This window comes from Amblyraja radiata, chromosome 5 (genome assembly GCF_010909765.2).
Source record: "Amblyraja radiata isolate CabotCenter1 chromosome 5, sAmbRad1.1.pri, whole genome shotgun sequence".
Taxonomy (NCBI): domain Eukaryota; kingdom Metazoa; phylum Chordata; class Chondrichthyes; order Rajiformes; family Rajidae; genus Amblyraja; species Amblyraja radiata.
The window spans coordinates 53,061,156-53,125,680 of NC_045960.1; the positions used below are offsets into that span (position 1 = coordinate 53,061,156).

General features: G+C 43.3%; 1 protein-coding gene across 1 annotated transcript; it reads left to right on the top strand.

The window, feature by feature from the left end:
• Window positions 1-25,939: 25,939 nt before the first annotated feature.
• cenpw (centromere protein W) lies at window positions 25,940-36,362 on the top strand. The gene is made up of 3 exons (XM_033021219.1): window positions 25,940-26,103; window positions 32,209-32,322; window positions 35,943-36,362. The coding sequence occupies exons 1-3, from the start codon at window positions 26,011-26,013 to the stop codon at window positions 35,967-35,969; spliced, it is 234 nt and encodes a 77-aa protein (XP_032877110.1). The 5' UTR covers window positions 25,940-26,010; the 3' UTR covers window positions 35,970-36,362.
• The last annotated feature ends 28,163 nt before the right edge of the window (window positions 36,363-64,525 follow it).

Genomic DNA, 64,525 nt, shown 5'->3' on the forward strand with positions numbered 1-64,525 from the left:
AAGCTCATCCTATGTTAACGCAATCATCCCCAGAATTATTTTCATAAATCTCCTCTGGACCCTCCAATGCCAGCACATCCCTCATCAGATATGGAGCCCAAAACAACTCGCAATACTCCAAATGCAGTCTGACCAGTGCCTTGTGTCCCGTGGAGCTGCACAGGCGGCGGGAGCTGCGCGGACATGATCCACCCATCGAACAACCGTGCCGCCGACCGGAATGTGCCCCAGTAGGCCCGACCTGCTCCACAGGTCTCCCAGGAGATTGTGGAGAAGCCGGGCAGCGAGTCCTATCTGGGCCGAAGGAGCCTCAGCAGCGGTGGCAATGGAAGCCTCGATGGCAGCATGAGCCTCGACGTAGGCGGTGGTGAGGGCACGGCGACAGTGGGAGCCCCGGTGGCAACGGGAGCCTCAGTAGCGGCGGGGCCTCGCGATCGACTCTCAATCAGCGTTCGATGAGCGTGAAGGGGAGACAATGGGGACCCGGCGTGGGGGGACCGCTGTGAGGGACGGTTGGAGAACAAAGGGGGACCCGTGTGGGGGAGAAGGGCACTCTAGTTTTAGAATCCCCTGCCCAGGGGATAAGTCTGCCTTTGTTTGTTTGTCCATTCTGGTGAAGGCGCTGGGCACACGGCTGCCAGCCAACAGTCGCATGTCTTTTTCTTTTTTTCTCATTTTTAATTTAATTATAAATTTAAGTTTTCGTGTACCTTGTGTGTTGTGACTGTTGGTAGACCAAATTCACTCCGAGGATGAATAAAGTTTTATCGTATCGTAATGTATCGTATCGTAAAGCCCCAGTATTACATCCCTTTTTAATTGGGATTGATATAATAGGATTAGTTTAGAATGGTTATCTTGGTGGCCTCAATAGGCCTGACTTTGGGTGAACTTGGGGTTGGGGACTGGAAATTGTGCCTTCCCCCACAGTGGTATCCATTGTGTGGGGATGATTTTTTTGGTCTGTAAGTAATCCTGTTAGTCTTTGTCCAAGATGGCTGCCATGAAGGGAGAGTGGACGCTGGCGCGCTTTAGCTGCCGCTGCTCTCTTTTCACATTGTGTTTTTGATTTTTTGTTTTTGGACTGAATTCTGTTTTTAATTTGTGTTTCTGTGATCTTTATTATTTATTTTATTCTGATTATATGTTTTTTATTCCTGTTAATCTCTGTAAAGTGTCCTTGAGATTTCTGAAAGGCGCCCAAAAATAAAATGTATTATTATTATTATTATTGGTAGGCATGGATGACTTGGGCCGAAGGGCCTGCTTCCGTGCTGTATGACTCTATGACTACCTGTAACATTATGTTTTTAGTTTATTGGGGATAGGTTAAATTTTGGGCACAACAGCAAACACTGGTAGAAAGGCACCCAGAAATTTGGCAACTCGATGATTTGATAATTGGCAATTTTATTTAAAAGAAACTATTTTTAATTTGGGTAATTATTTCTGTACACCCTCAAAGGCCTCCAATAATGTTGACAATAGTTTTTTGTATCAAAGTATTTGCAGATAAGTCCATAAAAACTTCAAAGTACCTTTGACTGATGTTAAAATATTGGCAGGGCTCCTGGTCCTGTAAGATGTGACCTTTCTGATCTTGAAATCATTGCTTAAAACACAGATTAATTCCTTTTTTTGTGGTTAGTTAAAACATCCAGGAGAAATGTCTGCATTTTACACATTCTAAATGTTTTATTTTAAATAATCTGTTTCACTCCTGTAAGGTGTCAAAACTGAGCAGGTGAGACAAATGTTTAACACGTTGCAAGGAATCATCCGATGAAAATGAATGTCACCGTACCTTCATTTACAAGAAGTGCATGACGTGCCTTTCTGCAAGACTGAGATGTAATCATTGTTTTGGACAACACAAACTGTACATCAACGCTGCTGACAGGTTAATGTCTTCCCCATGACTTCGGTGACTGCAAAATGATAGAAAGCAGCAGCAGGAGCAGAAATCTATGGGTTTTCCAACCTCCTAAATCTGTTTGAGAAATCTGCAAAAATATATACATGACAGTTGTGGAAGATATCTGGGGTTGCAGCACACAGTGTTCCTGAAAGCTACAAAATAAATGTACTCTCATGAATGCACTTGACACAACGAGGGACAAGTATTAAATTTATGCCATAAATGTTCAGACAAAAAAAAGTTGACTTGATAGATTTATATAAACTTGGTTTCAGAAATTACAGTGCCCCACAAGATGATTTGGTTTCCAGTGAAACATATGGGAATTCTAAATCTCTGAAGAAATATTTTCAATGTATCTGAGAAGAACGTCATGATTTTTCAATTCTGAAGGTTCCAAAATGAAGGGTCAGACTTCATCCACAATCACACTCATCTTACTATGTTGTACCATCCTTAGGCATGTTTTAAAAATGCCAACGCATGTGATGTTTTATTTGGTAGAGGTGATATTAAGGTTGTTTTGTGTTTTCTGTGCTTGGCCAACTGCAGGAACCACAAAAGCAAACATTTGAATGAATGAATGAATTATACTTTATTATCACATGTACCATGAAATGTTTTGTTTTTTACATACAACCTAGGTCGTACGCAAGTGTCGCCACGTGTCTGCCACCGACATAGTTACCGCTTAATCTTAACCTTGCCATTGTCTATATAACATGTCGATGACACCACTTTGCACTGTGTAACTATGATTAAAATACAAAATGTAATTAACAGTATTAAGAATATAACAAAAATCTAGATAAACACATTGAATGTATTTTGTGTATTTTTATGTACAGTAAACCCTCGCAATAATGGATCTCTAGTGGATTTCTGTTTTTGAGGATCGAGGCTCCCATTGCACCATCCTGCGCCCCCCCCCCCCCCCCTTTCGCCAGTTACCAATGCACTGACATCACATGTTGGGAGCTTCCGGCTGTGGGAGCGGAGAGAGCCAGCAGCAAGAAGTCAGCATGAATACCGGATCCGTCCCTGGCGCACCGCATGTGGGGCTCTGCGCCTCCCTGGCCTGCAAATTCTCGCTTGTTTAACCCCCCCCCTCCTTCCCTCCTCAATGCCACATTTCTTCATTCCCAGACTTGGGTTGAACTTTATCCCCCCCTCTCAGTTATAGCGGACAATCAGCAATAACAGACACCATCCTTCCCCCTGGTCCATTATTACCAGGGTTTACTGTATTATGCAAAGGTATACAAAATACCTGGAAGTAGAGGCATTGCCATCCTCTACATTCTTCTTGCATGGAGAGCGTTGGGAAAAGGGCAGCTAACACTTGCAAAGATCATGTGAGTACATCAGCAGTGTTTATGCCACATTGAAGAGAATTATCGAGAATGATGTTGAAGCACCATATGGTGAGGAGCAACATATAACTACAGTGACAACATTAAACCTAAACTACAGAAGCAGATTCATTTTCAGTGTGGAGTGCAATGCTTGCATGAATATTTATAGCTTGAGTTGCTTTGAGTGCTGCATTGGGAAGGAGGTTAATAAATGTAATTTTATTGTATGCAGGAGTGTTTTGCCTGGAATGTGGGTATTGCTGGCAAAGCCATCCTTAATGGCCATTTCTAATTGTCTTTGCTATGAGCTGCTGGTGTTCTGTAGCAGGAGAACAAAGTGACCTAGGATTTTTGCCCAACAATTTTGTATTTCCAGGTCTGGATGCTGGAAGAGAACATGTAGCTGGTAGTATACTTGCTGACATCTTTCCAGCTGGTGGAAATTGTAGGTTAAGAGGTGCTGCGAAGAAGCCTTGATAAGTTGCTGCACTCCATCTTACTGACAGTTAAGAGAGTGAAAGTTCCAGATAGTGGATGGAATGCCAGTAGACTGGGCTGCTTTGACCTGGATCTTGTTTAACTTGTTGTGAAGTTATACCTAGCCAAGCAAGTGGAATCTACAAGTCAGAATACTGATGGAATAGATGGTAAAAGGCTTTGGGATGTTGGGAAGTGAGGAACTCACTGCAGACTACCCAGCATCTGACTTACTATGAAGATAGACACAAAAATCTAGTCAGCCAGCATCTCTGGAGAAAAGGAATAGGTGATGTTTCAGTTTGTGACCCTTCTTCAGTGACTTACTCTTGTAGTTATAATGTTTTTTTATGCGGCTGAGCCTGTTAAGTTTCTGTTATGATTGTGGGTAATCTGGCAATCCTAATATCATTCGATAATGATGATTCTCTCTAAATTGAGGACGATTAATGTCTCCCACTTAAATGTCATTAATCTACCTACACTTGACTGATGTTTACATCTTGCTCTCTTGTAGGCATGGATTACTTCATAATTTGAGCAATTGCAGGTGGAACTAAGCAAAGCATAAATATTCCTGCTGCATATCCATGATGAAGTAGTGGGATTTATTCCCAGAAGCAGCAGATTAACAGATGGTAGCAATGTTACAAAATTTTGAGATTTAAAAAATCAAGTCTGTAATTTATCCCATCAGATAAAGCATAAAAATAAGTTTAATTTGACACCTAATTCACTTTCATATCTCAAGTATTTAAAAAGTTATGGCCATTTTCATACTTGGAAATTAGCATCTTGTTCCCTATTGATTTTCTATGGACATAACAAAAAAGCTGTGATCGTGTGTAGTCAAAAGCCCATAACCTTCTTAAAAATTAAGAGAACTGAATGAAATTTTCAGTTATCGTAGATTGAACCATTCTGAAACAAATATAAAATAATCTTACTTGGATGACCTGAAATTAAAGCATATAATTAGTTAGTTACCCAAGTGTAGCTAATTTCAAACTTCAATTACTAGATCTAAACATCTATCCATTTCTTAATAAATGATTAACATTTTTAAATAGCCTAAGTGTCCAAATAATATTCATAAATAATTCACAATAAAACATGATTTTTAAATCTCATTTACATTAATTTATAGGCCAAATGGAAGGAATTTAGTGTTCAATTGCTGTAAATTAAAGTCCATTTTAAATCAGCTTTCTAGTGGGATCCTGTGAACGCGCTGGTTTAGAACGTTCACATTGCGCTAGATTTGTGCCCTCAAATGCCCAGAAAAATACTGCGGGATATAATGGGCCCAAAATGAGCTACTCGCAATATTAAACTTTGTATAATGGGATCTTAAGAAGCCCTTTTTAATGTAAAAATAAGCAGCTTACCTTCAAGTTATTTGCTCTATGAGACCCTGACAGCTGCTGGTGGTCGCGGGTTTAGAGATTGATTTTTAAACTACTATAACTATTATACGAGGCCTTTAAAACTAATAATAGCTTTTGCGACGGGGTCTTCCAGCGATTTTTCGTTAATAATTAACTAGGCTGAACATCTTCGATTTGAACGGCCTAGAGAAAATCGCGTTTTAAACCCGCCCCCCTCTAAACGGCGCCAAAATCGCGCACACCCGCAGCGACAGATTTTCAGCGACGCTTCAGGTAGGCTTTGCAACATACCTACGGATGGTCCATGAATTGGGCGGAAACCCAGATTTGTGTTGAGATTTGGTCTCCATGTCCCTGTTTGCAATATAACAGAATCAGCCACATAAAAAACCATGACCACAAGTGTAAGTCAGATGCTGGGTAGTCTGCAGTGAGTGGCTCACTTCCTGACGCGGCAAAGACTTTTACCATCTCCAAGGTCAAGTCAAAATCTTGATTGAATCATCTCCACTTGGATGGATATCACTTCACAACATTGTGCAAGTTAAACGTGATCCAGGACAAAGCAACCTAGTTTACTTGCATTCCACCCACTATTTGGTCAAAGACAGATTTGCAAATCAGAAATTTCTTATTCCTAGTCTCAGATTTTCCAGAATACTGAACAGCAGATAAAGGGGAGTGCGTTAACTTTGGCTATCAGATTTAAGAACCACCTGGGAATCCAGATACGATAATTGTTCCATTTGTAGAAGTGGACATGCTGCAGGTTAGACACTGTCCATCTCTTCTTAATTTATTTTCTTTACTAACTCTTTCAAGGTTACGGATGGCTGTGGTCATCATCACAATATATATTTCACCTGAATGGACAGCTGAGATGTGGCAACAGTTTGAAGGGCGTTTTCAAATTTGATTTCAGATAAAGAGCCTTTTCTGCTGTATATATTCTGCACAGATCAAGAGCTGAGTTTGCCGGCCTTCCTTCAAAAGGAAAGAATACTTGTCATTTAGGTATCTTCCAAATGTCAATGAAGCTCCTTTCATGACAAGCCTTCTATGGGTGGCAAGATTGTGCAGAGCAAGCAGCAACCATCATGTGGGAGACACATTATTACAATGCCACTGATGATCAATCTTGATAGCAAAACGCACCTATTTCATAACAATGTATGTTTGCATGATATGTTTAATGTAGAAATATGAACCAATATGTCTCACAATGTAATATCAGGCAGAAGAGAGTGTGAATATGAGGTCAAATTAGATGAGCAAAATTGAATAAAAATGGCAGGTATTAAGGTATTTAAAGAAAAGAAAGGTGGAGAAGCAGAGAAAGTGCATGAACAGAATTGCAGAACTTGGACCCTTGGTAGACAAAATGCTGCAGTAACTCAGTGGGACGGGCAGCATCTCTGGAGAGAAGGAATGGGTGACGTTTCAAGTCAAGACCCTTCTTCAGACTGATGTCAGGGGAGTGGGCGAGACAAAGATAGGATGTAGTCGGAGACAGGGGAAGAATTGGGAAGGGAAGGGGATAGAGGGGGAAAGCAAGGGCTATTTGAAGTTAGAGAAGTTTATACCGCTGGGGTGTAAACTACCCAAGCAAAATATGAGGTGCTGTTCCCCCAATTTGCACTGGGCCCCACTCTGACAATGGAGAAGGCACAGGACAGAAAGCTCAGATTGGGAATGGGTGAGGGAGTTGAAGTGTTGAGCAACCGGGAGATCAGGTGAGTTAAGGTGGACTGGCGGAGGTGTTCAGCGAGATGATCGGCGAGCCTGCACTTGGTCTCGCTGATGTAGAGAAGTTGACACATGGAACAGCGGATACAATAGATGAGGTTGGAGGAGGTGCAAGTGAAGTATTTACTTAACCTGTTGCTTTTTAATTAATGATCAGTCAAATTAATTAATAATATGCAGGCTGATTAATGAATTGTAGATTTGAGAAAATGGAGATTGGGTTGCATTGTCCTACATTGCTTAGTCACTCTATGTTTTTGCAGTGTACTCAATTGATTATTCCAAAATTAATCAAATAGATACTTAAATTAATAATGTAACAAAAATATTATTTTTGGATAGGAAAGGTTTAGAGGGATTGGGCCAAATGTGGACATGTTGGACTAGTATAGATGGAACACCTTGGTCAGCATGGGTAAGCTAGGCTAAAGGGCCTGCTTCTGTGCTGCATGACTCTAAGAAATAGTTTTCCACAATTCAAAATATTCATATTAGAACATAGAATAGTACAGCACGGGAATTTGTCCTTTGGCCAAAAATATCGAACATGATGCCAAGACCAACTCTTATCTGCCTGCACATAATCCATATCCATCCAATCCCTGCATATCCATGTGCCTATCCAAAAATCTCTTTATCATATACCATATCTATATCCATATATCACTATCATAATCTATATTTCCCTCTGCAGAATTTAATGAATGCTCCTGTAGTCAGGATCAATGCTGTTTTGAACAGGTAACACCTTCTTCCCTCCAGTTTCTTTGGAAGGAACCAGCTATAACAGACAATAGTGGTTTACATCTTATTTTAAGATCGACTCACAAATTTAGAAGTCAATTGAAATTACTGCAATATGGCTTACTGGCAACAATTCTCTATATAGCGGATTTTGATTATAGTTGAGCGAGGTTCCCGTTACACTACCCTGCAACTTCCACCAGTTCCCCAATGAGCTGGCACTACATGACGTGCTTCCAGTTGTGGGAGTGAGCAGCATGAAGGTGGCGTGAATACCAGACCCATCCCTGGTGGTCCGTATACGGGGCCTGGGAATTTCCACTTATTCAACCCCCCCCCCCATGCCGTGTTCTTTCCCTCCCGGCCTTGGATTAAACTTTAGCTACCTCACTATCAGCGGACTATCAGCAAAAATGGACAACCCCCCCCCCCCCCACCACATGATCCGTATTGTGAGAGTTAACTGTATTTGCCCCCTTGTTAAACTTGAAATTATGGTTAGTGTAAACTTTTTAATTTTGATTAATTAGACATTGTATGGCCTACAGTAGATCACTTGGGTACCTTTAAATATTTGTGATAATTCAGATGAATTTACAGTGATTTCTATACTACGTTGAGCCAAGGTGCCTGGATGCAGAGTCATGGAGATCTACCCTGTTGTTTTCTAAATCTCACGGAGATCCTTTCCAATATCTCCATTAAGGGCCTAAGATTTTTCCTGTCTTTTCCTCATAACTAGGTTCCCTCACAGATGAGATCACCTCAATGGTCTTTCTTTGCAATATTTCCAGAGATTTCTTCTATGCTCAGTACTAAGGCAGCATAGAGTAGCTGCCTCACGGTGGTGGAGACCCAGGTTTGATCCGGACCTTGCGTGCCGTCTGTGAGGAGTTTGCACGTTCTCCCAGTAACCACATGGGTTTTCTCCAGGTGCTTCGGTATCCTCCCACATTCCAAAGATGTGCAGGTATGTAGGTTAATTGGCTTCTGTAAAATTGCCCAAAGTGTCTCCTGTATGGTCGTGAGTAGTTGCCCAAAGAGTAGTACCTTTTTCTAGTCGCCGCTGGGTTTCAACATTTTGAAAAATTTCAGCAACCTGCTGCGACTATGACGGTGCCGGCAGTCGGCGAAAAAATCGCGTAAGTGGGACAGTCCCTTTAGTGTGTAGGATAGTGCTCGAGTACAGGTGATTCCTGGCCAGCATGGACTCGATGGGCTAAAGGACCTGTTTCCACGCAGTATCTTTAAACTAAAATACTGTATTAAAAGCAGCCTTAGAACATCAATTTAGTACACTCACTAAAAGGCCTCGGGATTATAAATGCTTCATCCTCATCCGGCAGTTGGTCAAATTGCATCTTTGCATCTTCAGTGGCCCTCACCATAAATTATATCAGATTTTCAAAAATACCATAGAATAACACTTCTAACTAGTTTGGTTATCCTATTTAAATGTCCATATAAGCCCCATAATTGTACAACATTTTCAATTACTAAACTCTGCAAGTCGTTGCCTCATGCAGGCAAAAAGTTTGTTTAATGTTTAATGAGTGCTGTTTCTCTTGTTAGAATGAATGCTCGGACAGTAGATATGTAAGTTAACAGATGCTTCTACTGTGAAACATAGATGACTGGCCAGTATTTGATAGACGGAAGTTTGGCTTCCAAACAGCTGTCTGAGTTGTCAGTATGATATATGGGATTTTTTTTTATTGCAGGGCCAAGTTATTTAATACACTAGGTTTGTTTTGTCATGCTTGAATATATTTGTCTCTTGTGCTTAGCACAGCATGGAATGAAGATGGATGTGGTGTACTGCTTGGCAACACAATTTCTATTGACTCAGGGTTCAGAAACCGATAATTTCCCTTTCATTGTTGAAAATTTTGAACATCAAGGCTGTCTTTGTATTGTAGTTTTGGCAGTGGTGCCATACCAACATTTCCTTTGGTGAGGCAGTAGCCAAAGTATTGTGAAGACCCAAGTGTGTTCACCATTACTCAGTCAAATTCAAGAAACTTACATATTCTGGGTATTGGATGCAACATAACTATAAAGTCTATTTTCATAGTTAATTTTGCACCTTTGTGGACATTATAAGGCAGCAGTGTGCATATTGCAGTATAAAGGACAGACACAATATTAACCGTGATAAATTAGTTCTCCATAGTTATAACACTTCAGTCTTGAACCTGCATATTTCTCTTATTGCCTTTCACTGGAATTTAAGCTTAGAAAAGGGGATGTCACCACAATATCAGCATTTCAATGCAACAAATTAGACTGTGAAAAATGAGAAAATATTGTTTAAAGAAACCTTTATTTTCTCCCAAATGGAAGTTCTCAACTAACCACTTAGGATTTGCTGCTTAGAGAACAAATATGAAAGTTGCATGGTCAGTTCAAATAAATCAAAATGTTCTTGAAAGAATAGCTGGCTCAGATCCTTGTTGTGCAATTCAATGTCAGCAATTAATAGATGAGTCTGCAGACAATACAGAAATGCTAAATATAATTCAACAAGCCTGTTTTCATGTCTCAAAACCAAAATTAAAATCATGAACTAGTCATATCATCATTTATTTCATTAAATACTGTGTCAATTTCCAAGAAATACCAGTTGAATTACATGTTTACTTGAAAATAATTATCTGATATCTATTTTTTCACATATATTAGTATTCCAATGCAACAATGAACAAAGGGAATAACATTCATCAGTCAGAACCGCTTAAGGAGAAAAGCCATACATTGAAGAACATTTAATAATTTGTTTTCTGCACAGGGTAGGATGCAAAGCGAAAATAAAAAAGTTTTACCTGTTGGAAATATATATTAACATGGAGTTATGTGGTTTCTCAAGATTCTAGTTGTTAAGGACTGAAAACTCAGTCATCTGACTAACTGTACTTGATTCATTGGCCAACAATTGTCCAAAATATGCTTTAAGGCTTAAACATTAGACTCTATTATTCTATATGCTTCAGCTTCCATAGTTTAGATTGCTCTCATTAAAACAAATCATTTCATTGAATTAATTTGGTAATCTATTAAAAGATAACATACAATACAGAAAAAAATGATTCATCCATTAACTCCTGGAGATATTCTAAACCTCTCATAAAATGATGTCCTATTGAAATATAATCAGCAGAGCAATACAATATCATTTCTGATTTCAGAAAGTCTAATTGATGTGAAACCATATGTATGTATTTCTGTTGGATTATTCATCTACCTTGTATATGTGGTCCTTTCAACTTCTGTACAAATTTACCAGAGAATGGTACCAATTTATTTTTTATACCCACTTCTTTGATCTAGTTTATTTCTGATTTACATACAAAACACTTCTGTTTTTAATTTAATGCATTTAAGTACCTTTGAAACTTTTACTGAAGCAAACTTAATTGAAAACAACCGACCCCAGGTAATTATTCAAGTTATAATCACATACTTTGTTCCTCTTTCATGAAAGCATTGGATAAAATGTTGCTGAAACAGGTAATCCCATGGCATGCAATATTTGCACAAGTTTTTCATATTTCAAACTGAACGTCAGAAATATGTGGTTGGTAAATGGGTCCTGACGGCAGCATAGCAAAAACAGTAAGGGAATGGTACTGTTAGTAAATATGGAATCAACAAACTTAATTCCTTAATCAATGACATTTCAGAAAGAAAAAGGAAAATGACAGCAAACCAAGATAAATTAGAGATTCAAAAAGGCAAGTGATGGAAATAAGATGAAGAGAGGAAAACAATAATAAGAAAAATAGTAATTTTCCCAATAAGATTCCAGATTAATTAACTGGCTTTCTGGGTTGGAGCGATTCACTGGTATTGTTTAAATAATGATCACATCATTAGAATCATACTTCTGCCATGAAGCATGAGTACTAACCTTTTGTGGCAAGTTTAATATACAGATACATAACATTCTTAAGAATAACAAGAAGATTGAGGTCAAGCATTTTATTTAAAGAAAATTATGAATAAAATGGCATACTATGGAAATTCACATCTCTCCTTGAGCTAACTGGATGATTTGATAAAAGTGTTTGTTGTAAACTCAAAAGATCTTATCGGCAATATTTGGCCCAGTAATAAATCCTCACAAAACTTGTGCTAGTTGCAAATATGCACTTACATATTGGATGTCCTATACTGTACCCACAATGGCATCCTTACACCAGCAGGTGCAATAGAGCTGAATTTATCTCAAATTAAAAATTCCCTTTCCCAGATCATATGTGTGTTTTACAATACTGGGTACAAAAGGTGCGACATCACACATAAAACTGAAGTTCACAAATAAATTATTTCAACATGATTCAGATTAATAAAAACCCCTCACAAGGCAGTACATGACAGGGAGAGATAGTTCATGAAGTTTGAGAACATTTCATTAATGAACAAAATTCCTTGCATTCCTATACGTTTTTTTTTTACACTTTATGTTTGGTGTTCACCATAACAACCGTTACATGACATTTTAGAAAGTCATTTTTTTTCTAAAGCATGATAGCTGATTTCTTCACTTTTGCTGTTTTTCAACATACTGATGTACTTTCTTGCTATAAACGGAGTATGTCACCAAATGAGCAATATTCCTGTTATTTACTGAAACGTGCGTTATGCGCGTTACACAGTGTCCAAGGCTGGACACCAAAATGAAAGTAGCTCCTGTGTATTCCAGTATTTATTTTTGTAATTTCTTTCTCATGTTTTGAATAAACTTTATGGAAGTAACTGTCCATACATAATAAGATACTGCAGGTACATAACTTGATGGAAATATAGCTGCTGCAAAATGCTGGTGTTGCGCGTGTGATGGTGGACACCAAAAATATTCACAAATTTTGGCATGCAGCAGCTTTTACAGAATCTTGATATTAAGGTTACTTTCTTCTCATAATTTCATTATCTATTGAGTTCTTCAAACTAGAAAATTGTCAATCTTCTTGGGAAGTTCTTTGGTCTTAATTTACCATTGTGGTGTAACGGTGGTTACTCTAAAATAGGGTGGACACCAAGAGTAACCACCATTATACTCTTTGAAATATGGCCATTCAGAGCACTTAATGCCAAATTCATGAACAATTTTGCTTATTACTGTGAAGCATGCATCTCTGCAAAGCAACAAACTTGAAAATGTTTTGAATTATAATGAAATTAATGCAGAAATTGCCTCTATTTCATTGTGTCAAAGCATGCCACATTTGTGGCGACCTAAAAATTGATATTTTTGAGATATAAACTGGTTGAATCAGGGAATTAATTTAATTCCTAACTTGATTTTGTGTCTACCATCTCTTGCACATTTGAGTAACAATCCCTGAAAAAATGAACACCAGACTACTTGAAACAGTGGAGATATGACATTTTTAATGTTCTGTGCTGAAATCTCTCCAGTATTGTAAAAATACACATATTCATCCTTGAAATAAATTATCTAGAATATATTGAAGAAGTAAAGACTTATCTTAAATGCTTGACACCACTTTAACTTAAGTAAATCTATGGTTGATTCTAAATATATTTATTTAGACAGTCCAGGTAATTTACTCTATTTAAAGACAAAATTGTTTTCATGCACTTTCTCCAGACATGTGAATTTAAATCAACACATACTGCCAAAAACAGAAATACTTCTTTCTCAATGTTAATCCTGATAAGATGCTGTGAGTGCATGGGAAAAAGCAGCATGGGTATTCTTTCTGGCATTTCTTGTACACACTATTATTGTCGTGCTAACCAATTTCGAACCCTGTATTTGTTTTATACCTGATGCCTTAGGCCATAATTCAAATTTCAGATGGTGTTACTTTTATGAAAGAATGTAACAGCCACAAACGTTGTGAAGAAGGTACACAAAAATGCTGGAGAAATGCTGGCCCTCGGTTTCGGCCCGAAACGTTGCCTATTTCTTTCGGTCCATAGATGCTGCTGCACCCGCTGAGTTTCTCCAACATTTTTGTGTACCTTCGATTTTCCAGCATCTGCAGTTCCTTCTTAAAAACTTTGTGAAGAAGTTTGGGTTACTGATTTATCAAACACTAAACAGACCTAATTCAAATAAGGAATGAGGCTAATATTTCTATATTTCAATATATTCTAACTTTATTTTGTTGATAACATTTTATTTTGAGATGCCAAGTAAATGCTCAGTAATAATGAAGTTTTAGCATTTCTCATCTTTCAAATTGTGAATGTATATACTTGCTGTTAAATAATATTCAATTATGTAACATATACAATCATTCGTGTGATAATAATAAAGGTGACATTATAGATTTATTTCATTAATCTGAACAAATTCATGCCAAAAAAGCTCCAATGTTGTAGATAATTCTAATAAATAAACCACATTAAAATATTACTTTGAACAGCAGGTATTTGCAATCAGGATTGCTTTGCTTGACTGGATTAAATATTAGGATCAAAGTTTCAATACATGTACTCACATGAGACAGAAAACCAAGAACTCAACAGGTCAAACAGCATCTGTGGAGATTATGGGAGGGAAAGGGGCAGTTTTGAGCCTCTATCAATCTGCCCAGCATCCACCACCATGCTTAGTTTCATCAGTCACCTGCCAGTCCCTTTCTCACCCCTCTCACTCACTTTATGCAGGTTGTAAAGAGCTCAAACTCACACGGGTTGAAACACAAGCATCTTTATTGTTCGGGTCATCAACTACACAGCAGGTCTTCACACGTTCACACTGCTACTCAGACTGGCAAGAAGTGGTCAGGATCTTAAGGGCTGGTCGCTTGGCCGGTCCCACTTCGATCGCCAGAGCCGTATGGAGTTGTGCGGAGCTGGTCCCGACATCGCGCGGGGCTCCGAAAAACTGACACTGTATAAAAATTTCGCGCGGCAACGGCCTGCCGGCCCGCAGCTGCATTGAGGCCGTACGCACCGCCTCGATGGGCGTGCGCAGCGTCTTGACGCCGTACGTCACGCGCGAACTTCCCGCGGACTTTACTCGAACTTCCCGCGGACTTCGCTCAAACTTCACGTCAACTCGTACGGGATCACTCGACCTCCGCGCGGCCCCCGCTACCGGTTTGGTCGCGCTCGCCGCATGCAGTCGCATGCTGGTGGGACAGGCCCTGTACGGGGATCACTCGACCTCCGCGTGGCCCCCGCTTCAGGTTTGGTCGCGCTTGCCGCATGCAGTCGCATGCTCGTGGGACAGGCCCTTTACACTATGAATGTTACAATTAGGCGGGGTTATAATTACTAAGCATTCTAATTGGCTAACATGCTATAGCCAATGCTACATCTCTTCTTCTATAAATGAAAAGTAGATACAGCGTTATCAGTACGACGAGTAAATAAATTGTTAAATGCAAAATGCCACATATAAGAATAATGATGTTAAACATAGTCGCCGTATCTAACAGGCGGCTTACTAACCCGCCCGGTCCGCATACGGTAGGGAGCTGTCTCATTAACCTTTTCCTCCGAAAGGTTAAGGGCACGTCTGGTTGAGCCAACAGGGCTCTGGGGAGGCACCATAGGGGAAGACCGTCGCGGGGGTACAGGTGAACCGGGTACAAGGGGGGGGGGGGGGTGAAGGCATAGACCGACGCAGGGACTGGCAGCTGCAGGCACTGGAACGACTGGAACATCGATCACTTTAAAGTTCAGTGGAGGGGCGTCAGGACCCTGGAGCGCCGGACGTCGTTCCTTCACTGGAAGGATGTGTTGATGGTTGCGTCTGTAGATGGTGCCGCCAACATCGGCAAAGTAGGATCGTGGCTCTTTCGCGGGGCCATGGATGAACCCCAGTTTGATATGTCCTTTGTTTGTCTGTAAACGAACCACTTGGCCTTGGATTAGTGGCTTGAGTGGCTTGCTGGTTTTGTCGTAGGCACGTTTCTACGCGTCTCGATTGGATTGTACGCGTGTTTGAATTACAGCGGGGCAGAGAACTTTAGGCTTTAAGTGATCCCGAGTGACTGGCAGTGGAGGTCTTGTCCGCCACGACATCAGTCTTTGGGCTGGAGAGCCTAAAACACCGTCTCTGTCAATATTCTCCAGGTTCAACAGGTCTAGGTAGACATCAGATTTTGCCAGGAAGGACCGTTGTTGTTTTGCCAGGAAGGACCGCCTTAAGTTGTTTAGCGCTGCGAACAGCACGTTCGGCAAGTCCGTTGGACTGTGGGTACTCTGGGCTGCTGGTGACCTGTTTAAAGTTCCAGCGCTTGGCAAAGTCTTTGAACTTTTGGCTGGAGAATTGTGTCCCGTTGTCAGTCTGAAGGCGGGCTGGAATGTCATGTACGGAGAAATGCTGATGGAGTTTCAGGATGACTAATTCTGAGGAGATGGTTGGTAGAAAATCAATTTTGAACCAACTCGAGTACGAGTCCACCAACACGAGATAGTGTTTCCCGTGCCAGTCGAAGATATCGGCGGCCACGGATGACCATGGTAGGGAGGGAGCCGGTTGGGACAGCAACGGTTGTTTTTGTTGGTGCGGCGCTTGCCTGTTGCAAATCGCGCACGGCTCTGTTTTTTCCCTAATGTACTTGGTCATTCCGGGCCAGTAAATAATTTCCTTGGCGCGTTGTAGGGTGGCCTCAAAACCTGGGTGGCCACCGTGGTTCTCCTCATAGTACTCCTTACGTAGAGGGGGAATGACCATCTTGTGACCCTTTACGTACACTCCGTCGTGAAGCACAAGTTCGTTACTTTCCCATGGGCTATGCAAAATTGGCGCCCCCTGGGGTGGAAATAGTTACAGTTTGTGCACCTCGTGTTAGACATGTTCTGAACTTTGCTGGATGCATTGAGAAATCTTTGCGGAGAGTAACTAGCCATATTCACATTTAGTTGTTGATTAGCATTCGCGCTATCATAATCAGCCAGTGGTGCCACAGTCTCAGCCATCCGACAAGCATGAATAGCCTGATCTAAAGTCAGTTCGGCATTCCGTAATAGTTCAGCTCGCAGCTTTCGGTCGCTCATTCCTCCCACAATTTTATCTCTAACAAGCTCATTTGTTATCTCACCAAATCTGCATCGAAAACTGATGTGTCTCAGGTCGCTGATGAATCGTTCCACAGGTTCATCAGGCTGTTGCACTCGGGCAAAAAATCTTGTCCTCTCAAGGATTCTATTAGACAGCAGGTCACACAGTTCTCTGAATTTTCTCAGCAACACCATTGAGTTATCTATATATTCTGCTGGCACCAATACCTGTCCATTCGCATCCAGTTGGGCAGGTGCAAATTCAAAGGAGTTAGCGCGGATCATAGCCTCTGGACCCGCTAAATTCAACAGTAGCGAAGCCTTAAAATCTTCGGGATCCTTGCGGTGAACGAGGCGTATATAATTAGAGTAATCCTTCTCAAACATTCTCCATCACTCGCCAATATCAGAATCAAACACAAGCGGGCTAGGCTTTCGACAAGAGCGAGCCATATTTCCAAATCACACAAAAAAACACAAATAAAAACTGGTAAACGAAATAAATCGCGATAAATAGAACGGTGCAGACCCGATCTGACACCATGTAAAGAGTAGTAGCTCACACGGGTTGAAACACAAGCATCTTTATTGTTCAGGTCATCAACTACACAACAGGTCATCACACGTTCACACTGCTACTCAGACTGGCTGTCAGGTCTCGCGTTTGATCTAGTTTCTGTTTCTTATTGGTTTTTAGTATTAGAGTTTGCATTCTTGTTTTATTTTGGTGTCTCACATCTCCTCTTGTTTCAGGTCCCATTTCCTGTCAGGTCGTTTACCCTCATGTGATTGTTGGCCACGCCCTGATGTGTTTCACCTGTGTCTCGTTATCCCCTGCTAGTCTGTTGGCCACGCCCTGATGTGTTTCACCTGTGTCTCGTTATCCCCTGCTAGTCTGTATTTAAGCCTTTTGTGTTTTAGACCCATTGCCAGTTCGTTGTGTATGCTACTTGGTATCACCTCGTTCCAGCTCTCGAAATCTTGTGATCTCGACCTTTGCCTGTATTTTCGACCACTGGTTCTTGCCTGCTCCTATATGGTACTGTTGCCTCTGTTTTGCCTACCTGTGTACTGACTTGGACCGATTAAATGCCGAAGACTGATCTGCCCTGTGTCTGAGCCTGCATTTGTGTCCTCCTCCTCGTTCAGTTCTGACATTACGAACTGGCCAACAATGGACTCAGCGGGCTCTGATCCTTTTCGTGCAGCGCTCCAGAAGCAAGAGGAGCGCATCTCGCATTACGAGGGTCAACTCTCCTCGATCGTCGCCGGGTTCCGGGATCTCGGCGAGCGTCAGCAGGGGTTCCAGGCAGACATCGGTTCACAGGTGAACACTTTAAGTTCTCGGTTTGAAGACCTGGTTACTCGGCTGAATTCTTTGTTTCCTGCTGCGGCTCCCGTGCCTGCCGAGTCTGTTTCCTTGTCTGTGTCTCCAGGAGCTCCGATGGCCGCGGCTGCTGCAGCATCTCCATTCGTCCACCTGGCAAGACCGGAACACTTTTCGGGGGAATCGGAGAAATGTAGACCTTTTTTGATTCAGTGTGGACTGCATTTCGAACTTCAAGCGGCTTCCTTTTCATCAGAACGCTCAAGGGTAGCCTTTATCATCACGCACCTGTCGGGTAGGGCGGAGGCTTGGGCCACGGCGGAGTGGTCTCGGAATTCTCCTGTTTGCCAGACATCGGTCCTGTTCATGGAAGCTCTGTCCCGCACGTTTGATCACTCCAATCCTGGCCGAGAGGCTTCACAGAACCTGGTCTCCATGAAACAAGGTAATCGCTCTGTTATGGATTTTGCTATTGACTTTCGAACTGTTGCTGCTAAGGGTGGATGGAATGAGGCTGCTTTGTTGGATGCTTTTCGCAATGGATTGTCTGAAGCTATCAAAGATCAATTGGCTCCTCTAACCCTGCCTTCCGACGTCGAGTCTATGATTTCCCTGGCTATCCAAATTGACGCTAGGCTCAGAGAAAGAGATCGAGAGAGGAGATCGGCTGCAGTTCGGTCCTCCTCCCAGCAGTGGCGGCAGCGTCGCCCTTCACCTTCCAGTCGGGACTTCTTCCCTCTCGGCCGGTCCAGTCAGCCTACAGCGCCACCTGCATCTTCGGAGGAGCCCATGCAGGTGGGACGAGCCAAACTCCGTCCGGAGGAATGGCAGTGCCGCCTAAGGGAGGGGAGGTGTTTTTACTGTGGTGAACTGGGACATTTGTTGAACAGCTGTTCAGTAAAAGACAAAGCTCACCAATGAAAGAGAGGACATTGGTGAGTTGTACCACTCCTATGAGCTGTTCCTCTCGTCCATTGTCGACGGTACAATTGTTGGTGCATTCCCAGTGGCACTCCCTGCAGGCTTTGGTTGATTCTGGGGCAGATGAGAACTTCATGGACATTCGCTTGGCTGATGAATTGAAGCTGGAACGTGAACAGCTTCAAGATCCTATGGAGGCTAGTGCACTGGATGGGCGCCTACTGTACAGGGTAATTCACCGAACTCAACCTGTTCAACTCATCGTGGCAGGTAATCACCTTGAGACCATCAGTTTTCATCTCCTCGACTGTCCTCTTCATCCTCTGGTTTTGGGGCTCCCTTGGCTGTCTTACCATAATCCTCACATGAACTGGGGTACTGGGGAAGTAATTTCTTGGGGGAATAACTGTAAACTCATCTATCTGCATGATTCTTCTCCTGAGTCTATGAAGGATCCGTCAAGGAGCAGTTTGCTGGGATCTTCCAGGACCACCCTCCGGCAGCCTCCCCGTTCAAGGGAGGAGGATTTTCCAGATCTCACCAAGGTTCCCTCATATTATCTAGACCTAAAGGAGGTGTTCAACAAGGCCAAGGCCACATCTCTTCCGCCGCATAGACCGTACGACTGCTGCATCGACCTTCTGCCAGGTACAGCGCCTCCTAAGGGCCATCTCTACTCCTTGTCTTCACCTGAGCGGCTCGCCATGGAAAAGTACATTGACGATGCCCTTGCTGCTGGGATCATCAGACCTTCTTCTTCACCTGCAGGAGCTGGATTCTTCTTTGTGGATAAGAAGGATGGAACACTTCGGCCCTGCATTGACTACAGAGGACTCAATGACATTACTGTTAAGAACAGATACCCTCTTCCTCTTATCTCCTCTGCATTTGAACTGTTAAAAGACGCTGCAGTATTCACTAAGTTAGATCTTAGAAATGCGTATCATCTGGTGAGGATAAGGGACTGGGATGAATGGAAAACTGCGTTTAACACACCCAGTGGTCATTATGAATATCTGGTCATGCCGTTTGGTCTTACTAATGCTCCAGCAGTTTTTCAAGGCATGGTTAATGATGTATTACGGGACATGCTGAACCGATTTGTGTTTGTGTACCTTGATGACATTTTGATTTTTTCTCCAGACGAGACTTCCCATGTGCAGCATGTACACCAGGTGCTAGAACGTTTGCTCCTGAATGATCTGTTTGTGAAAGCTGAGAAATGTGAATTTCATGTTAACACTGTTCAATTCCTTGGTTATGTTGTATCACCTGCTGGTATACAGATGGACCCGAGCAAGGTCAGTGCTGTGGCCACCTGGCCTACACCCTCCAATCGTAAGTGACTTCAGGGGTTCCTTGGGTTTGCTAATTTTTATAGGAAGTTTATCCGGAACTTTAGTGTCACTGCTGCACCACTCCATGCTCTTACCTCACCCCACGTGCCTTTCTCTTGGTCCTCTCAAGCAGAAACTGCATTTATGAGACTCAAGAGGAGCTTCTCCTCAGCCCCCATCCTGGTTCACCCTGACCCGTCACTCCAGTTCGTGGTTGAGGTGGAAGCCTCGGGCGTGGGCATCGGGGCCGTACTCTCACAGAAATCCCCCACAGATGGTCGATTACATCCCTGCGCTTTCCTCTCAAAGAAGCTTTCTCCTGCTGAGAGAAATTACGATGTGGGTAACCGTGAACTGTTAGCGGTTAAAACAGCCTTGGAGGAATGGAGACATTGGTTGGAGGGTACCAAGCAGCCGTTTCTAGTTTGGACTGACCACAAAAACCTGGAATACATCAGGTCAGCCAAACGCCTCAACTCGCGCCAAGCAAGGTGGGCTCTCTTCTTTAATCGATTTGATTTTGTACTGTCTTACCGCCCTGGTGCCAAGAATGGCAAACCTGATGCTCTCTCCAGACAGTTTGATCCTGACCCATCCCCTAAGGTTTCAACTCCCATTCTGCCTGCTTCCTGTTTTGTTGGGGCGGTTACTTGGGAGATTGAGAAGAGAGTTTCCGAGGCAACTGCTGGTGTTCAGTCTCCGCTAGGGTGTCCTTCTAATCGTCTGTTTGTTCCCGAGTCTCTTCGTTCACAGGTGATTCACTGGGCTCGTACGTCTCGGATCTCCTGTCATCCCGGTGTCCGCCGAACCCTGTTTGTGGCCAAACAGCGGTTTTGGTGGCCTTCCATGGAGAGGGGGATTAAGGAGTACGTCGCCGCCTGCAGTATTTGTGCTCGGAACAAGACCTCCCGTCGGGCCGCCTTTGGTCTCCTGAATCCGCTGCCTGTCCCCTCACGCCCCTGGTCAGACATCTCCATGGACTTTGTCACGGGCTTGCCCTCTTCTGAAGGTAACACCTCAGTCATGACTGTAGTGGACAGATTTTCGAAGATGGTCCATTTCATTCCGTTGCACAAGCTTCCCTCCGCCAAGAAGACGGCAGAGGTCATGCTGTCTCATGTTTTTCGCATTCATGGATTTCCCAGAGACATTGTGTCTGACCGGGGGCCTCAGTTCGTGTCCAGGTTTTGGAAGGAGTTTTGTTCTCTGTTGGACGCCATGGTCAGCCTTACATCTGGTTATCACCCGGAATCCAATGGACAGACTGAACGCCTTAACCAGGAATTGGAGACAGGACTGCGGTGCTTGGTGGCACAGAACCCTTCAACTTGGAGCAAACACCTTATTTGGGTGGAGTATGCACACAACACACTTCCTTGCTCATCCTCTGGTCTCTCTCCATTCCAGTGTGACTATGGTTATCAACCGCCATTGTTCCCTGCTGTGGAGAAGGAGTCCAGTGTGCCCTCCGCTCAGCCTCTCGTCCGTCGCTGTCGCAAGGTTTGGAATGGGGCTCGTCAGATGCTGTTGCGCAGTTCTGCGCGTTACAAGAGGATGGCTGACCGTGGAAGAACGCCGGCTCCAGTATACTCGCCTGGCCAAAAGGTGTGACTCTCCACTCGAGACTTACCGCTGAGGGTGGAATCCCAGAAGCTGGCTCCTCGTTTTGTTGGTCCTTTCCCCATATCGAAGGTCATCAATCCTGTGGCGGTTCGTCTCAAACTCCCCCGTGCCATGAGGGTCCACCCTACTTTCCATGTCTCCCGTCTGAAGCCATTTAAGGAGAGTCCTCTGGTCCCTGCCTCCACACCCCCTCCGCCCCCCCGGTTCCTTGATGGGGGTCCAGTGTTTACGGTCAGCCGGTTGCTGGGGATGCGCCGGCGTGGTCGTGGTTGTCAGTATCTTGTGGATTGGGAGGGGTATGGACCTGAGGAGCGGTCTTGGGTGCCAGCTCGCAACATATGCGACCCGGAACTTATCAGGGACTATCGGCGCCAACATCCTGAAGATCCTGGGCCGTCAGGAGCTGGCCGTGGAGGGGGGGGTACTGTCAGGTCTCGCGTTTGATCTAGTTTCTGTTTCTTATTGGTTTTTAGTATTAGAGTTTGCATTCTTGTTTTATTTTGGTGTCTCACATCTCCTCTTGTTTCAGGTCCCATTTCCTGTCAGGTCGTTTACCCTCATGTGATTGTTGGCCACGCCCTGATGTGTTTCACCTGTGTCTCGTTATCCCCTGCTAGTCTGTTGGCCCCGCCCTGATGTGTTTCACCTGTGTCTCGTTATCCCCTGCTAGTCTGTATTTAAGCCTTTTGTGTTTTAGTTCCCATTGCCAGTTCGTTGTGTATGCTACTTGGTATCACCTCGTTCCAGCTCTCGAAATCTTGTGACCTTGTGATCTCGACCTTTGCCTGTATTTTCGACCACTGGTTCTTGCCTGCTCCTATATGGTACTGTTGCCTCTGTTTTGCCTACCTGTGTACTGACTTGGACCGATTAAACGCCGAAGACTGATCTGCCCTGTGTCTGAGCCTGCATTTGTGTCCTCCTCCTCGTTCAGTTCTGACACTGGCAAGCAGTGGGCAGGATCTTGTTGGCACTATGAATGTTACAATTAGGCGGGGTTATAATTACTAAGCATTTAATTGGCTAACATGCTATAGTCAATGCTACACTGGTCATCTCCATTCTACACTTTTAGTCCTGATGCAGGATCTCAACCTTGAATGGTGACCATCTCTTTATTTGCACAGATGATGCCTGACCCATTGAGTACTTCCAGCAGTTTTTTCTTAGTTCCATCTTCCAGCACATGCAGTCTCTTGTGGTCTCATGTGTTTGCAATGTCTATTCTTCAAAGATTTTGAGAACAATTATTTCAGTAAGTTTTGTTTATGAAAATAGCTTTGGAGTAAAGAGTCGGTATAATTTTCAAAGGAGGCAATAATAAAGATGTCATGTGTTTATATTTATGATATGTATTTGATTTGGCAAAATATATGAAAAGGATTTATAACATTTTGAGAAAACTTGAAAGATATATTTATACATTGAAAAGCTACATTTTTTTCTGTAGTAATAAGGACTCAGACCCAAAATGTTACCTGCCAATTTCTCTCCACAGATGTCACATGACCCACTGAGTCCCTCCAGCACTTTATTTTTTGCTCAAGATGCGTGCATCTGCAATCTCTTGTCTTCAAGCTACACTTTTCCTCTGGTTCCAGACATTTAGTCCACAAATCAGTAAACTCCATTCCATATAAATCACAATTGTGTATCTTTTGTTTAGAACATAGAACAGGACAGCACAAGAACACACTCTTTGGCCTATAATGACTGTGCCGAAAATGATGGCAAGATCATCACATCTTCCTGCACATACCTCATATCCCTCAATTCCTTGCATATCCTTATGCCTATTCAAAAGCCTTTTAAATGTCACGAATATATATGCTTCAACCACCACCCCAACAGTGCGTTCCAGGCACTCACCACCCTCTATGTACAAAACTTGCCCCACACGTCTCCTTACAACTTTGCCCCTCTCATCTTAAAGTTGTGTCCTCTAGTATTTGATTTTACCATCCTGGGTAAAAGATTCTGACTGTCGAACCCATCTATGCCTCTCTTAATTTTATAGGGGGGTTGCACGTAAGGTCATCGGGTCAAAGAGCGTGACGCACGGAGCAGCTCAATCCATGTGGAGGACATGGCGGCCTCGGTATACACTGTTAACACATGAAACGCGTACTTCTTTCCTGATAAAAAACGCCAAAATCATTTTTGCGCTGCAAATAATTGTGGGTGCGTCATTGAAAGCGGGAAGGTATCATGTTTAAACTGGTGTTATCTCAGGGTGTAGTGTCTTTTACAATTCGCGACTAATATAGCCGCATTCATTGTCGTGTCCAGAGAGACAGCAACATCTCGATAAGCCTTCGCTAAATAAAACAAACTCAAAGTCAGAGCAATTTGATTGCAATATTGTGGGGTTATTTTTTTGGGTGACTGAGCGCTCAGTGCGGGCCGCACTGTCAGGGGCTGTGGGTCGGCAGCACCCACACACAGGGCCGGGAAAAGCGGGGCCGGGTGGAGCGGAGCCGGGAGGAGCGGAGCCGGGTGAGGTGGGGGCGCGGCTCTGGGCAACGTTAGCTGCAGCAAAGTTGGGGACGGTCTGCTCCCTCCGGCCGCCCAGAGTCACTGCACCGACACCCTGACCTCTTCCTCCCCCCGACCACCGCCTCCCTTCCCGCCGGCCGCGGGGATAGTCGGCCCGGGGTCTGCAAGTGTTCAACCAGTCCGGATGCTGGGCTAGAAGAAGGGCCCGCTGTTATGGCAGCCATAGTAAATGCTTACCTGCAGTTCATTGCGTGTACTCGTTGGCGTTGTGTGGTAACAGTACGGGTCATGGGTCATGACCTCGACTGCGTGCAACCACCCTGTATACTTCTATCAGGTCTCCCTGCAACCTCTAGCTTCCAGAGAAAGCAATCCAAGTTTGTCCAATCTCTCCCTGCAGCTAATACCCTCTAATCTAGGCATCAATCTTGTAAATGAGCAGGAAGGAAGTGCAGATGCTGGTTTACACCAAAGATGGACAAAATGCTGGAGTAACTCAGTGGAACAGACAGCATCTCCACAGTGAAGGAATGGGTGATGCTTCGGATCGAGACCCTTCTTCAGACTGAGAGTCAGGGGAGAGAGAGACATGGAAGGGTAAGGTGTGAAAATGACATGTCAAAGGGGACGATGAGAGCTGGAGAATCGCAGCGAGAGAGTTGCAGAATTCTCGTCGGAGAGAAGAGGTGACACCTTCAAAGTAGGCATACCTTGAGGAGATTTCACAGTGGAGCAGAAAAATGTGTAAGAAGGAACTGCAGATGCTGGTTTACACTGAAGATAGACACAAAATGCTGGAGTAACTCAGCGGGCCAGGCAGCATGTCTGGAGAAAAGGAATGGGCAGCTTACTGGGACTGAGAACGCATCCTGGCATGGTTCCGGTGTCGATAATTATTGTGGAGGAGGTGTTGCCCCCTAACCTCACCGATTGTGATCTGTAGGTTAGGATCCCGTTGAGGATCCACTGGAAGAGGGGGTGTGCTGCTTCCTAAATCCAAGTTTTGTGTTGAGTTTGGATGGAATTATTATGTTGTAGTTGATAAATAGGAGACTAATGTGGGAGTCTTTGTTGTCTCGGTGTTCCAGAGATTAGTTTAGAGCCAGGGAGATGGCGTCTGCTATGGATCTGTTTTCACTTTCTTCATTTAAGCATATGGCACATCTGTTTATTCCTTTCTCTTTCATTGACGTATCTACATTTGGACCAGCTCCTCTCACCTCTCCCTCCACACTCTTGTCTTGATGCATGCTCCTGGCCGAAACATCCACAGACGCTGCCTGAGTCCCGGAGTTCTTCCAGCAGTTTCTCTCCTTTTATTGTACCAGCATCTGGAGTCTCCTGTGTCTTTTGTATCCGCTTCAAATACATCTGTGCACGTTATCTAATACTTTTGACAACAAGTTACAACAAGTCACATCGCTCTCGCACAACTTGCTTATTTCCAAAAATGTTGTAGGAAAATCTAGCTTGAGGTGTGTTTCCTAAGATGTTGCAAGGTGATAATTATTAACATTACAATGATTATAAGGAGCACAACGCTCACCTTCAGCAGAGCAAGTGATGGTTAGGGGCGGGCCCATGACATCACCAGCAAAAGTGGTTTTGTGTCACAGAGGGCGCCGGCGTGCTGTGCGTCACAGAGGGCGCGGGGACGGCGGGCGGTTGGCGCCGGGGTTTGAAGCGGGTCGTCATGGTGAAGGCCGAGGTGCCGCGCGGCAGTCTGCGCGCGCTCTTCAAGCGCCACCAACCGCAGCTACGGCTCGGCCGCGATGTCCACTTCATGGTGAGGCCGCCACCGGGGGCAGGCAGGCAACAGGCCGTCCGTCGACGCACCGTCCCCTCTGCACCGAGTGTGCGCGGCGGCGGCGGCTGGCGGGACCGGGACTAGGATGGGGGTGGGCGGGCACACGCCTGCAAAAAACTGCGTGGCTAAGCCGCGCCCACCCCTCGGCCGGGTGAGTGGGTCTCGAAGGAGAGCGTCCAGTGGTCGGTGGGAGTGAGGGGGAGGGTGGGGGAGTGAGGGGAGGGGGAGAGAGGAGGGGGTGGGGAGCGGGTCTGGAAGTGTTGGGGAATTTGGGGTGGTTAAGGAGTCTGGAGCTGTTGGAGTGGGTGGGGTGAGGGTCTGGAGGGGGGGGGGGGGGGGGGGTGAGTGGTCTGGAGTTGGGTGGGTGTGTAGTCTGGATGTGGGTAGAAACATAGAAATTAGGTGCAGGAGTAGGCCATTCGGCCCTTCGAGCCTGCACCGCCATTCAATATGATCATGGCTGATCATCCAACTCAGTATCCCGTACCTGCCTTCTCTCCATACCCTCTGATCCCCTTAGCCACAAGGGCCACATCTAACTCCCTCTTAAATATAGCCAATGAACTGGCCTCGACTACCCTCTGTGGCAGAGAATTCCAGAGATTCACCACTCTCTGTGTGAAAAAAGTTCTTCTCATCTCGGTTTTAAAGGATTTCCCCCTTATCCTTAAGCTGTGACCCCTTGTCCTGGACTTCCCCAACATCAGGAGCAATCTTCCTGCATCTAGCCTGTCCAACCCCTTAAGAATTTTGTAAGTTTCTATAAGATCCCCTCTCAATCTCCTAAATTCTAGAGAGTATAAACCAAGTCTATCCAGTCTTTCGTCATAAGACAGTCCTGACATCCCAGGAATCAGTCTGGTGAACCTTCTCTGCACTCCCTCTATGGCAATAATGTCCTTCCTCAGATTTGGAGACCAAAACTGTACGCAATACTCCAGGTGTGGTCTCACCAAGACCCTGTACAACTGCAGTAGAACCTCCCTGCTCCTATACTCAAATCCTTTTGCTATGAAAGCTAACATACCATTCGCTTTCTTCACTTCCTGCTGCACCTGCATGCCTACTTTCAATGACTGGTGTACCATGACACCCAGGTCTCGCTGCATCTACCCTTTTCCTAGTCGGCCACCATTTAGATAATAGTCTTCTTTCCTGTTTTTGCCACCAAAATGGATAACCTCACATTTATCCACATTATACTGCATCAGCCAAACATTTGCCCACTCACCCAGCCTATCCAGGTCACCTTGCAGTCTCCTAGCATCCTCCTCACAGCTAACCCTGCCCCCCAGCTTAGTTTCATCCGCAAACTTGGAGTTATTGCCTTCAATTCCCTCATCCAGATCATTAATATAAATTGTAAATAGCTGGGGTCCCAGCACTGAGCCTTGCGGTACCCCACTAGTCACTGCCTGCCATTGTGAAAAGGACCCGTTTACTCCTACTCTTTGCTTCCTGTTTGCCAGCCAGTTCTCTATCCACATCAATACTGAACCCCCAATGCCGTGTGCTTTAAGTTTGTATACTAATCTCTTATGTGGGACCTTGTCGAAAGCCTTCTGGAAGTCCAGATACACCACATCCACTGGTTCTCCCCTATCCACGCTACTAGTTACATCCTCGAAGAATTCTATAAGATTCGTCAGACATGATTTATCTTTTGTAAATCCATGCTGACTTTGTCCAATGATTTCACCACTTTCCAAATGTGCTGCTATCCCATCTTTAATAACTGACTCTAGCAGTTTCCCCCACTACCGATGTTAGACTAACTGGTCTGTAATTCCCCGTTTTCTCTCTCCCTCCCTTCTTAAAAAGTGGGGTTACGTTTGCTACCCGCCAATCCTCAGGAACTACTCCAGAATCTAAAGAGTTTTGAAAGATTATTACTAATGCATCCACTATTTCTGGAGCTACTTCCTTAAGTACTCTGGGATGCAGCCTATCTGGCCCTGGGGATTTATCGGCCTTTAATCCATTCAATTTACCCAACACCACTTCCCGGCTAACCTGGATTTCACTCAATTCCTCCAACTCCTTTGACCCACGGTCCCCTGTTATTTCCGGCAGATTATTTATGTCTTCCTTAGTGAAGACGGAACCAAAGTAGTTATTCAATTGGTCCGCCATATCCTTGTTCCCCATGATCAACTCACCTGTTTCTGACTGCAAGAGACCTACATTTGTTTTAACTAATCTCTTTCTTTTCACATATCTATAAAAACTTTTGCAGTCAGTTTTTATGTTCCCTGCCAGTTTTCTTTCATAATCTATTTTTCCTTTCCTAATTAAGCCCTTTGTCCTCCTCTGCTGGTCTCTGAATTTCTCCCAGTCCTCCGGTATGCTGCTTTTTCTGGCTAATTTGTATGCATCATCCTTCGCTTTGATACTATCCCTGATTTCCCTTGTTATCCACGGATGCACTACCTTCCCTGATTTATTCTTTTGCCAAACTGGGATGAACAATTTTTGTAGTTCATCCATGCAGTCTTTAAATGTCTTCCATTGCATATCCACCGTCAACCCCTTTAGAATTAATTGCCAGTCAATCTTGGCCAATTCACGTCTCATACCCTCAAAGTTACCTTTCTTTAAGTTCAGAACCATTGTTTCTGAATAAACAATGTCACTCTCCATCCTAATGAAGAACTCAACCATATTATGGTCACTCTTGCCCAAGGGGGCACGTACAACAAGACTGCTAACTAACCCTTCCTCATTACTCAATACCCAGTCTAAAATAGCCTGCTCTCTCGTTGGTTCCTCTACATGTTGATTTATATAACTATCCCGCATACATTCCAAGAAATCCTCTTCCTCAGCACCCCTGCCAATTTGATTCACCCAATCTATATGTAGATTGAAGTCACCCATTATAACTGTTTTGCCTTTGTCGCACGCATTTCTAATTTCCTGTTTGATACCATCTCCAACTTCACTACTACTGTTAGGTGGCCTGTACACAACACCCACCAGCGTTTTCTGCCCCTTAGTGTTTCGCAGCTCTACCCATACCGATTCCACATCCTCCAAACTAATGTCCTTCCTTTCCATTGCGTTAATCTCCTCTCTAATCAGCAACGCTACCCCACCTCCTTTTCCTTTCTCTCTATCCTTCCTGAATATTGAATATCCCTGGATGTTCAGCTCCCAGCCTTGGTCACCCTGGAGCCATGTCTCCGCGATCCCAACTATATCATAGTCATTAATAGCTATCTGCACATTCAACTCGTCCACCTTATTACGAATGCTCCTTGCATTGAGACAAAAAGCCTTCAGGCTTGTTTTTACAACACTCTTACCCCTTATACAATGATGTTGAAAAGTGGCCCTTTCTGATTTTTGCCCTGGTTTTGTCTGCCTGCCACTTTTACTTTTCACCTTGCTACCTATTGCTTCTACCCTCATTTTACACCCCTCTGTCTCTACGCTCACACATTTAAGAAACCCTTTCCCTTTAACTCCATCCTCCACTATCCCATTCGACACCCCACCCCCCTGTGGGGGTGTGGGGTTTGGAGGGGGTGGGGGGTGTTGAAGTGGGGGTGAGTGGTCTGGAGGTGTTGAGGGGTGAGTGGTCTGGAAGGGGGTGGGTCTGGAGTTGGGTGGGTCCGGGGGGGGGGGGGGGGGGGGGGTGAGTGGTCTGGAGGTGAGGGGGTCTGGTGTAGGAATCTTGAACTTTTTTTTGAAGAAGTCAAGAAGAAAGTTGATGAGGGCAAAGCTGTAGACACTTCTCTATATGGTCCAACAATGCATTTGATGGTTCCACATAATGGGTTGCTCTGGATAGCAATGTTACAAAATTTTGAGATTTAAAAAATCAAGTCTGTAATTTATCCCATCAGATAAAGCAAAACAAGAAGTTTAATTTTACACCTAATTCACTTTCATATCTGCAGTATTAAAAAAGTTACGGCCATTTTCATACTCGGAAATTAGCATCTTGTTCCCTATTGCTTTTCCATTGACTTAACACAAAAGCTGTGATCGAGGACAGTCAAAAGCCCATAACTTTCTTAAAAATTAAGAGAACTGAAAGAAATGTTCAGTTATTATAGATTGAAGCATTCTGAAACAAATATGAAACAATCTTACTTAGATGACTTGAAATTAAAGCATATAATTAGTTACCTAATTGTAGCTAATTACAAAATTCAATTACTAGATCTAAACATCTATCAATTTCTTAAGAATAGATTAACATTTTTAAATAGCCTAAGTGTCCAGATAACATTCGCACAAGAATTCACAATATAACATAATTTTTAAATCTCATTGTCATGGATTTATAGGCCAAATTTAATGTTTAATACCTGTAAGTTAATGGCCATTTAAATCATCTTGCGAGTGAGTTTTTCTGGAACGTGATCATTTGGAACGTTGTGGTTTGCGGTGAATTTATACCCCTATATCGGCAGGAAAAATACTGCCGGTTCGTATGGGTCCTAAATCACCGTTTCGCAACTTAAAATATGAATTAAAGACATCTTAAGGAGCACTTTTAGACATAAAATAAACGGCTTTCTTTTACCTGTCCCGTACCTGAAATCCGGCCCCATTGTCGGCGTTGACAGCTTTAGAAGCTGATTTTAAAATTACTCCAGCGCTGAACTAGTCGGGCAATTTAAAAAAAAATAATAATAATAATACACAGAACGCCCGTTGGAACGATTCTTCAGCAAAAGCTTGCACACCAACCAAATATATTCCAGGACAAGGTCGGAAAAAAACACGTTTTAACCCCGCCCCCCCCCTCCCCCCTCAAAGGCGCCAAAATCGCGCACACGGCCAGTGGCAGAATTGCAGCGTCACTGAAGGTAAGTATTGTAACATACCTACTCTGGAAGGTTAGATTGCGTGGAATTCAGGGAGAGCCAGTTGACTGGATACAAAGCGTGTGGGAAGGAACTTCAGATGATAATTTATACCGAAGATGGAGACAATATGCTCAGTCAGGCAGCTTGTCCCGCTGGAATCGAGAGGGTGATTGATGGTGGAGGGTTGTTTTTTAGACTGGAGGCCCATGAGTGGCGATGTGCCTCTGAGATCTGCACTGGGCTCATTGATGTTTGTGGTTTATATTAACAATTTGGATGATAATGTATAGGGCATGATTAGTAAGTTTGCAGATATCAAGTGTATGGCATTGTAGTTGGTGAAGATGTTTATGAAAAATTGCAGCTGGATTTTGATCAGTTGAGCAAGTGGGCTGAGGAATGGTTAATGGAGTTTTGTGCAGCTGTTGCATTTTGGGATGTCAAACCAGGGGCACTACGGCTCCCTGGCCTGCGAATTCCTGCTTGCAACGCGCGCGCGCACACACGCACACATCTTTGGGTCGTTTCATCAAGAGCTCCATTGCTCTGTAAATTCTCATCATAGTTTTGTGACTTGTGTGCTGTATTCACTCATTGCAAAGTATTGTAGCTGGTATGTTTTAATTTACCTTTGTCAATATTTCAGTAAGAATCTGTTCTGAATATATGTTAGGGCTTCTTAATTTCTTGTTGTATTTAGACTTGCTAGCAATTGGTTTTCCTATCGAAACGAGGAACTCCTGGTGCCTGGCCCAGTACACGCTGCCTTCGCTTCCTTTGCTCCATAGATGCTGCTGCACCCGCTGAGTTTCTCCAGCATTTCTGTGTACCTTCGATTTTCCAGCATCTGCAGTTCCTTCTTAAACACTCATCTCTTTCCACATTGTCCAGAGATGCTGCCTGACCTGCTGAGTTACTCCAGCACTTTGTGCATTGTCTGTAAACCAGCACCAGAAGTTCCTTGTTTCGATATGCTGAGTTAACTCGCTGAGTTAATCCAGCATTTTGTGTCTACCTTTACTTAATTTGGTTCAGGTCATTGACTTGAAATATTAGCTCTTATCATCTGTCCTGAATACACACCTGCCCTAGATAACTGATTGCCTTTGGACAAATTTATTCAGCTGCTTTAATAGTGCTAATTTTTAATAGAATGATTTTAATAACAGAAAATTGCTTGGTTCTAGGCAGCCCTTTTTCAATATTTTTCTCTTCCCCATTGAACATTTGATGTTTTGAAGTAACTTTTTAATTTTAATTGTAGGTGCATTTAAACTGTCTCTTGTTCTTGCATCGTCTGGCACAAGAGGCTAGGATAAAAGCTGTTGAAGCCAAGTGTTCTGCCATTCAACCAGATCATATCATGGAAGTGGCAAAGGTAAAATTATAATGCCATAGTCATATTTATTTTTAAAACTGGTTATGTTAAAAATCCAATTGACATCTACTCCAGTGAGTATAACAATAAATTCACAAGCCGTCAACTGCTGCGAAAAAAATTGTTGAATTATTCAAAATATCGTGTTCATTATGATGCCAAAAACTTGTTTCACTAGTAGGTGGCAACAGATGACCTCAGGAAGGGTGGAGCCCATAATGACCCATTGTTGGCTGTAGAAGGTGTGATAACAAGAGGGATACAAAGATGTGAACAGTGGAACTAGTAGAACGACTAGGGTGGGAGAGGGGAGGGAGGAGGGGGGGGGGGGGGGGGGGGGGGGAGGGAGAGAATGCAGAAATTACTTGAAATTAGAGAAATCAATATTCATACCCCTGGGTTGTAAGCTGCCCACGTGAAATATGAGGTGCTGTTCCTCCAATTTGTATGTGGCCTCACTCTGATAGTGGAGGAGGCCCAGGACAGGCAGGTCAGTATGAGAAGGTAGAGTTAAAATGTTTGCCAATGTAGATCCAGGTGCCAAGAGGACTGGATGTGGTTCACCCGTTGCAATCTACACTTGGTCTCACTGATAATCACCTGGGATACGTAATAGGTTGGAGATTGTAACTCTGCTATATTGTTGTCAGCATGACACTAAACACTGCTTCCTCGAGTAATATTTTGCATTTATTTTGATGAGCGAAATGATACAGAAAAAATGGTTTGTTGACTGGTGAATGGATTATTCTCGAACGCTGTTATAATGAATCGTACGTTGCCTGAGCGGGGATCGAGTTGTACCTCGCATGGGTTTAAACACCAAGCTCCATTTAATTATTGATTTTGTTGATATACTGTTTATTTGAAAGTAATGGGCGGTTATGTGAAATCTAAACAAAAATTATTTCCATTCGTAAACCACTAATTGTACTACTAAGCTCGCCTCCCAAATTGTGTAGATGATTTTCAGTATATTTGTTTGCAGATGATAATAAAACACAATTGTTAATGGTAAATTAATAATTTATAGAAACATAGAAAATAGGTGCAGGAGTAGGCCATTCGGCCCTTCGAGCCTGCACCGCCATTCAATATGATCATGGCTGATCATCCAACTCAGTATCCTGTACCTGCCTTCTCTCCATATCCCCTGATACCTTTAGCCACAAGGGCCACATCTAACTCCCTCTTAAATATAGCCAATGAACTGGCCTCACCTACTTTCTGTGGCAGAGAATTCCACAGATTCACCACTCTCTGTGAAAAAAAAGTTCCCATCTCGGTCCTAAAAGACTTCCCCCTTATTCTTAAACTGTGACCCCTTGTTCTGGACTTCCCCAACATCGGGAACAATCTTCCTGCATCTAGCCTGTCCAACACCTTAAGAATTGTGCACGTTTCTATAAGATCCCCCCTCAATCTTCTACATTCTAGCGAGTACAAGCCGAGTCTATCCAGTCTTTCTTTATGTGAAAGTCCTGCCATCCCAGGAATCAGTCTGGTGAACCTTCTCTGTACTCCCTCTATGGCAAGAATGTCTTTCCTCAGATTAGGAGTCCAAAACTATGCAATACTCCAGGTGTGGTCTCACCAAGACCCTATACAACTGCAGTAGAACCTCCCTGCTCCTATACTCAAATCCTTTTGCTATGAATGCTAACATACCATTAAGCTTTCTTCACTGCTTGCCTATTTCAATGACTGGTGTACCATGACACCCAGGTCTCGTTGCATCTCCCCTTTTCCTAATCGGCCGCCATTCAGATAATAGTCTACTTTCCTGTTCTTGCCACCAAAGTGGATAACCTCACATTTATCCACATTATACTGCATTTGCCATGCATTTGCCCACTCACCCAACCAACCCAAGTCACCTTGCAGCCTTCTAGCATCCTCCTCACAGCTAACACTGCCCCCCAGCTTCGTGTCATCCGCCAACATGGAGATGTTGCATTCAATTCCCTCGTCCAAATCATTAATATATATTGTAAATAGCTGGGGTCCCAGCACTGAGCCTTGCGGTACCCCACTAGTCACTGCCTGCCATTCTGAAAAGTACCCGTTTATTCCTACTCTTTGCTTCCTGTCTGCCATCCAGTTCTCTATTCACATCAATACTGAACCCCCAATACCGTGTGCTTTAAGTTTGCATACTAATCTCTTATGTGGGACCTTGTCGAAAGCCTTCTGAAAGTCCAGATGTAACACATCCACTGGTTCTCCCTTACTAGTTACATCCTCGAAAAATTCTATAAGATTCGTCAGACATGATTTACCTTTCATAAATCCATGCTGATTTCACCACTCTCCAAATGTGCTGCTATCCCATCTTTAATAAATGATTCTAGCATTCTCCCCACTACCGATGTTAGACTAACTGGTCTGTAATTCCACGTTTTCTCTCTCCCTCCCTTTTTAAAAAGTGGGGTTACATTAGCTACCATCCAATCCTCGGGAACTACTCCAGAATCTAAAGAGTTTTGAAAAATTATCACTAATGCATCCACTATTTCTGGGGCTACTTCCTTAAGCACTCTGGGATGCAGCCTATCTGGCCCTGGGGATTTATCGGCCTTTAATCCATTCAATTTACCTAACACCACTTCCCGACTAACCTGGATTTCATTCAGTTCCTCCATCTCATTTGACCCCCGGTCCCCTGCTATTTCCGGCAGATTATTTATGTCTTCCTTAGTGAAGACAGAACCAAAGTAGTTATTCAATTGGTCTGCCATGTCCTTGTTCCCCATGATCAATTCATCTGTTTCTGACTGCAGGGAACCTACATTTGTTTTAACTAATCTTTTTCTCTTCACATATCTATAAAAGCTTTTGCAGTCAGTTTTTTTGTTCCCTGCCAGTTTTCTTTCGTAATCTATTTTCCTTTTCCTAATTAAGCCCTTTGTCCTCCTCTGCTGGACTGAATTTCTCCCAGTCCTCTGCTAGGCTGCTTTTTCTGGCTAATTTATATGCTTCATCCTTTGTTTTGATACTATCCCTAATTTCCTTTATTATCCACGGATGCACTACCTTCCCTGATTTATTCTTTTGCCAAACTGGGATGAACAATTGTTGTAGTTCATCCATGCGGTCTTTAAATGCCTTCCAATGCATATCCACCGTCAACATTTTAAGAATCAATTGCCGGTCTATCTTGGCCAATTCACGTCTCATACCCTCAAAGTTACCTTTCTTTACGTTCAGATCCCTTGTTTCTGAATTAACTATGTCACTCTCCATCCTAATGAAGAACTCAACCATATTATGGTCACTCTTGCCCAAGGGGCCACACACAACAAGACTGCTAGCTAACCCTTCCTCATTACTCAATACCCAGTCTAGAATAACCTGCTCTCTCGTCGGTTCCTGATTATCTGATTGGTTATCTGATTAAAATATTTAGAATCTACCTTGTATACATAATTCTCAATGAGTTCTGATGCTCCTTTGATAGTTTTCCAACTAAATAAAATGTACTCGGGCAGAAATATTTGTTTTGACCTCCAGAGTTATAATTATGACATGACAACCTGTTCTCAGATCATTGTGTTCAAAGCATATGATATGTCATAAAACATACTTAACCACTGAAAGTATGTTTCTCTTTGAATTCGCAGACTGTTCTGAAGAAGAGTAGAGGCTGAAGGGAAGCTTATGCACATTATGCTTGTATTTTATAAACCGATGCTAATGGAAATACTGAGTTTTATGTAACCAAGAAAATGTATGAGGTTTTTGAAGAGGTGAAAGATCCTTGCTGAATCATTTACTTCTGTGATATTTTGCTTGTGTTATTTCATTTAAATATTTTTTTTTTTTGCGCTATGACACGGTTGAGGTGCTTTTTCAAAACATATTGCTGATTACAAAAATAGAAAGCATGTTAAATTCTGGTCATATGTGCAATACATATTGCAATTCAAGGAGTTTATTTGCCGATGAAATCTAGTTTTTGACATGTTGAATTGCATGTGGCTAAAATAATTAAATGATCAGTATATTTTAACTTGCCCATAATAAAATATTTAAAAAAATTATTAAATGACTTGCCAATCAAATGTTCGTTTAAGTATTGATCACATTGATGCATTGGCTTTCAATCCAGTTTGTATTGAAAGATCTTAAAGTGGTCTTGCACAAACATCGATTTGACCTTTCAGCAGAAACTTAGTGATGTATTATGAGACTAGGGCTAATATAATTGCCAGTGGTGTTGTGCAAAGAGGAGAATATAAAATTCATTTTCCTCCATGCAATCTATTCATGCTACAATTATACTGGCTTTATTACTGAAAACATCATAAATTCATAAACTTGTACAGCGTGCGGAAAATACTATTTTACTCAACTGGTCTCTGCTGACTCCTTAAAAGAGCAATTGTGCTGAATCCTATGGCCTCTGTCAACGCAGTGAAGTTCCTCATCTTCAATCATCTGTCGGGTGAGCTTTTAAAGGAAAGGGGGTTGAACTCTAATGTCATCACTTCAAGAAGAATATACCTGATTCTGATAAATACATCAAAGATTCTCCTGTCTATGTCAACAAAATCATGCAATATCCCATGCATTGACTGCATAAGAAAAACGGGTAAGCACAACATTGCCAGCAGGTTTCCGTCCAAGATGTGCATTCACAGAAGGAAATGCCACAATGTTCTATTTATATTTAATCAAAATCTTGGAACCACCTCACTAAGACAAAATCAGCAGAGGTTCCAGTGCCAATGATTTCACTACATCATCTGAAATTAAGATGCCATGGTCATTGAGCCACCTGCCAGAGTGAATTCTCTTGGCACCTTTGAATGTCTCAATTTTAACATCTTGGGTCTCAAGTTATCTCTTAATCTTTTTAACAAAGATATTTGTAATTTTTCCTGAAATCATCTCTGACAATATCCTGAAACTCTATCCTTTAAGATCAAGGTCCAGGACTATTTCCAACAAAATGTTGGTCACATCTTTCCAGCTCCTCCCCTTTCTGTTTTCCACAGAGACCGTTTTCTCTCTAGCTCCCTGGTCAATTCGTCCCTTCCCACCCAAACCACCCCCTCCCCTGGTACTTTCCCTTGCAACCGCAGGAAATGCTACACTTGCCGCTATAATTCCCCCCTCGACTCCATCCAAGGACCCAAGCAGTCTTTCCGGGTGAGGCAGAGAGAGAGAGAGATGGTGTTCCAAGTTGATAGCTTTTCATCGAAATTGGGAACATTTTTAAATCAAACAGGTTTTTAGTTGCAGAGAATAGGGAAGTATGGAGAAGGAATGTCTTTATAGGGAGGAATCGGACTGAGTGAAAGGAAGTTGAATCCTGGTAAATGGATGCTGCATCTTGACAACAATGGAAGGTGAAAGATAAAGTCAGCAAACTCGCCTACTGGGCCCTTGAAGTGGCCTCCAGTTCTGTGATGGAACAGCAGTGGAAGAACCCGATGACAATGTGTTGGGCCAGATGGGTCCCTACACTATCGATCCAGTGTCGCCAGTACACTGGATTTCAAGGTGAGAAATATCAGAATTGTCTGTCTCCTTGGGGATGGATTGAAGGTTTCAGAGACCTGGAAGTTGCAAAACAGCGCCAGAACATGGCAACTCTGCGTGCTGTTCCAGAAGAGGATCTATTGTATGTTTTGTATGATGTAATTTGATGGATTGCAAGCAGAACCATCGTTTCACTGTATCTGCACATGTGACAATAATGAAACCATTGAAGGGTTATGTGCAAATAATTTGGAATTAAAAAATAGGAGGATGAGAACAGGAGAGAACAATGGAGTTAACATACAAAATAATGCAATTGCTGGAAATGAAAAGAAATTTGCAGTAGATAAGGCAGAATTTATAGAGTGATGGATGACCTGTCAGAACTGCAAAAAGCTAGTTATCAGAAACTTGAATTGCACATTGACTTCAAAATGCGGTAATGTGCCATCAAAAGATGAGACATTCCTTAAACTTAAGGTTGCAGTTATAGTAGTGAAAAAAGTCGCAGAGAGGGATGGGATGTGAAATGGAGAATTAAAGTGAAAAGCAATTCAAGGCTCTATTTCCTTGTGGGGTTAACAGATGTGGAAAGCACTCTGATTCTCTAGAGAGTAATACATTATGAGCAATGAATGCATGTGATAAATAGGAGACGAACAAGTGATTTGCTGCTCTGCCTGAAAAGAGTGTTTGGGTGTCTGTATGATGTGGAAGAGGTGAAAGGGTAGGTGTTCCCTGTAGGTGTATGTGGAGATGCTGTGAAGGGAGTAGAGGTGTTTATAGAATAATCTCCAGAAAGATGAAAGGAAAATGGAAGTGGAGAAAAAAGTCCCTTGACTTGAGGGTGGTGGAATTTATGGAGGACATTCCACTAAATATGGAAGATAGACACAAAATTCTGGAGTAACTCAACAGGACTGGCAACATCTCTGGAGAGAAGGAATGAGTGACGTTTCAGGTCGAGACCCTTCTTCAGACTCAATAATCACTAAAAATGGAGGCTGGTTGGATGGAAGGAAACTGAAAACAATTTAAAAGAGCTGAGAGTATTGGACATGTCAAAAATGAGTTGGAAGAAACTAAATATGTATATAGTAGAGGAAGATGTAGGGTTTTGAATTAAAACATTTTTGAAATAATGGGCATACTATGGCAATTTTGCCTGCTAGTCTTGGAGAAGAGAGAGAACCTGAATTTTCATTTTTTTGGAGTTTATTTAACTGGATGGATGGTCTTCCGAGGAAATAAGACTGACAGTTGAGAAGAGTTCTCTGATCTTTATTCTGGTCAAAATCCAAACGCAGGAGTGGAGAAGTGTCGGGGAACCATTCAGCTCAGTTCGCCAGAGAATAACACAGTCTGCTCTTGTCAGCAGGTTTGTTAATTGGTGTTGGGTCTCTGAGTAGATTGTTGTGAGGTGAGGGGGCCTAAATTAATGTAAGTAAGAGCTAGTGGAAATTTGAGGCTACTAATATCACATCAGACATTTAAGAATAATTGAATTTGGAGTAAGGTGGAAGTGAGGTATTCAGGTTTATTGAAAACTGGTGAAGTGAAAAAATGTGCCTCGCCTGAAGTTTTGACTCTTGGCGAAAAAAGGTGGAAGAAGAGACCAACTTCAGGCTGGGCTCAGAATTAATTGATTTGGAGATATGACGGTGAAGCTTAGCCACCTGTTGAGGACTGATAGTTCAGGATGGAAGTGACAAAGGTTGTGACTGCTGGAGGAATAGTTTTCGAGGAAAGTGGAAGTGAAAAACGGGAATTAAAAAAATGTTGAAGTTTGAAAATCTTTTAAGGCAAAAAAAAAACCAACCCAGTAGGAGCTTCATTTTGGTCTTGTGCAACATTATCAACAGTAGAAATGGACACATCACCATCCAAATCTTTCATTGTATCACACAATTAGTCCAGGAAATTGACTGATAAGAGTGAATAGAATATATGCTGAGAGCAGCAGCACCTGTATATAAAATTAAGGTGGTGGTCTGGTGAAGCTGCACAAAGGACTATGCTTATAGCAAAATGAACATGAATAGAGCTGAGCAATCTCAAACAACAGTTGAAAGAACTGGAATGTCTCATTCAAGGTGGTGGATAATCATGAAATAGACAGGATGGGGCTCTAATAATGCACCCATCCTTAATGTTGGTGAGACCACTTTTGGAACATAGGAAGAATGCCATTAAGCTGGAAAGTGCAGCAAAAAATCATCAGGATGTTGCCAGGAATCGAGTGCTTGAGTTATAAGGAGAGGCTGCATAGACTTTTTATTCCCCTGGAGTGTAAGAGGCTAGCATGACCTTATAGAAGTACAACGTGCTGAAAGGCATAGGTAAGATGACCTATCAGTCTTTTTACCAGGGTAGAGTGTAGAACTTACAGTAAGGGCATAGGTTTAAGATGAAATGGGGTGGATTTACAGACCTGAAGGGTGATTTATTCACACATAGTGCACAGACAGAGCAAGTTGCCTGAGGAAGTTATAGAGGTGGGTACAATGGTGACGCTTAAGGACACTCAGACTGGTAAGTGGATAGGATAGGTTTTGAGGGGTATTGGACAAACGCAGGCAAATGTGCCTAGCTTAGCTATGAAGCCTGGTCGATATGAACAAGTGCCAAAAGATCTGTTTTGTTGCACCATGACTGATTCATACTCCACTCAATAAGTGGCTTTGCAAAAGCTGTCATCTCCATCCTTTTTCTGGTACTTGCACATGGGCATAAAACTGATTCAAGTCACAGACCATATCCTTAAATTCTACCCATGATAAAATTGCATTTAAGTAAACTTCCTCTCCTTATGATTTATGAACCTTGGAAGAAGACTACAATATTTAGGTGTGTGCGTGTGTTCGTTTACAATTCAAAGAGTGAAAAACAACCAAAAAATAAAATCATATCTGTGGTTGAGTTTTGTTGGACCATATCAAATCCAGCTAGCACCCAATTTCCATCGTGAGCCCTTACCCATTTGCCATTTATTGTGTCTCAAACTCAAGTAATCTACAAAATGGCTTTTTGTTGATATAAGAAAAACTAGGGACAATGTAACCTATCATATAGGTACGCATGTGTTCAAAAAGGAACTGCAGATGCTGGAATATCGAAGGTACATGTGCAACCGTAGTAACCTTTACATGTCATAGAGGTACGCATTGCAGTTTGTAATCCTAAATCTAAAGAAACACAACCACATTTAACACTGAAGAATGGTCGCAACCCGAAACGTCACCTATTCTTTCTCTCTAGAGATGCTGCCTGACCCACTGAGTTACTCCAGCATGTTGTGTCTGACCCACATTTAACACTACCTGCTCTAGAATATTCAAGATTATTTAAATCTATACTCCCATCACACGTTTGCAACAGCAGCTCAAAATGTGAATAGACATGTGATTAAGCCTTTGGAATAATTGTACAGAATTGTTCTGAGAAAATGACCTGTTAAACATAGCAAGTCGTTGAGTACAAAAATAATTTAATCAGCAACAATCTGATGTGCAACCGTAGTAACCTTTACATGTCATAGATGAGATAATTATACAGTACAATTCAAATAAATTATCTAGTTTGCCTAAATTCTACTTACTGACTTTTTAATTTTTTTTAAAATAAATCATGTTTCTCAGGGTATCTAAATGTTATGTTGTTTAAGTTATGACTATCGGATGGAAGCTGCATACCAAATCTCGTTGCACCTATGTGCAATGACAATAAAATATATTATTATTATCATTATTATATACACAGTGCATTGTACACTAAAATAGAAATCACATGCAGGTTTCTCTTCCATCTTTTCAATTCAAAGCTGAAATGAATGAATCTTGATTAAATATAACTAACTATTGTTTGCCCTAAGGAATTACTATCAATGAAATATTTTGACAGCACACTAAGTTACAGAAATGAAACGTTTGTACTGACATTGGAAAAATGAAAATGAGCAGCATAACTGGCCCATAAACAAAATACACAGATAATATATGATAATTTTACAATCCCAATGTTGGTGTATAATAACCCAAAGTCCTTATGGGCCTGTCCCACTTAGACGATTTTTCAGTGGACTGCCAGTGACTCAAGTGGCCGGCAGTCGCCTGAAAAACCGGCAACTGGAACGGCGACTGTCAGAGTGGAACACACACGAACACATCGTCTCCTTCACCAGCCCGTTATGCAAGTGGGGGACAGGGCAAGCGGGGCGAGCGCTGTCTAAAAAATTTAAAAGGTGCAAAGCCAAGGTGATGCAGACACACACCACGATGAACAGGAAGGTTGGCGCTGTAATTAAGACGGCTAAAGCACAGTGCTTTAAAAGAGAGGGGGGAGAAGGAGTGGAGACAACTTTTATTAAGCCAGAGATACACGGCTGTGAAGCTCGGCAGACATTTAACATTACCAGACGGTAATCCTTGGTTCTGAAAACTACTGACCTTTCTTTATCCCAATGAGCCAATGAAATTCACCAGTCAGCACCAGCTACAACCTACGAGAATCTCCGAGAACCTTCGACCTCCTGGCTACCCATTAGGACCTCCTGGCGACCCATCTACGGCATGAGAATTCTCGCTACTCTCCATGGCGGCTTCATTCTAGTCACATGTTGAAAAATTTGCGGCGACCATAATGAGGCCACGACTAGTTCCCAGAATGTGGGAACTCCTCGCGACCATGAAGGCAACTCCGCGGCAACTTCCAGCGTACATGTGGCGACTGCATAGTCTCCTGCAGTCGCCTAAGTGGGACAGGCCCATTAGTTTAACCAATGACGGCCTGTAGTTCATAGTTGAGGTTAGTGTTGTGTAGTGGTTGCGAAGAAGCTATTCTTGAACCTGATGGCCACTGTTTTCAGACTTGTACATCATCTTCCTGATTGTAGGAGTAAATTGAGATTGAGGCCAGGATGGGTCTTGGTGATAATGGCTGTCTTTTTGAGACAGCGCCTCCACCTACACTGCACACAGTCAAACTGTGTGCAGACTAACCTCTGCACACAGTTTGAATGACATAAAACATGTTTGGTTCTTCGGAGAGTGGATGACATTAGGCCCACCATTTATTGGCTAACATTAATGTAATAGTTTAAATTTGTTAAATTAGATCTTCTGTAATGCATGCAATTCATTATATGATACCTTTAAATATTATTGCCTAATGGTAGCATACTCTAAAAGTCACTGAACATTTAATTAAGATAACCAAAGTATCATTAATTTTTGCAGTGCAGAAATAATTGTGACCACAATTTTGTCATCTATATTTTGCAGTGGAAAGAAAAAACACTGCAATATTGATAAGCAGCAGAACCTATTTGTTCAAATCTCTGTTTTTGACCATGCGCACTTTCCCTTTGATTTGCTATACATCTCAAAGTTTGCCTACAGTAGCAAGAAGCCAAAAGGTGAGGCAACGAATAATGTTTGCAAAAATAAGACTTCGATTTTTGACATTAGTTTATTTTTATATATAAACTTTCAAATGCAAATCAACTATTTGAAACGTGAGAAAGTAAACATTATGTGACTGTTGTTTTATTGTATTTTAAATGTTTGTTGTTTGTTAAAGAATACCAGATGCTCGGCACATGATGCCAAACATATGGTATTTGGTAATACTCCAATGATCTGCAATAGATTGTAGTAATGTATAAGAAAAGAGCCTTTTACAGACTGCACTGACATGTTAAATTTTACAGCTGGGTTCAATTTTGGCACACTGGGCCTTTGCTTGCAACACATTTTGAGATTTTTTTCAACACTTATACTTTTGTAATGGCTTAACATTAGAGAAAATATAAAAGGACTGCACAAGATAATTGTTCTGCGGAAGTTTTTGTTCAATTTTTACTCATTTGCTTCAGTCTTATTCGTAAAGGAAGAAAAATATGTTCAACAAAAGGCTTGGGTAACAGGTGGATCAGGAATGATCAATTTAGAAATGAGATCATAATTACAAAACATTTTTTATATAAACACTGTTCATTTTTCATAAATAGCCTTATTGTTCCCACATTTGTTAACATTAAAGTGTGTGAGAAAATATATAATCCTAGGTGGTCATCATTTTAGGTAGTCTCTCATGATTAAGGATGACCTGCTTCCACTGTTTTGCGAGACTAAGGTAGCTAATGAGGCCAGTACGGGAATTGTGGGTTTGTGGGAGGTTGTGGGGGAGTGGGGGGGGGGGTTGTGGGGGAGGGGAGGTTGTGGGAAAGGGAGGGTTGTGGGGGTTTGTGGGGGCGGGGGTGTGTGGGCGACAGGGTTGTGGGGTGGGGTGGGTAGGGGGGCTTGTGGGGGGAGGGGTGTGTGGGGGGGGGTGTATGGGGGGGTGTTGTGGGGGAGAGGGGCGGGGGGAGTGAACTCGGAGAAAAGATGGGGGAAGAGCCATGGGGGAGAGGGGGGCATCATGGGGGGGGGGAGGAGCCAGCGAGGGGGACCAAGGGGTTAGTGGCTAGAATTGGCGTTGCGGTGGGGACTCACAGCAGGCACTGGTCGCTGGTCGTTCTCCTCTGCCAGGATCAGAGTCTCCGCTTTCCATTTGGTGACATCTCCGACTCCGGGCTGGGCTGGGTCTCCAACTCTGGGCTGGTCTGGGTCTCTGACTCTGGGCTGGGCTGGGCTGGGCTGGGTCTCCCATGCTGGACTGGGTCGGGTCTCTGACGTTGGGCTGCCGCTTGCGGCGGGGCTGCTGCTTGGCAACCGCGCGTTGAGGGGATGGGACCCAACTGGCCCCACTTGGTTTAGTAACCATTAAAAGTCTGATCTTGGATGTGTGTGGGTGTGTGTAATCACATCTGCTCAAAAAAACGACGCCCTAACGGTAACATTTTTATATATTCCTGTAGAGTTTTACCCCGTGGAGTCTAAAATTGCCTCATCTGAAAAAATCATGTATTATTTCTCGAGTTATTAATCAAAATGTTCAAAAATCTGAAATAACTTAGAAAATAAAACCGACTGGCTTTGGCTGATGATGTGATGACGTCACAATGGCTGCACGCTGTCCCTCCTCTCCCCCCTCTTCCTCCTCTTCCCCCTACTCCTCTCCCCCTCTCCCTCCCCCTCTCTCTCCCCGCCTTTCTTCCCCCTCTCTCTCCCCCATCAGTCTCCCTCTTCTCTCCCCCTTCTCCCCTCTCTCTCTCCCCCTCTCTCCTCCTCCCCCCCTCTCTCCCCCTCCTCATCTCTCCTCTCTCTCCTCTCCTCCTCATCCTCTCCCCTCCCTTCTCCCCGACTCTCTCCCTCCCCCTCTCCCTCCTCCTCTCCTCTCCCTCTCCCCCTCTCCCTCTCCTTCCCCCCTCTCCCCCTTCTCCCTCCCCTCTCTCCCTCCCACCCTCACTCTTCCCCCTCTCTCTCCCCCTTCCCTCTCTCCTCCTTCCCTCTTCCCCCTCTCTCTCCCCCCTCTCACTCTCTCCCTCTCTCTCTCCCCCTCTCTCTCCCCCCTCTCCCTCTCCCCATCTCTCCCCACTCTCTCTCCCCCTCTCCCTGCTCTCTCCACCTCTCCCTGCTCTCTCTTCCGCTCTCTCTCCCGCTCTCTCTTCCGCTCTCTCTCCCCCTCTCTCTACCCCCCTTCTCCCCCTCTCTCTCCCCCCATCAGTCTCCCTCTTCTCTCCCCCTTCTCCCCCCCCCTCTCTCTCTCCCCCCTCTCTCCTCCCCCCCCCTCTCTCCCCCTCCTCATCTCTCCTCTCTCCTCTCCTCCTCATCCTCTCCCCTCCCTTCTCCCCGACTCTCCCCCTCTCTCTCCCTCCTCCTCTCCTCTCCCTCTCCCCCTCTCCCTCTCCTTCCCCCCTCTCCCTCTCCTTCCCCCCTCTCCCCTCTCTCCCTCCCACCCTCACTCTTCCCCCTCTCTCTCCCCTTCCCTCTCCTTCCCTCTTCCCCCTCTCTCTCCCCCTCTCTCTCCCCCTCTCTCTCCGCCTCTCTCTCTCTCCACACTATCCCCTCTCCCTCTCTGTATCCCCTCTCTCTCCCCCCTCTCTCCCCATCTCTCCCCCACTCTCTCCCCCTCTCCCTGCTCTCTCCACCTCTCCCTGCTCTCTCTTCCGCTCTCTCCCACTCTCTCCCCCTCTCTCTCCCCCCCTTCTCCCCCTCTCTCCCCCATCAGTCTCCCTCTTCTCTCCCCCTTCTCCCCTCTCTCTCTCCCCCCTCTCTCCTCCCCCCCTCTCTCCCCCTCCTCATCTCTCCTCTCTCTCCTCCTCATCTTCTCCCCGACTCTCCCCCTCTCTCTCCTTCCTCCTCCCCTCTCCCTCTCCCTCTCCCCCTCTCCTTCCCCCCTCTCCCCCTTCTCCCTCCCCTCTCTCCCTCCCACCCTCACTCTTCCCCCTCTCTCTCTCCCCTTCCCTCTCTCCTCCTTCCCTCTCTCTCTCCCCCCTCTCTCTCCCCCCCTCTCTCTCCCCCCCTCTCTTTTGGTCTAGTTTCAAATAAAATTTCAAAGGGAATGTTTTTCAGTGAATAATGAGATTGTTGAAGGAAGCAGTGCTCCAATGCAGTCTTATGCATAAAAATATGATGCAGACACAAAGCTGGAGCAAAGACCAAAGGTTTACATAAGATCCATAGGCTGGCCAGTTGACTAATAGAGTGCAGATACAAAGAAGTGCAAATGCAGGTTTACAAAAAAGACACAAACGTCAGGCAACATCTTTGGAGAATATAGATAGATGACGTTAGATGAACATAGATAGATGACCCTTCTTCAGAATGATTGTGGTGGGGTGTGGAGAACGCTGGAAGTGTGGAGGGGCAATATAAAACCTGGCAAGTGATAGGTGGATCCAGGTGAGGGGGCTATTTGACAGGCAGATGGTTGGGCAAAGGTCAGAGATGAAAAGGCAAAAGGTGTGAGATAAGGATAGGAGAAGTGCAAATTGTGAAGCCAGAAGAAGGAATATAGATGGAAGGAGAGTGGAGAAATGGGTGTAAGTCCAGGTGGAGCCCAGGGAAGAAGCAATGGGAACGAAAGGAAGGGGGGGGGGGAGATTTTTTGTAGGCTAGTTACCTAAAATTGGGGAATTCAGTGTTCATACTATTAAGTTGTAAGCTACCCCCACACCTTCATATCCCAACCTTTTCTTTCTTCAATGGAGACTGCACCCTCTGGAACTACTTGGTTCACTCATCCCCCCCCCCCCCTCCCCCAACCCGGTAGTATCAATCCAGGGTCACCAGGAGTCCTTCTGAGTTCAAATGGGTTTGTGTTTTGACAGAGGTCATTCTGATCATATATGCAAGTCCATATAGTTTTGATTGAACAAGCCCTTTTTCCGATGTGTCAGTGTGTCAACTTCACACTCTTAATGCTTTTGAATGCAAAATCGCACACTGAGGAATTGCTGTGACAAAATTTGAGGAAGGGAAGAGCAAGTGGGAGACCATCTTCCTGATCTCTGCATCTGATAGCCTGTGCTGACATTGTTCTAACCATTCTTTTTCATAATGGAGATAGCTGTTGGTCTAACAGTATTGTTCCTGAGAAAACTGATACTATACGACGATACCTGTTGGCGGCTTGAATGTGACACAGCTGAAATATTTTTAAAAATCATGAGAAAAGGAATTGTACAGTTTCACAAGGATTACACTTCCTTTTTTTTCTAGTTTACTGCTTCTGAGAAGCTGTCATTATAAATTCAAGATGTTCTCAACCAAATAGCACGGAGTGTGTAATCTGGCTAATATCTTGAGAAGTTTTCTAGAAATAAGATATTTTAATTAAACCTAAACAAAAGTAATTACCAAACAACCTCATTGTAATTATTTTTTTTCTGAAAAATATTCTTGACATGGTTTCATCTACATGCAGGGCACTCCCAATCCAATGGACAGATTCCACGTTTAGTACCCGTAAATTTGATCAAATTCACCTCAGCACCTTGCTAGGTTTAGTATAAATTTTGTATATTGTCACGTGTATTGAGGTACAGTGAAAAGCTTTGTTTTACATGCTATCAAATCTGATAACACTACATAAATACAGTCAAGTCAAACTCAAGTACACTAGGTAGAGCAAAGGGAAAGATAGTGCAGAATATAGTTCTCAGCATCCAGGTGCACCAATTTCAGAGACAAAGTCTAATGTGCACAATGGGGTAGAGGTGAAATGGACAGTATCCTAGCTTATGGAAGGACTATTTAGAAGCCTGATTACAGAGGGATTGAAGCTGTTCTTGAGTCTGGTGATGCACATTTTCAAACTTATCTTCTGCCTGATGGGAACTGGGAGAAGAACAGATGACCTGGGTGGGGCATTTTTGATTATGTTGGGTGCCTTTCTGAGGCAGATGGAAGTGTAGATGGATTCGATGGTGGGGAGTCTGGTCTGTATGATGGATTAGGCTGCATTCACAACTTTTTGCAACTTATTGTGGTCTTGTACAGAGCTGTTCCCAAACCAAGCTCAGAAGTCATGGTCAGTGGCCAGTGGTCAATAAGGCATACTGCCTTACTTTTCTTGAACACCAGGATGATGGTGGTCTTCTTGAAGCAGATGGGGACATCAGAATGGAGTAGTGAGGTTACAAATATTTGTAAATACCTCTACCAGTGGTCGGCACTGATCCTGAGGGTTTGGCCGAGGACTCCATCCTGGTCAGTTGCCTTCCCCAGATATTTTTGTATTCTTAAAAAAACTGTTTAATTTAGGGCAGTTTATGTTATTGTTTGGAGCACTCTTTGACAAGGTGTTTTTCAGTCGCTGTTAAATAATATTCTATTATGTGATCTCTTTTCTGTACAACGGCTTTCAGTTATTAGATCACTCATGTTTCTCACAGATTTACTTTTAAGGGCAAATTTAAAATTTGTGTGAATGCTCTTTGTTCACTTTAATGTTTTGATTACGTCAACCACCACAGAGCCCCAGTTTTTCGTCCATTTTGCACAGTGATATGTTTTCAGACCCAAACGATTAAAAATGCACAAACACTGAAGCTCAATTCTTCTTCATGTGTGACATCTTAGATACCAGCGTAGTGCAGAAACTTGCATCTATGACAAAATCTGGCAGTAGATCGTAAGAAGGGTAGGAGAGCCGGATGTTCCTTTGGAGATTACGTGCTTGTTCATGTACGTGCTTTATGCATTGACGGACAGAATTTCGAAGAAGCTGCTCAGGTCTCTTACTGGAGGAGAATTTTTTGGAATAATACATCTCAAGGTGAGTAATGCTCAGAACAGGAATATTTGTTTATGGATTACACCATAAGTATGTCACAAATTGTTGGAAGTGCAAATTAAAAATGGTGTAGGGATGTTAGCGATAATACTGACACATCGTGAATCTGTGCAGTGATCTATCAAATTAGAAAGTGATTGTGAGTGACTAGAAATAACATGGCAGAAGTAAAAAATAATTAAAGGAGAAGATTTTGGAAGAAGAAATGGACCAAGGAGTCCAATTGCCAGTGGGAATTCTATTGGACCTTTGATTATTTACTAAATGAAGACGGTGTATCGTGAAATACACAAACATTCTTAACCCAAGAAGCAGTGAATCAGCGGTTCCATTCATCATGAGCAGGAATACTAACTGTTTTAATGGAAATTGCCATGTCTCCACTATCCTGGTCGACAAAAGGTGCAACGATAAAGTTGATGATGAGTTATAACCACCATTCTATCATTTATCTATAATTTATCTAGTTTGCATTTCTGAGTGAAGTTGCGTTCATTCCTGAAAATTGTTGCCTTAGGACAATTATAAGATTGCAGACTGAAAGACCGATGCAGAAATAATGCCAAATTAAAATAGAGTTTGAAAGAAAAATTAGAAAGAATTCTTCCTATTGGAGTGAGACTCCACAACGTTATCGTTTATTTTCTGGTTTTGAAAGCTACATGTAACACCACCATCAAACATCCTCACAATATGAAATACCAACCCTAAATTATTGCAACAAGACGACTACTTTTCAACAACATGAATATCACATTTGTTCCATGCAATTTATTTCTCAAGATTAAGACAAATCATCGTATTCATCGTGAAGAACCCCGCCAGGACGCATGTGTGTCATTCTTCAAAGCAGCCGTGTGAAATCACAGATAACTGTAATGACTTAAACATAGTAAGATTAGAGAAAGAAATACCAGTTGAGTATATGATCATGGGTGGGAGCTGAGGGCACGTATTCCCTCAACGTATTCCTCATAAAATAATGATCAAACTTCGAACTGGTAAATTCTCGTTTAATCTTACTATTTTACTTCGGAGTCACGTGAGTGACTACGTGAAGATTTCAAAGCTCTGTGATTTCATGCCGTGGAAACGAGTCCATGCATCACATCTGCCTTAATGACTAGGAGGAATTGTGTCAACATATTTTAGACATGAATCCGACATTGAAATCCATGAATTGATTAACACAAATTATAGCCCCTATTTATGGGGTAATTAAATTACAGAACTTAAATTGTTTCTGCAAATGTTCCAGGTTTAATGACTGGTTTATGATAAAATAGTTGGAATGTTTTTTCCCCTGACCATCCTGCTGCCTTGAGGATTTGGTCCATTGGTACATCCAACTGCATAGCTGCCGATGTAGCTGCAGCCCTGGTGGAATGAGATTTAAAATATTAGTATCCACCCCAGCCTGTGTTCGAACCTGTTTCAGCCATCTTGAGATGGTCTGGACCGACACTTTTTTGTGTGGTTGCTTATGGCTGACTAAAAGTGCCTTCTCATTGCCTCTGATGATTTTCGTTTTCTCCATATATAACGACAAATGTTTTACTATACAGAGACGATCATCTGTTAGGTAAGACCTAAATTCGATATTGAGGCCCGCTGATCCCTGTCTGTTCTGTTTCACTAATTCATAAATATGAAACGTAATGTTTTCAGATGAAGAAGTCATGTTGTCCAGTCTTAATTTATGTAATGACTGTACCCTTTGTGCCGTGACCAATGCCATTAGCATGACTGTTTTTAATGTCAGTCTATGTAGGGACAGAGCTGTTGCTGGAGACCAATTCCTGAGCATCTTCAGGACAATACTCACATCCCATATTTGGGAGTACCTGGTTCTTGGGGGATTGGTATTAAAAATTCCCCTCATAAGTTTTGTTACCAGTGGGTGAGTTCCAACAGAGTGACGCTCTGTTCCTTGCCATAGATAAGTCGATAAGGCACTTTTGGCGCAGTTGATGGCACTATAACTGAACCCCTCATCATAATGGAGGCCTGCCAGGTATTCCAGAACAGACGGGATGTTCATATCTCTGTAGGTGATGCTGTTTTTGTTACAATACATCTCCCACTTCCTGATATAGACCAGATACTGTTTTTTGGTGGACGGTCTTTGGGCCGCCGAAATCATGTTCACTATTCGGTCCGTCAGTCCCAGCTGTAGTAGAGGTATTTTTAAACTCTACAAATTAATAAATTCAAATAGTTATGGCATGGGTGGCTATCCCTTGTTACGGGATGAACCAACAAGTCTGGTCTATTCGGGATGGTGATACATGGTTCTAATACCATGTTCATTATCACTGGGAACCATGGTTGAGTAGGCCAATCGGGTACTACCAAAATACCATGCGCAGAGTCCTGCTGTATTTTCCTTAATACCCGACTGATGAGGCAGAAAGGAGGGAATGCATAAATAAACAATTTCCCCCAATGCAGCGAAAATGCATCTGTCGCCGCTGCCCCAGGGTCTGGTTCCCATGAAACATAATTTGATAACTGGTGATTAAGCCTGGATGCGAATAGATCGATATCTGGTGTTCCATATCGTGCTGTAATATCAGCAAATACTTTTTATTCAACATCCATTCGGTGTTTTCATTAAATTTGCGTGACCTGGTGTCTGCCACTAAATTTAGTTTACCTGGTAGGTAAGTAGCTGATATCCAAATATCTCTCTGGATACACCACTGCCAAATTGTATTAGCCAGATTGTCACATGATGTCGATTTGTTTCCACCCATGTGGTTGATATATGCTACCACGGTGGTATTGTCAATCTGTAGTCTAACATACTGGTGATATGACCCAGTACAATATGACTTTAGGCCATAGAATGCACCCAACATTTCCAGGTAGTTTATGCCCAGTGTTAGTAATAATGATGCCTCCTGAGCAGTCCATCTACCTCCACAGCTGGAGATGGAATTGGTGGCACCCCAACTAAGTGCACTGGCATCAGTTTGTAGCACCATAGAAGGGTTGCTGATAATGATTGGATTGAAACAAAGCCAAATGTTATCTATCCACCATTTTAGTTCCATTATAGCTTTGATTGGTAGCTTCATTGGTCTGTCAAAATGACAAGCATTGATTTTGAGTGCTTGTATTTTTGCTCTCTGTAAATTTTGGTAATGTAAAGGTCCAAATTGTGTGGCTGGAAAAGTAGCCACCATTTTGCCAATTACTTTTGCTACCAATCTGATGGACGGTTACTGATGTCAATGAGGTTATTGCAAGCCTCTATTAAGTCTATAGCCTTTCCCTTTGGCAAAGTCACCGACATGTGAACTGAGTCAATGGTGAACCCCAAATAGTCCATAGTAGTGGAAGACGTTAATTTAGATTTAACTGGATGGATAATAAACCCCAGTTTTTCAAATAACTGTTTTGTGGCTGTTACAGTTTGTTTGGCCAATTCCAAAGTTTTGCCCACAATAAGTATGTCATCTAGATATGCCATGACCATGTGTTTTTGTTTCCGTAGAAACGCTAGGGCTGGTTTCAAAATTTTAGTGAACAGCCTGGGGGCTGATGTTAACCCATTTGGCAGTGCTCTATATTGCCACTGCTGTCCCATCCAGTTGATTTTTAAGTAACATCTGTGGTCACCTCGTATAGGCACTGAATAGTAAGCATTTTTTAATCAATGCTAGCCATGAAGTAACCTTTGGAAATCAAATGTTTAGCAGTAACAAAGGTTTCCATTTTTAAATGAGTATATTGTACAAATGTATTCAATTTGGTCAGATCTATGATGAAGCGACAACCACCATCTGTTTTGATTTTGGTAAAGATATTGGACACGAATTCTAGCGGTTCGTGTTGGGATTTTTCAATTACCCCTTTTGCGTAAGGCTGCTCCAGTTCAGCCTGCGCTTCTGATTTTTCTTTACCGGAAAGTACGAACATTTGGTTCGGTATATGTTGAACTGGAGGGCTGTACTTGTGTATAATTCTATTGTATATCCCTGGATACTGCTTACATATAAGTATCGGTAGTTAACATACTCCATGCATCCAGAAAGGAGAGTAATCTCCCCCCCCCAACCTCCATGCTCCCTGCAATTTGTAGGGAACCAGACCCACCTACCTCCATAGTTACCAGTGGCAGGTTTACTTATTTTTGTAAATCCTTCGTTGATGTTGAGGCATCGGTGCCTGGGTTTGTGGTTTGGTTGATGTTGGAGGTTTGCGTATCTTCCAAGAAGGCCGGCCTGGGCCATGGCCTAAGAAAGACTCATGTTTGGTGTACCGGACCTTCGAGCTTTCACCAGTCGGTCTTGTTCTACTGGTGGGTGCGTAAGGGTGCTGTCTATGGCCGTGTGTTGCAAAGCAGTGCCAGTGCATCCTGTTGGTCCTGCGACATGTCCTTCTCATCCACTGTGCTGGTGAAAGCTGTTATCCCCGCTGTTTAGGAGTTTCCATATACAATTATTTACTACAGGAAACATTCCGGGATATACAGTTACCCGGTGTCAGGTGTCCTCCAGGTTTTGGCCAGTCTGGTCTGGCTGTATGAAGTTGGACACCATGTCAAGTAGATTTTCACGTTCCTGCACCCCCTGCACACTTGATTTCTGTTCTGCAAACCCCTCTTCAGCATCAGCCCAGAACTGACCCCCAGTACTCCCCTCTGACGAGGGAGAAGCACTGTGCAGCCCTACAAGAGGTGCTGCTGTGGGTTTTACATAGAGCCCACAGTGACTCGACTCCATCTCCCGGAGCTTGTCACGTTGGAGCAAATGCTCCACACACCGCTCCATCCGGCTCAAGCGCTCACGGTCGCTGGCCGCCCGCGGCTGCTCAAAGTCGGACTCCTCTGAGTCCACGACTTTGATGGTTTTTTGTCTTGCCTTACCGCCCGGCAGTGGAGTGGATCTGGCCGGTGCGGAGGCGACATCGGGCACAGCTGATCCCATTATAGGTGATTCAAGTGCCGCTGGCCGCTGCTAGCCCACCAGCTTTGTCGCAGCCCGTTGGTTTCTCCACCTGTAATCAGCATGGGAAAACACAAAAAGACCGCAGAGTACTCTTACCTGCAGGTCCTGGTTTAAATTGTCGCTATGGGGGAACGTCGTTCCACCCCGCCTCCTGCCGTTTTCGACTTGTCAAAGTCGACGCCCCCATTCTGAATAGTCTCCCGCCCGGCCGTGGTGTTCTGGCCGGTGCGGGACCAAAAGTCGGCACAGCTGATCCCTTACGGGGCTTGTGCCTTCAGCTGCTGCTGGCTCCCGCAACTTCGCGGTCCTCCCCAGCCAGCTTCACTCGCAGCACTTGTGGACACTATTTTGTCCAGCTTCCCCCCCTGTGTAAAAACAGCGCGGGGACAAAAACTACCGCAGAGTATATCACTTACCTGCAGGTCGCGGTTTCAAACTTACCGCTGCGGGGGAACGCTCCACCCCGCCTGTCGTTACGCAAGCGTGAAAGCGATATGACACGCATGCGTCCTGGCGGGGTTCTTCACGTAGTCACTCACGTGACTCTGAAGTAAAATTGCCAATTGTGCGGCATTTTGCAGGAAAATTAACCATTGTTTTGCTGCAACGGCTAGATTTTTTTTGACAGATTATCAGTATATGGAGTCTTGATTCTGACCTTTTTGAGTTTTTCCCAGTTGTGGAGCTCTTGGTATAATGGCTGTGCTCTTATAATATTCCAATGGGCTCCCACTGGCAGAGCTAGGATTGTTGAAATTCCCAGGTTTTACACTAGAACATCTCTTAGAACTTGTGCTTGATAAAACCTGAAGCAGATTGTGCAACCCCATTTCTTCGAATGATCATATAGTTACAGGGAAGAGAGAATGTGGTAAATGTGTTATTTAATTACTTACATTTTGTTTGATGTCTTTAATTGTGCCACTACATTTTGTTGATCCAGAGATGTTCAGGAATGTTGTCAAGATTTCCAGAGCACTTCACAGAAAACCCTTATTATATCAGCCCATGTGACTCAGTTGTTTGCTTGGATGTCATTTAGCCACATTGCAATTATCTGACTTAGATAAGTCTTTCATATCTGGGGACTGCAGCCTGTGACTTCCCTTAAGAAATTCCATGCTATTTTATTTGCATTTATGGGTAAATAAACCAGTTTCAGCACCCATAAATCACGGGCCGAGATGGCCTGTTTCCGTGCTGTAATTGTTATATGGTTATATGGGTGCTAAATTTGGCTGTCATAAGTTTTCAGTATCTTGGATGAAAATATTGCCATGTTCTTCCATCTTTAACATTTCATGGCAGTAATATTATGCAACCTTAGTTGAATGCTTAGTATTAAAACACAGGCAGCACTGTTTTTCACAAACAACTTAAGATGCAGTCTTGATCCAGGCAGCATTAAAGATTGATCAACCAAACATCTAAAGAGATAGCCCTGGGACAGAAGTTTTCTTTTCTGATCCTTTCATCCTTTGATTAAGATGAAGGCATGCTAAAATATAGGTATCAAAGACCATGACTTCAATTCAAAGAAAGTACGATTGTGTTTAAAACCACTGACATTTTCACATTGTGTCAATCATGAATCTACTATTTTCTCTGTGAATTTCACTGCATGTTTTATTCTTTCATGGTTGGCACAAGAATGAAATCTAAACATATACCAATTACATAAGTTGGTTTTAATTTTATTCATGCAGTAGTTCAAAGCTGATATGGGTCTTTGAAAAGGTGCCAGAGTACACTTTTATAAAGTTTGGAGTTGGTTCTATCTCTAAAGAACATGAGGAAATTATTCCCCATTGTTAATTTAAACACAGCTGAGAAAATAAACCAGCTATGAAAAAATTTCACCACCTTTAGTTATTTAAATACATTCGGAAACATAAAAAAAACTTTTACAGCTCTGTTAAACCATCCAGATGAATCTCATGGTATTTCTCTTTCTGCCCTGACCACGCGACTCATTGATATCCCATCGTAGCCTTGATTCAGGATAGGACCTGACATTTCAAGAAACATTATTTTCAAAAATGATTTTTCCTGACCAAGTGGACTGAGGAATGGTTGATGGCATTTAATATAGAGAAATGTGAGGTATTGGATTTTGGGAAGTTTATCATGGGTAAGACCAGGGGTGGGGAACCTTTTCATGTTGGAATGCCGCATTAAGTTAGCTGTAATCTAATAAGGCCGCATCCAAGAAACCTCAATTAGATATGCTTCAAAATGTACATTATTTTGTAAAAATCTAACTTCAAGAAAATGAAAAACAATTGTTAATTCTAAAGTTCAAACAACTGCCTCTTTCAAGGAGAGCTATAACTGATCGGCAGCATGAATTAGCCCTCAACGTAACAGAACAACTTCACGCAATTTAATGACTTTGTTGTGACTGCCTTTTGTGGGAAAGCATTTGAATATTTGGTTGCAACGTGGAGGTACGCAGTTTCAGCTATCTTCCAGATGGGTATCCGTCATTTGTGACCTTAAGGGCGTCTTGTTTTTGGTTAGGCAGGAGGATGTAGATTTGCAGCAATAAGTGGTTGAAAAGCAAGAAAGCATTTTTCGTGCATGTTGCCGAAGACGTGGGTATTCTATTGCATTTTTCCATATTTCAATCGGATCTTTCTTCGCGTCAAATAAGGACTTTAAATGCAATCTTCTGAGAGCTCAATCAGTTCCATCTGTAGTTCTTTAGGAGCCTTGGAGACATCAACAAGGTGAGGTTGAAATGCTAATTTGAGTGTGATGTCATGATTCTCAAAGTCAGTGAACTTTTCATTGTATTCTTTAATTAATAAGTCTATAACAGCTGCGTATTCTTCAAATGATTTGCATGAGTCCTCCTGCTCATCAATAACCTTAGCTAACGGGAAAATGTTCATCCGAAATTTCATTTTGAAGAAGAAGAGTTTTGAAAAAAGATAGCTTTTTTTCGAAATGCTTGGATTTTTTGCCACATATCATATATAGACTTGCAAAGAAACATTCAAGTCATTTTGCTTTGACATGATATCACACAGAATTGCAGTATTTCTATAGAAATCTTCTTTCAATAATTCACATTGCTGTACATACATTGCTGCACCGTCTGCACATACACTCACTAAATTAACCAAATCCAGTCCAACTTCACGACATTTATCTTGAACGTTGTTGAAGAAATCTATTCCTCGTGTTTTACCCGTAAGAGTGCCCAAAGCGAGTAACTTCATAGCAAAGAAAATCTTCTGTTATGGCCCGAATGAAGTATAAAACCTGTGCCGAGTCAGTAGTATCAGGTGATTCATTCAAAGCGATTGAATAATATATATTTTCTTTTTGAGGTATTGCGTGAAGTTGTTCTGTTACATTGAGGGCTAATTCATGTTGCTGATCAGTTATAGTTGTCCTTGAAAGAGGCAGTTGTTTGTACTTTGAAACCTTATCGGGGTGTAAGCATTTTACAACTTTGACAATGCATTCTTTTACGATTTCTCGAGTATATAAGCCACTTTTTAATAAGTCTCTTCAGTAGCATTATTTCTGGGTCTTACCGCTGTTTGAAATAACTGCCTTTGCCTTTGCTTCTCATCTTTTAATTTCTGCAATGCAACCTTTCTCGCCTCACTCTCTAATTTGAAATATTTGTGGTCCTTATGAGTGGCATAATGCTGATGAGCATTGCATTTCCTCACTGATATTGCTGTATCACAAAGCTAGCAAATCATCTTATCTTTAGCAGAAACAAGATAACATTGCAGTTCCCAATCCTCATTAAAAACTCTATTTTCTTCGCTCAGCATTCTTTTGGTTTTCTTTGACATGATGGGGGGCTGTTAAGCAGACAGAATAAAACAAATACAGTCAACCAAATATGCTGTTTATTCTCAAATTCAACTTCAAATGGAAAGCCACGTGCACCACTATCAAAAGTTGATAATACTGAAGACTGGACGGCCAGCGGACTCTCCCCGACATTTTCCCTCTCGTCAACCAGCCTCAGGCTGTGGTGGCGCCAGTCAAACAGGGAGGTTAACGTACATTCTAGAGTCGCTTTAGAACTAAATCATGAGCATAACAGGTGTAAAATAGCCCTCATGACTTACTAATGTTTTAATTGTGGCTGTCAGTCGGGGAAGATTATTTCGTTGAATCTTCTTTCACTCTTTGGTATTTTAAATACATTCATTTTAAGATTAAAATAAAAATAATAAAAGACGAACAAAAACATTAATCAAAATAAAAGGATTTATTCTACAAAATTTGGATTCATTCGAAAGGCCGCACTTAATGACCTAGAAGGCCGCAGGTTCCCCACCCCTGGGTAAGACCTACACAGTGAATGGTAGGGCTCTGGGGAGTGTTGTAGAGCAGAGGGATCTACGAGTGCAAGTGCATGGTTCCTTGAAGGTGGAGTCGCAGGTAGATAGGGTGGTCAAAAAGGCTTTTGGCACATTGGCCTTCATCAGTCATTGAGTGTAGTTGGGAGGTCATATTGCAGTTCTATAAGACATTGGTGAGGCTGTATTTAGAGTATTGTGTTCAGTTCTGGGAGCCATGGTATAGGAAAGATGTCAAGCTGGAAAGGGTACACAAGATTTATGAGGTTGTTGCTTGGAAGAGGGATGCGATGGAGAGAGGGAAAAGGGCTATTTGAAGTTAGACTAAATAGCCCTTGCTTTCCCTCTCTCTCCATCTCCTCTCCCTTCCATGTTCTCCCACAAGTCTTACTGACTCCGACTACATTCTAGGTCTGTCCCGCCCACTCCCCTGACATCAGTCTGAAGAAGCGTCCCGACTCGAAACGTCACCCATTCCTTCTCTCCAGAGATGTTGCCTGTCCCGCTAAGTTACTCCAGCATTTTGTGTCTAACTTTGATTTAAACCAGCATCTGCAGTTCTTTCTTAAAGATTTTCTCTGGTGGTGTTGATAATGACATTAACCTTTGGGACCTCCGACAAAACAAGTTAATTTATACCATGCGTGGTTAATAGACAATAAACGCAGGAGTAGGCCATTCGGCCCTTCGAGCCACCACCGCCATTCAATGTGATCATGGCTGATCATACATACTCGTTGACTGGTTTGACCCTGAGTGGGGTAAAAGAGAACATCACCAACCTCGCTGACCACATCCAGGAAGCTGTGGGAATGATTTCAAGGGTCAGAGAACAATACAATCCCTCGGGAGGATGGAGGTCTTTTGAGATGTTTGGAGGCTGGTGGACAACAGTGGTCCACTGGGGACTGACCATTGGGACAAGTTTGTTGGCCATAATATTACAATGTATGTATGGATTGGATGTAGTGTACCTGGACTTTCAGAAAGCATTTGATAAGGTCCCGCATAGGAGATTAGTGGGAAAAATTAGGGCACATGGTATTGGGGGTAGAGATGTTTCAATGAGAGGGGATCTCATTGAAACATATAAGATTGTTAAGGGCTTGGACACGCTAGAGGCATCAAACATGTTCCCGATGTTGGGGGAGTCCAGAACCAGGGGCCACAGTTTAAGAATAAGGAGTAAGCAATTTAGAACGGAGACGAGGAAACACTTTTTCACACAGTGGGTGGTGAGTCTGTGGAATTCTCTGCCTCAGAGGGCGGTGGAGGCAGGTTCTCTGGATGTTTTCAAGAGAGAGCTAGATAGGGCTCTTAAAAATAGCGGAGTCAGGGGATATGGGGAGAAGGCAGGAATGGGCTACTGATTGGGGATGATCAGCCATGATCACATTGAATGGCGGTGCTGGCTCGAAGGGCCGAATAGCCTACTCCTGCACCTATTGTCTATTGTCTACTGTTTACTGTCTACTTGGGATCCTTAGTGAATTGAGCCAGCTTATGCACTGTCTTGAGGATGCTTGTCATAAGTCATTATCGTTGGGGAAAAGAAAATTATCTAACATTCCATTCCCCATCATTGTGCATTGACTACCAGCAATTGAGAGGTTGGGGACATTAAACAAGGATTATATTATGTTTATCTATGATGCAGCAATTACTAGGGACTAGAACACACTCTGCCCAGTCTGCTTTGCCGCCATCTTCAATGCCAGCTGCAAGACTGATGCAGTCTAGAATGTGGGAGCAATCCGGAGCATCTAGAGAAAACTCATGCGGTCACAGAAAACCTACAAACTCTATTCAGACAGCACCCATAGTCAGGATCGAACCGGCGTCCCTGGTGCTGTAAAGCAGCAACTCTACTGTTGTGGCACTGTTTGTAAACAGGTACCAGAGACGGTGTATGATTTAAACACATCTTTAATCAGCACTGAAACTTAACAGCGTTAAGGATGATAGGTTGTCAGTACATCCTAGCTGCTCCGACTGACAGTGCCGGAAACGAGTGTTAGTATAAGTGTTATAGTGGGGTGGGGTTAGTGATACTGGCTTATGTGTGATTGGTTCACATGCATCAATCATCTACATCCTTCCCCCTAAAGGTTAAGTGTGGAAAGGGCACCCATACAATGGAGTTAAACATACTCGCCATATCTTTCTGGTGGTCTACAAACACGGCCCGAGCGCGTGCGGACCCAACCCTCCCCTCCTTCTCCTGAAAGATGAGACGGAGAGCCTGGAGGCGAGAATGGCACGGGAGAGGCTTGTGGTGCCCGAAAGGGGAAACATGCGGTAGGTGAAGCCCCGTGGTTAGTGGTGACCGAGGGACGAGGAGGGGTGCAAGGCATGTGGGGCCAGGTGGAAGACATTGCAAAAGGCGGCTGGAACTGGAGCGGCGGTGGTCGGGGCTCCCTCACAGCAAGCAGGTGTTGTAGACTTCTCCGGTATACCGCTCCCTCACAGTCGACCAGGTAGGATCGTGGCTTGTCAGTCGGGCTGACAACAGTCCCCAGACGGGAATGTCCAGTTGAAGTTCGTAGACGGACGACCTGGCCCGGCAGTAGAGGCTTGAGTGGTCTGCTGAAACTGTCGTATGACTAGATTGATGATTTTGGTTTCATGCGAACTATCTATGGGGTCGATGAATTCGGCAGTTCTGCATGCGTGTATGGCTTCCTCCAGTGTCAAATCTGGCCGTCTCAGAAGCTCTGATCTGAGCTTTAGATCACTAATGCCATTCCCTAAAAGGTCCCTCGTTAACTGATCAGTCAGCCAATTGTTCAAGCGCTTTTGATTGCAACATGCGCCTTAATTTAGTTCAACAAAGAAACTGACAAGTTACTAAAGAATCAGCCCTGCTGGGCTAAATACATTAAGTCTGAGATGAACGAGTCTACCCGTTCGCCAGGGAGCTGACGACGAGAGAGAAACCTTGCCCTATATAAAATGTGATTTGAGGGCAGGTCACAGATCTGGCTTAGTTTACGCAGCAGAACATTGGGGTCATCAGGAGATTCAGCTGGGGTTATTACCTGGTCGTTGGCATCGCGGAGTGCCGGAGCATAACGGAATGTTCTGGATCGACGAAGGGCATCTGGGCCCGCAAGGTTGAGCAGGAGAGAGGCCTTGACAGCATCTGGTTCATTTTGGTGTGCAATGTTCATGTAGTGCTGGTAATCAATTTCAAACGTGGCCCAACGTTCACTGATATCCGCATCAAAGACAAGAGAGTCAGGCTTTCGACAAGAAGAGGCCATCGTAAAGTAAAACAAAAACTCACAAAAGATGAAATAAAAACCGTTATACAGAAGGAGTGGATCATCCCATTTCTGACACCATGTAGATATGCACCAGAGACAGTGTATGATTTAAACACATCTTTAATCAGCACTGAAACTTAACTGCGTTAAGGACGATAGGTTGTCAGTACATCCTAGCTGCTCAGACGGGCAGTGCCGGAAGCGAGCGTTTGTATAAGTGTTATAGTGGGGTGGAGTTAGTGATGCTGGCTTATGTGTGATTGGTTCACATGCATCATCTATCTACACTGTTCACACCTATTTTTAAAGAAAACACCGTTGGCATATGTATGAGCCCCTGATGTGATATATCTTCCCTTGTTTGAGGGGTGTCCCCATCAGATTGTACCCCTCAATGTCCAGCAGTGGAAAGACCCTAGATGTGGTCCTCCCCCATAGAGCCGCCTTGTTGGATGCACCGAGCTTCAACGCTTCCATCAACATGTATGCCTGTAGTCTGGAATAGGCTAGTTCACATCTTTCCCTGACAGACATCTCATTGTGCTGGTAATTCACCAAGTTTCAGGCAGACCAAAGAGCGGCTTTCACAGGGTTGATGGTGCTTTAGCAGCAATTGATGTTGTCTCCTAATGCTGAAAGAGTTAATGGCTATTAACTCAGCATGATGGGATACTTGATCATTTTCTGTATTCTTGCTTAAATGCTTATGTAACTTTGAAACTGCTGATAGAAGAAATATACTGCTGGTGACTCATATGGGTATAACTGATAAACTAAAACTTGCAATCTTCTGATAACCCGGGAACATGCCTAGGATAAACTAACTACAGAATGGCAGTTGACCAAAAGGACAGTTGTCCAAGGCTTGCTGCTCCGCAGAAGATAAGATAACAGTCACTGGAACAAACGTCAGTAGATGCTTCTTGGAAGTGCTTCTTGGCAGTTGTTTCTTGGATAAATGACGAAGGCAATTACGTGACTTGAACAGTATATAAGAAATCGTAAAACACTGTGTCTTTGTGTGGTAGCTCGGGTAGTAGCAAGTGTCTTGGAATACTTGGTGCACTGGTCCCCGCCACACCTGTCATGACGAATTGAGTAAAGCTTGGTTTGGTTTACCTTAACCCATTGTGTTGTTGTCTGTTTTAAATAGCAAACGTTATCAATGCATACTTGGGAACAGCCTGCAAATTAAAGGTTCCTCTATTATGGAGCTGTTTGGGATGAACCGTGCATCCTTCGCCAGTACTGCTTTACAAATCCATGTTCTGCAAAGAGGGGACAACCGTCTCCTCTCCATAGCAGCTGTCCCAAGGACAACATGTAGTGAGACTCAAGGTAAAGATCATTTCGCGATATTTGGCTCAGATCATGTGTGGATCGGACTCTATGAGACGAGGTGGAAGATGGAAGTTAACAAAATCTGTTTGTAAGCAAGTGGCAGCCTGATGAAAACTTAATTTGCTGATACAGAGATGGATCCATGCTGATTGGGGACCAATCTAACACCAATTGCCAGCAAACATTTAGGTACAACCTACCCTTTCAGGATGGCTGCAGCTGCGAATGCCTCGGGAAGTCAAGGGATATGGAACACGCTCAGGAAGACATTGAAGGCCCTCAGCGAGGGGAACCTTTTAATCAGGGATATCTTAATCAGAAAGGTTCTGCAGGAAACCTGCAAGTTTGAAGTGAAGGATATCTGGATAAGTGATACTTCCATGTTACCTTTCAGCACCTGGTGGGATGGCAGAAGCTGCTGCAGAATTTTGGGGAGAAGGAGAAGGAGGCATCACTGTTGCTGCAGAAGCTGCAGCCACTCTTCATCCTTCCCACCCATAAGGAATGGGTGATTATGATGCACATGTTTAACCCTGTATGCGCTGCTCGTGGATGTCCTAATTTTCCTGGCTTGCTAGGATGAGGGAGCGGAAAGCTGTGTCATCATAAAGGATCTGTGTCATCATAAAGGATCTGTGTCATCATAAAGGATCTGTTGCATAAAACACTGCCCAGTCCATCATCGGCTCTGACCTTCCTTCCATCGAGGGGATTTATCGCAGTCGCTGCCTCAAAAAGGCTGGCAGTATCATCAAAGACCCACAGCATCCTGGCCACACACTCATCTCCCTGCTACCTTCAGGTAGAAGGTACAGGAGCCTGAAGACTGCAACAACCAGGTTCAGGAATAGCTACTTCCCCACAGCCATCAGGCTATTAAACCTGGCTCGGACAAAACTCTGATTATTAATAACCCATTTTCTGTTATTTGCACTTTATCAGTTTATTTATTCATGTGTGTATATATTTATATCATGGTATATGGACACACTGATCTGTTTTGTAGTAAATGCCTACTATGTTCTGTGTGCTGAAGCAAAGCAAGAATTTCATTGTCCTATACAGGGACACATGGCAATAAACTCACTTGAACTTGAACTGTTTGGTTTCTGGACCAGCAAGCACCAGGTCATGATCAAGCTGAGGGTGAATGTCAAAGAAGCCATCATCCACCCCGTTAATGTTGGCTATCAGAGGGGAACTCGGAAGTGAATGGTGTATAAAACCCTTTACTGAGCAGGAAGAACAAGAGCATAAGAGCAAGAGTGATGTTGCCAGGCAGTGGAGCCACTCAGATCAAAACCGCCCTGTACATTGGCAATGTCACCGTTTTCTACTCAATCTGCATATTGACCAGCATCTGCGACCAGTTTGAGTTGGTATCTTGAGCCAAAATGATGATGAGCGTTTGATGGCACTGGGCCTGTACTTGTTGGAGCTTAGAAGAATGAGGAGGGACCTCATTGAAACATACCGAATAGTGAAAGGCTTGGATAGAGTGGATGTGGAGAGGAATTTGGAATTATTTGAGGATGTAACAAGTAGAATGGATAAGGGAGAGCCGACGGATGTGGTGTATCTGGACTTTCAAAAAGCCTTTCACAAAGTCCCACACAAGGGATTAGTGTGCAAGATTAGAGAACATGGT

What these genes read in the sequence shown, in the direction of transcription:
- cenpw (XM_033021219.1), top strand. Translation starts at nt 26,011, where the DNA reads ATGGTGAAGGCCGAGGTGCCGCGCGGCAGTCTGCGCGCGCTCTTCAAG. An exon ending in GCCGCGATGTCCACTTCATG is followed by an intron (nt 26,104 to 32,208) that starts GTGAGGCCGCCA and finishes TTTTAATTGTAG; the next exon opens with GTGCATTTAAACTGTCTCTT. An exon ending in ATATCATGGAAGTGGCAAAG is followed by an intron (nt 32,323 to 35,942) that starts GTAAAATTATAA and finishes TTGAATTCGCAG; the next exon opens with ACTGTTCTGAAGAAGAGTAG.